Consider the following 72,089-nt stretch of genomic DNA (forward strand, 5'->3'; position numbering starts at 1 on the left):
CTGAGACAGTTGTTATCTGTAAATATTTCAAACCCTGCACTCATTAGAATGTCTGTGAACCTCTGGGAAATAGACCTCCTTAAAGCCAGCAATCCAAGTTTCACATTGAAGTAATTCTCTTCTGATTCAACTTGAGATTCTGATTGGCTGAAACAATAACCACATTTGGTCTTCCCTTGAACCACTCCTGGGCCAAGGAAATTGGCAGCAGTTTCCAGGATGAAAAGGAGTTGAAAATCTGGGTGTCCAAGGACGGATAATGAGACAAGCTTCCACTTGAAGGTACAAAAGGAGACTTCCCATGCTGGAATCCATCTCCTTGTGATGCCAGGCGAAGTATCATGCCTTTTACAGCCGTTCCCAATCAGTCCTGAATTAATCTCTAGTTGTCTAGCATAAATTTGGAGTGGAATGGCCAACTGTGCACAGTTTTGCACAGACTGCAATAGTAAACATATAGACTAAAGGATCCAGACAGTTCTCTCCCCATCTTAGGCTGGAGTTACTCCACTGTGACTTGGAATTTTTCATTGTCAGAAGTAATGTTTTCTTTGGCCTTGAACTGCCCCAAGTATCATAGTTTTGTCAGGAAAAGTTGACACCTCTCTGGTCTGACTTCCGAGTTGGACTCCAACAAGCGATCAAAGATGGTAGCCAGTTTTTCCTCCAGTTTGTTCACTGTCCGTGGCAGTAGCAAATATATAGCCATTCTGGGCTGGTGGCAAACATCTCTACTGCTGAAATTGACAATCTGTATGGGGATCATATTCTTTTCTCATATGGTAACAAAGGTGACTACTTGAGATACACTAAATAGGAGATTTGCTATCAGTGATATTGGACACTCTAGCAAGGCGCAACGCTGCTGACCAGTCGAAGACACTGGTGTGAGCCTTCAAGAACAATGACAGGTAAAAGAACAACCAGAGGTACTGCCACCCAAATAGTGTCAGGTCCTGTACAAGGTGATACACCTTCAGTGTGTGGAGCAAGATGCCTGTGTAATGTCTCCTCAAATATTGATGAGTATTGCACCCAGTTACACAGCTGGAATTTAGGGTCAGCAAAAGCTTTATCCATCCCAAGCATGACAGTAGCAGGGACATTACAGAAGCCAAATTGCATTCTCATGTATTCGTGATGTCCACCCAGTTTGTCTGTTTGACCATGGACATCTTCAACGTCCTTATTTCCAATGGAGTGTTGACTGGGTCACCAACCGTAAGAAACTGCAAGTGATGAAGCATGTGATGATTAGAGATAGGGAGAGCTTAATGCAATATGATAGGGAATGCCATTGGTTTAATACCTGAACGTGAGAAGGGAAGGCTACAGCCCTGGATGGAATCGCTTGTGCCTGACAGTAGTGGTGGCAGTAGTTGTTAAGTGCAGTCTTGTTTGAAATGCCCAACCCTATCAGAATTCTATCACCTCTTTGGATCAGCCCTTGAACAGGTTTTGCGACAAGGCTTAATGTGGAGATAGGACAGCAAGAACTAGATTAACATTTACTGTGTAGCAACTTGCTTGGCCGGCCCTTTAGCCCGATGTCTAAATCCCTGTCTGCACTGATCATCACCTCACTTATGGTCACCTCTCTCCTCGTCTTAGATGTTCAATCCTTGCATATGATCTGAATGATGTGGTCCCACACTTCAATGAGCAGCGATTATGGTTTGTCATTATTAAGTATCTTTGACTTTATCTGGACATTCTCATCCTTCACTGCTTCTACCAGGTGATCTTTCAGTATCTTGCCGCTGGTTAATCAATAGGAGCAATCCAGGAGGACGATGCGATTGAATGACCCTTCACCAACTCAAAGGACATGGAAACCAGATCCTCCCATCACCATTATCGCCACTTGCTGCTCTGGAGGTGCAATTACATATTGGTAACAAAGTACTTGGTGGGCCCATGTTGGAGGTAAGCACCCCTTGAGGCTCATACACTCAAAGTCCATCTTGTTCTCCTTGTTTTTTATGGAATGCCCTGTGGTTTTGGAAATAAAGTTACAAATGCACAGACAGTGCAGAAAGAAACCTCCAGGTTCATCCAATGCCCCAGAGAAAATCACAGAGGTCATATCAATAATTTGGGTGTGAATACAGGAAGTGTGGTTAGTAAATTTGCAGATTACCCCAAAATTGGAATGGTAGTGGACAGCAAAGATTACCTCAGAGTACAACGGGACCTTGATCAGATGGGTCGATGCATCACAAAATGTCAGATGGAGTTTAATCTAGATATAGGTAAAGTTCTACATTTTGGAAAGACAAATCAGAGCAGGACTTATACACTTAATGGTAAGTCCTGGGGAATGTTAGCAAACAAAGAGGGTTGGAGTGCAGGTTCATTGTTCCTTGAAAGTGGAGTCACAGATAGAAAGGATAGTGAAGAAGGCACTTGGTATGCTTGACTTTAGTGCTCAGAGCATTGAGTATAGGAGTTGGGAGGAAATGTTGCAACTCTACAGGATATTGGTCAGGCCACTTCTGGAATACTGCATGCAATTCTGGTCTCCCTGCAACATAGAGAGATGTCGTGAAACTTGAAAAGGTTCAGAAAAGATTTACAAGAATGTTGCCAAGGTTGGACAGTTTGAGCTATAAGGAGAGACTGAATAGGCTGGGGCTACTTTCCATGGAGTGTTGGAGGCTGAAGGATGAAGTTTATAAAATCTTAAGTGCATGGATAGGGTGAATAGCGCAAGGTCTTTTCCCCTGGGTAGGGCGAGTCTAGAAATAGAGGGCATAGGTTTAAAGCAAGAGATGAAAGATTTATTAGAGACCTGAGGGGCAACCTTTTCACACAGAGTGGGGTGCATGTATGGAATGAGCTGCCAGAGGAAGTGGTGGGGGCTGGTACACTTACAACATTTAAAAGCCATCCGGATGGGTATATGAATAGGAAGGGTTTAGTGGGATATACCGGCGAAATGCTGGCAAATTGGACCAAATTAATTTAGGATATTTGGTCAGCATGGACGGAGTGAACCGAAGGCTCTGCTTCCATGCTGTACATCTCTATGACTCTATGATTGTCACAGTGCAGAAGAAGCTATTCAGCTCATTATGTCTACACCAGCTCTCCATAGAATCCGTCCAGTGTGGCAGCACTGAGGCCCATTGAGTGTGTACCAACCCTCTAAAGAGCATTCCACCCAGACCCACTCCCGTATCCCTGCATTTCCCATGGCTAATCTACGTAGCTGCATATCTCTGGACAATTTAGTATAGCCAATTCACCATCTTTGGAGTGTGGGAGGAAACTAGAGCACCCAAGGAAACCCACACAAACATAGGGAGAATGTGCAAACTCCACACAGAGAGTCACCCAAGGCTGGAATTGAACCCGTGTATCTGGTGCTGCGAGGCAGCAGTGCTAGCCACCATACCGCACGTGATTATCCAAATGATCATTATGTCTTAGTGCCAATGTCCTGCTTTTTTTAACCAGTAATTTTGCTTATTGACTCTATTTAAATAATCCTTTAATGACACCTTGAATGCTTCAATCAAAGGAGCCATGTTAAACTAGAGATTCACAGGCTCAAAATGGGATATGGGGCAGTGCAAACTATAACAACTTACTTATGTAGAGCTTACATATTTTTGGATTGTACCCAATGGGCCTATACTTGAAAAGCCCACAGTGCAGACTCCAATATTATATGTTACTCTGCAATTGGACATTTACTGAATAATCTCAAGTGTGCAAAGGATTGTGCTGACAACCAATTTAAGATTATCAGTTGGGCTCATGGTGTGGTTCATTTGCATGTACGGACACTACATTTATTAATACATAGGAACCTATTCTTTGCAAACAGCAAGAACATGTACAGCACTGCACCAGTTTCAACTCAACGAATAGCTGATGGCAATAACTGTTTCACCTCTCAGGAAAATGCCCTATCCAATAAGCACCTGCCTGATTTCATTTTTTAAAAAAAGCCTAACAGTTAACTGTCAATCTTTAACAACAGTGCATTCTCCATGGTAATGAAGTTTCTATTCAGAGACTGCTTGCCAACCAATTCAAAAATCTCCTCTGACTCAATATAAATGTTATTTTATCCCATACATTGTGTTCTCAAGCATTGTCCTTACAAGTGCAAGGTGAGAAGCTCGACAAGATAAGACCTTTTGCAGCAATATATAGAGTTTTTTTAATACAATCATATGTCCTCAGGGCTTCCCAGTATCCCTAGGTCACCTGATTTGACATCAAACCTCATAAGAAATATGAAGTCACATGTCTGAAAGCTTGATGAAAAATGTTCGTTTTAAGAGGCATCTTAAAGGATAAAGGTAAAAAGATGGAGAGGTTTGGGCAAGGAATTCCAGAGACAATGGGCCATGGAGCTGAAAGAATCACTGCCAAACGTGGAGCAATTAAAATTTCCAAATATTAGAATGTGGCAGGGGTGGGGGTGGGGCTTCTTTGATACCATCAAGGGTTGCGTAGGCCTACGGGGTTATTGAAATGGGGAGGGGTTTGAAAACAGGTGTGCAAATTTTAAAATTGAGGTATTGCTTAACCAGGAGCTATTGTAGGTCAGTGTGCGCAATTGGACTTTTTATTTAGATTTTAGATTAGATTCCCTACAGTGTGGAAACAGGCCCTTTGGCCCAAACAATCCACACTTGATCCTCCGAAGAGAAACCTACCCAGGCCTATTCCTCTACCTTATATTTACCCCAACTAATACACCTAACACTATGGGCAGTTTAGCATGGCCAATTCACCTAACCTGCACATCTTTGGATTTATTAGAGTTATCGTATGAATGCCTGGGGAGATGGACCCAAGTTTGAAGAGCCAAGTCTGGAGATTACAAAGACCCATATGAGGCTTTCAGCAGATAAGTGAGGCAGGATGATGTTCGATGGTGCCAGATGAGAAAAAGACATTCTTGGTCCTATTCAGGGATATGGGAGAAGTGCAGGAAATTGGGATTAATTCATTTTTAGTGCTAGTTCTGTCAGTGCAGATTCGAAGGGCCAAAGGGTGATGTATAATTTCATTCCAGGGCTTTCATCGCATGGTGAGATATAGCACAAGATTACAATCAGCTTCAGGGTCAGACAGTTGCCGTGAAGAGGAATAGAGTTGGAAGTAAGGAACAATGTTTGTTGAAAGTACAACGGCTTTGGAGCTCCCAATAGATAGTTGGAGGAAATTTCTATTTGTTCACTAGGAGTCTGATAATTTAGTGACAGTAGAGGAGAGGTGTTAAAGGTGGATAGTGTGGACAACTAAAGAAACAAGCAGACCAAGATGGACAGCTAGGAGAGATGGTCAATGAGAAGTTTTTTACGGTATTCTTTCACAGGATATGGGTATTGTTGGCAAGTCCAGCACTTATTGCCCATTCTGATTGTCCCTGAATTCAGGGACTTCCTGAGCTGCTTCAGAAGCCACTACTGGATATGGAGTCAAAGAACAAACACAATACAGCACAGAGCCCTTCAGCCCTCTAAGCCTGTGCCAACACATTTTACCCTTCCATACTAAACTGTCGTCACTTACAGGATCTGTATCGCTTTATTCCCATCCTATTCATGTGTTCGTCCAGGTGCTTCTTGAATGCTGCTATTGAGTCACGTGTAGGTAAGAGCTACATGTAGGCCAGAGCAGGTGAGGATGGCAGATTTCCTTTTCTAAAAGACAGATATCAACCAAATGGGTTTTTATGAAACCAAAACAGAAATTGCTGGAGAAACTCTGCAGGTCTGGCATCATCTGTGGAGAGAAAGCAGAGTCAATCTCTCGGGGTCCAATGACCAGCTGAGTTTCTCCAGCAACTTACGTTTTTAACTTCAGATTTCCGGCATCCGCAGTTCTTTGTTTTTTGTAGGGGATTTTCTATGAGAATTGTTGATAGTTTCCTGGTCACCATTTCTGAGGCTAACATTCAATTGCAGATTTCATTGGTTGGATTTAAAATGCCACGAGCTACCATAGTGAGAATTAAACCTGCATCGTAACAGCCTCAGCCTGGACAGTTGGATTACTACACAATTCCCCCCTAGGACACCATCTCACCCTTAAACAGAAGGGAGTGAACAGCACAGAAAAGATAATAACACTCTTTCATGTTAAACCATGGCAACAGATTTGAGGTGCATGTTGCAACTGGTAAAAGGCAAATCTAAGCCCAAGGACAAAAACTTATTTTTCAGACAATTATTCTGTTGTTAGAGCACCCTTGACTTTGAGTTAACTGTTGTGGACTGAACCTACACTTTAAGTACATAATCCAAGTTTAGGCTTCACTGTAGGACTGAGAGAAATAAAAAGTTTTGATTGCATGTTCAACTGAAGCCTCCCCTCCCTGTGAATGTACAGAGAAAGATCCCACAGCACAGTCCAAAAAAGAGCAGGGTTATCCTGGCAAACATTTAAACTGGTCATTGAGAAGCAAAACAAAATGTTGGAAATATCCATCAGGTCAGATGACATCAAAGGAGAGCAACAATATCTGATGGTATTTCAGATCAATAAGCTATCATCAGAACTGGGAAAAGTTTATTGGCTTGAGAAATTGATGTTTTCTGTATCTCTGTTTGTGAGGTTAGTGTAGCCCATGAAACCTGTACTCTGTGGAGGGTGTTTGAGTGGACAGATGAGTCACTTCCAAACTGTTTGACAGGAAATGTTGGATTTGTAGATAGTCATAGATTACACATTCCCAGGGAGCATTCCCCAGGTTTCTAATCCACTACTAGCATGGAGATAATGGGCTGAAGGACCTCCTTCTGTGCCATGATCAATCTGTGATTCTATGATTTTTTTTAGTCAGCTTTGAAGACTCGATTCGAACCCACTGCACTGTAAACGCAATGGGTGGGTTTTGTCCCTATTTTCTTTTCATAGTTAGATATTGTTCCGCATCGTATCAGTTTGGGTGTGTGTTCAGATGCAGGGAGCTGGCTGCAGTTTTTATCATGGAGGTGCAAACTTGGTGCTGCCTCCTCATTGATCTAACTATAGTTTTATTATGAATGCAGTCCATGGAATTGGCTACTTCAGTACTCAGCAAGGGCTTGGGTAACCAGCAAATCTGTATTTCACACCCAATGGGTTAAACGTGAACTTGTACCGTCTTGTGAAGCATCAAAAGTGAATCGACGGCTCATTCATCTCCCTCCCTTTTTTTTAAGTTAAGCAAAGTGGCAATGAGTGGGGAGAGATGTAAAATGAGTTGCTAACACGCCATTCGGTTTTACACGAGGGATATAGAGTCAATATTACCCTCAAATTCCCCGCTCGTTCCACGTGAAATTCTAGCATAAGGAGCAGAGAATTTAGAACCAGGAAACGTCTGCTAAAAACCCACTTTTATAATATTGTTGCAATACTATTTATTTATATTCACATTGGTATAATTTTACATCTATAAGAATATATAAGTAACCTTTGTTTTAAACAAATAACAATTATGAGTCTCAATGTACTTCAGCTTATAAAAAGATCTGAAGTTAAACATATCATCCTAGCTGTAATAAGAAATAAGGATGCCTTCAGGTTTTGAGTTTAAACTTGGAGTACAGTTTACTGTATATGTTGACTATGCAGCTTTCTATTGTTCAAAATTATTTTATTCTAGCCGAGACAATTACTTGGAAAGCTGAAAGGGCTTGCCAAAAATTTTAAGAATATGCAAACTCCCATAAAAGAACCTTTCAATGCATTTCTCAGCCAGAGACTGGGCTTTAATCTCCAGAATCAAAAGACTAAAATAAATGCCTTCTCATGTAGACCTTTTCAATCTTTCCCCTCTCTTATCTCTCAGCTGCAAGCTGAACCACCTTAGCACAAGCAGAAAGCCTCCCTTCCTCCTTCTTCTCCCTTCCCCCTCCCGTGCCAGATAAATTTTGTATGTATTCTAAGGCTCTGAATGCAGTACTGTCTCGAACAAGGACACAGAAGGAGCTTGGTACTGGGTCTGCCCTCAGAGACTGCAGGAGCCAACAATAGCTAGAGCTTGTTAGGATGCAAGACTGGCATACGGGCTGCTCCCCCAGTGAGACTTAAGTAGAGACAGAGCAAGCAATCTGGCTTTACAAGATCTGATGTACCAAGAGATACCTGACAGTTTTATTCAGAGCATTCCTGCTCCAGTGCCGACCACCGACTGTAAGAAAAGCCATTTTAGAGCTTCATTTACATTGTTTGCAAGTGCCAGAAAGGTAAGCGTTACGCATTAATTACTGCCTTGCAGTCTTTCAGTGTGAATTCAAATGTGATATTACTGTAGGAGATAGTCCTTTACTAAGATAATCCTTTATTAATGTAAAATAATGTATAACAACAAATCTCTGACAGACTCCACTTCTTCTGTTACACCTTGCTTGGTACGAATAATATCTATTCATTTTTCAATCTAACATGGATGAATCTTGGAATGCTGACTTTGCTTATTTTTCTTCTTGCATTTGTTAATATAAATCATAAAAGCAAACTAATTAGATGCTTGACAGCATAGTGGATAATGGATCTTAATTAAATAGCTTTCTTTAAGAAATCAAAATAAATATTGTGTATCTGAATGTATATTTTTAAATAATCTTTTGGATTCATTTCACCTCATTCTGTGCAATGGCAAAAATGCACTAATATAGATCACCCGTACTTACTGGCCTTCTGAGAAAATAAGGCAATGCACATTTGAAGTCAGACTAATACAATCTAAATATGCAGACTGGCATCACTCATCTATTAATTAGAAATGAACAGCTGGAATGAATTGTGTAATGTTTCCCTACTGTTGTCTGAATGAGCATAAAAACAAACTTGGTGTTTAGTGTACTGTTTATCAAGACTTAATGAGACTCCCACTCTAAGCTGGGTTGTCCAGGTCTGTATCAAACATGCTTAAAATTTTGAAAAGAGTGGCTTATTTCAGGCAGTGGCCAGGACCGATTCTCAGATCCCAGTTACATTTACCCTGGCCATCATAGGCAAACACACATGGATTTCCAGAGAGTAAAGAACTTGCATATATACACTACTAACAAACACAAGGACATCACAACTCCTTTTCAACTCTATGCACTGTTCCAACATTGGAAAAATAACAGCCAATTTGCACATAATGGGGTTCCTGAGGTGACAATGCAGTAAATTTCTAGATAATACTTTTTATTATTGAAGTAATATTGACTGGATAAAATATATTTATGTTACTATGGGGAGAATATCCTTCTGTTCTTTTGATATTGGCTCTGGTACGTCAAGTGGATGGGGAGACAGGGCCTTGGATTAACTTCTCATCAAAGATATGGAGGTGTCTGTATTGGACTGGGGTGGACAAAGTTAAAAATCACACAACACCAGGTTATAGTCCAACAGGTTTATTTGGAAGTACAAGCTTTTGGACCACTGCGCCAGACCAGCTACCTGACAAAGGAGGGGCACCCCGAAAGCTTGTACTTCCAAATAAACCTGTTTGACTACAACCTGGTGTTGTGTGACTTTTAACCCTCTTCAAAGAGACAGCACAGCCTCTCTCAATATTGCACTGGGCTATCAGCTTGCATGATGTGTTTTAATTGTCTGCAATGGGGCCTGAGCCCATCATTTCCCTGACTCACGGGTAAGAATGCTGCCAACTGAGCCAAGACTGACATTCAGAAGGTGAGAGCATGTAGAACTGAATAAAATGCAGGTGCACACCAAAGGTGAAGCACACCTTCACCTAGCATGGCATTTAACCATACAGCTGCCAGACCACACCCGACAACAGTTCAACCAGGCACTCGTTAACCTCTACATAAGTTCCACTGAAGTGCGCAAATGACAGAGCTTTGGTTTGTGAAAAGTAAATGAACGGTCTTTGTGGAAGTAACCCTCGCTTGGTAACAACCAAAGCAACCAGTATTTATTAATAGTACTGCATGGGAAAAATGAGAAAATTCCAACACAGTTACAAACTGTTATTTTTAACCCCCTGCCCCCAACACCAAAATAACAGTTGATAAAGTGAAATTGCTTCACAGCTAAAGCATTGCCACAACGCAAGGCTAGATTATGAGGCAGTGCTTTGGCAGACGAGCTGCTCTGGAATAAATCCCACCGTTATAACTCTAGGGCTATTAACATTCTCAGCTCTGGCTTTCTCAAAAGGAAAACAAATGGCTGAGTTTCTGAGTGATGGAGCATATCATCATTGAGACATCTGCACAGCGTTCCATCCTGTTCGATTTACAGAACCTTTTCAACCCAACTCTGATTGCATTCACTGCACTTGGTCCACTGCCTGCACAACGTACTCATTCAAAGCAAAAGGGGATGATTTGATTACATTCAGAGGCTTTCACACAGATCATCTCTGCCACTCTTTCCAACTGTGTTGCTTCCAGTCATTTGCATCCTTCACATGCTTAACTCCAATTCTTGTCTTTTCTAAAAAGTTTGTCAAACATCTTAATTTATGAGAGCTTTATACTGAAACTTAACGTGGTCAAATTAATTTACTCCTGAACTTTCAGCTTGATCTCCTCTTTAACTGCCTCCTCTCCCATCAACGACCATGCTTTGTTCATGGTTTTTTTGCAAAGCCTCGATCACCATCCTTCACTGGCTGTGCACCGTGACTTGGTCTTTGAAACATTCACAGTGTGGCCAACAGCCTCTCTGACTTTGTTCTCTTGTATGTGGGCGGTACTCAGTCTCTGCTGAATGCCTCTGCTGAACGCTGTGACAGGAACTCAGTAAATTGAGAATCCCGAGTGTCCACTGTATTGTGCAAAAGTGTACATTCATGAGGTTCAAAACAGCATAGGTCATCTGGAGCATATAACACAGGATATAATAGCTTGATTAAAGCTGGACCTTTTTACATGATGCTTAAGTAAATACATTCTCCATTTCATAAGGTTACATTAAGCCATTATATTGTTAAAGTTAACTTTACCGGTTAATGACATTTGCGTTGGCGTCAGATGGATAACAACCATTTATACAAAGGTGTCCTTTAAGGTGAACTGGCTACTGGATCACAACCTGCTAAGCATCTATACCTTTGCTTCAAAGACTACTGCAAGTAAGGTATGAAGATACTTTACAATGATACAGCCAACTGGGAGACAGCTCGTGAAGGCTATTGCCTGTGAGGGCCGACTATTTGAAAGGGCAATGGAAAAGGAGGGCAGGAGCAAAAACCCAGCTGGTCCAAGAGAGGATCTGGAAAAGTCAGAGGCCAGCAGATCATGCACCTTCTCAGCCTACTATCTTGTCCGGCATTGCAGAGATACCTGAATTGGGCTCCTAAATTACACCATGCAATGTTCAACACAAAAGTGACCATCATGGCACAAACCATCATCTTACAAGATGGAAGTTGCCTCTTGCTTAGATATGAAGGTGTTGGTGCTGGACTGGAGTAGATAAGGTCAGAAGTCACATGACACCAGGTTATAGTTCGTCAGGTTTATTTGCTATCACGAGCTTTCGAAGCGTTGCTGCTCCATCAGGTGAAGTGTTTTTTGCTTAGTTGGTTATTTTGTTGATGCAAAACTCTCTTATCTGCAAAGTAATTCTGCTCTGGTCTCAAAGATAGCTCAGCATGATCCTATTGAGATCCAAAGGATTAAGGAAACAGTTTGTGATCTTACCAAGCTATAAACAGGAATAAAATCATCTTGGGACTAAGTACATCACTGGCTCTTTCACTTTTGATGGTTAACACCCCATCTGAGTGCAGTCACCATGCATTGTGTACTTAGTCTAAATGCAGGATTGTATTTATCTGCAATTGTTTTGTCTCATATCTTTGATAAGCCAGCTAAGTGTCTTAAATGTAGACAAAAGCAGAGGAATTTCAGACAAACAAATGAGCTAGTGCACTGTTTATATCTGCAAAATGAGAATTCAAATCAATTTTGTTCTCCAATCAGAAAAGGCTAAATGATCCCAGTAGTTGCCATCTGCACTGCCAATCAAAACTTGTGAAAGAAGAAATGATATAGTCAGTGTACATCATAAATCTCAAGCATTTGCCTCATTTGCAAGGTGATATATTCCATTCCTCCTGAGCTTCTCACATCTTGACTTGCTAATGTGCTTCTTCCTGAGAAGATATTGACGCACTATGAATTCATGAACAGATGAACTCATCTTTGTAATATAATGTAATAACAGGTTATGTAGGAGTCCTCACATAAATGTAACTCATTCTACACTTCACGGATGAGCTGCTGGACACCATCAAATGGTAACAACTTTCCTCACAAATCTCTTTGTACAGAATAAAAAGTGCCAGACCTGTCAGATAAGCCACGATTGAATCACATGGCAATAAATTGACAAAATTAAATGTCTAATTTGTGACTTGTCCAAAACAAGAAGCATTTCTCTACATCTAGCCCATGGCCTCTTTCATTATCTTAACCATAATCCATTAGGCCACTTTCAGCCTTCTCGGTTCCAGAGGAGAGAGACATCAGTTGTTCTGCCTAACCTGCCAAACAGTTTTGATGTAATTCATGGAGATTTATTGCGCAGTCTGTGGATTTTTTATAAGGTAAAATCTCCAGCTGTGCACAGTACTAGATATATCTACCTCACTCTTCTGGATGCACTGGCTTCTATTTCATTAGATTTTCACTGTTTCCACACCCTTTTAATGTGGGTGCTGCTGTTCTTAGAGTTTCAATGAGCACAAATTAGTTGCTGTGTTCATAACACCCAAAATACTTGCCTGAAGATGTGAAAGGTGCTGTATAAATGTGCATCTTCTTTGCTTTCTCTTTAACTGTCGAACAAGCACTTGATGGATAATGTAATCTCTCCATTTGACAGCAGGGAGTATCAAAGCCCAAGTCCACTCTATCCTCAAGCTATAGGGACACTGGTTAAGAGTCAGGTTCACAAGTGCTAACTGATCTCTCGTCTCCCTGCCCCGGGGTAATCGAAAGGCCATCTCAGTTATGGATGTGATCAGCTAGTTCAGCACAGGCTTTAGACCAAGCGTTAGCAACCATCTAGAATTGCATCAAAAGCCTTTTATCTTCATCTCTGACTGTGGACAGTGAATGTCAGTGGATTATTTAGCAGTGAAGGGTATCAGAGTTAAGCTCATTTCTGTTCTGGAACGTATGCACACTTGCCAGCGAGAATCACAAAATACCAACCTGAGGTGGAAATAATCCCTGATCTAGTGTTCAAATTTCAAAGTAACTGTTAGAATTTTATACAGTTTGAAGTAAATAAAAAGGGCCGACTTAATTACAAAACTATTGAACAATTTGTGAACTCAAATGACCAAATAAACATTAACTGCAGGAGCAGAATGCAGAAGCTTACATCATATCTAGGTCACATTTGCATTACAAAAACACCACATTTTTGACACAGTGCTCATGGGACTACGCATGACTTGTCATTTCTATTGCTTGCACATAGTAAAACACTATAGACTGTCATCTTTCAGTGCAGGGCTGAGATCTTTAGACACTGCAACGCCACATGACCAAGCAAAAGTATTCTCCAATTAATCTTGAAATCAGGAGGAGTATGATGAAGAGCAAGGAAACATGGAAGTGTGATATCTTCCAGCGTTTGAGGCATTAGCCAGAATGATATCCCTGTTCTTCTTCAAAGTAGCCATGTTCTGTCTCTTTCATCCTCACAAACAGATAGTTGGGAGATGGCACCACTCCCTCAAGGACTGCAACGGTACAAGGAGGCAGCTCCCGATTAACTGTTCTGAAGAAGGGGCATTGCCAAAATGCTAACTCTCCACATATACTGCCCAGACCTGCTGAGTTTCTCCAGTAACTTCTGCTTTCGTTTCACCACCATTTTCTTCAGGCCAAGGCGTATAAGCAATGAGCATTGGGACAGGCAGCAACACTCACAAATCAGGAATAATTTTTTTTTTAATTGCAGCACTCCCTTGGCAATATAATGGTGCATCAGACTTAACTTTTTGCACTTGAAACTGGAACCGTGTGACTGAACCAATTAAGCTGTGGCTGAGAGAACAAAAAAAAATTCTTGACAACTTTTCTTTTCCCATTCTAGCACCTAGACCTGGAAAGCAGGCAAATCTATGTCGAATGAAACAGCAAGATGGAGGCCATTCAGCCCATCTTGCCTGTGCCTGTTCTCAAGAAATACTATCCAATTTCTCCTACTATCACACATGGAGGAAGAAAGGAATGGCTAGTTGGTCCTCTACTTGAAGTTAAATGTTTAAGTAAATGTAATGGTGACAAAGCAAGCTCCTGGTCGACGTGAAAAAATTAGAAAGAAGATAAATCCTCGCCACTCAGTGAAAGAAATATTTAGATTCACATAAATATGCCATCAATTTGAATAAAAAATAGTTTATATTGTAGCTGTTGAAACCAGGCTGTCATCTCTCTTACAAGACAGAGTGCTTCAACTGCTTGGCTTTTTTTAAGTGGAAAGTATGGGGTGTTACATAATTGTTGAATGAGTAATGATACAGAAAAGGCTTGCACCATTGTAGATACAGTAATTCGTGACTGAGTGATCTAACCTGCAAATTGCTGCTTAACCCAGACTCGGAGAACATGGAATGAATTGTATTTAGGGAAATCCAATTGTTAACGCTCAGAAACAGAGGTGGTCTTTGTGGAAAATTACATCAAACCTGCGTGATTTGGACCATCAAGGCATTTGACTTACAGTCATCTGATTACCACTGGGTAAGTAGAAGGGCCAACATGGGCAGAAATAAAAGAGCTTTAGAAGAAGTCTATCTCAGCAATGCTAGGGGCATCATTAAAACATCAGGGCCTAAAAGTGACTAAGAGATTGTCTGTGTAGTTCATACTTCCAACGTTAAAAGGTCAGGCTTAATTGCTGAGATTATTCTAGTTAACCACCTATGTTCGCATAGAAACTGCAAGAACAACACAAACATTTGCACACTTCAAAATAAATGCTGCCGTAGTCTATAAAACTCTCTGTGTTTTACTGGGATGAGTTTGATTGCAGATGCAGGTAACCTTGCAGAACCATCTCTTTATGAATTACGTTGTGCTGTGCATTCATGTTTAGTTAAAGTGGTCTCGCTTTCTCATTAATATCACATATCATTAAGGCAACACTATGAAAGATTATGCAAATTTTAAAATCCCAAGGGGCTTGTTAGTGTGGCACATCTGCATTCTGGAGATCAATTCTCATGGGAAGATAAGTTTAATTAGCTCTGTACAGGAGTGTCCACAGATTGAGCTGAACATTTAGACATAAATTCAGCTTTACATGAGGCACTGCTTGTTGAATGCTCAATAAGTTCGCACTCTGGCCATGATACTATAGAGGTGATGACATTTTCGGTTTGCCAAATCCAAATACAAAGGTAGAAAATCATTCTTCATGTTATGTTTAACTGTTTGTCGATTGAAGCAGTTACAATGAGGTGATGAGTTATGTTTCTTCCAATCTTTATATTCCCTGCAAGTACTGCTTTATTAAGGTGGAAATATCAATGATACTACATAGGCATATGTTTGAATCAGACTCCTGGCCATGTGCAGCACAACATAAGAACATTGAATAAGGTGAACATTCAAACATATCCCAAAAATCTCACCACGGTCATTCTACAAATTCTACTTGGTTTCCTCAATTTCTGAAAGGAATATTAGATCAGGAGGAGACTTTCTATGTCTGGTTCCCTTTAAACATCCAACACCAGTCCTTCTCTAACCTCAAGCATGTAGGCAGAACAAGAGAGGTTTCAGATGACCAACTGATCTGACCTTGTTCACTCTCACTTACTGGCACAAAAAAGCTCACCACAAATTAATTGAATTCAAGGAAACTGAATATTCTGTTACCTTTAGTGCCTAAATGTGAGAAATGTATTTATGTACATTTTTAAATTAAATAACATAAATTGATAACTCATGTCAGAAACAAAGAAGACGTGTTCCGATTGTGAGCATTTATGCTGCTAGAGAAGACATGTATTTGAAACTTGGTAGTATGTGTTACAAGATCATCACAGTGGGATGACAATCATCTGGGAAACTAACTTACACTCATCATCAAACATAATCAACAGAAATGTAACTCTTATTTAGAAAACTACATTGTTGTTGCTCAAAGTTATGACAATTTATGCTGCTGATAGGAATTGAGTTTAGTTCTGTGATACCATCCTGGGTTGGTTGGTCTGACCTCCTGTGTGGCCTTGGCTGGAGTTGTACACTAGCGACCAACTCTTGGGCCATCTGGACCCTGAAGGATCTTGACAGATCACCAATCGTCCAGGTATTACACTTGGAGAACCACTGTCCTACAGGATTGTACAAACGGGTCCAGGCTCTGGCCAGAATAGTTAATCGCCTATTGAACCCAGAGCAAGGGTAGAGAGTGATCCTATTTCCTTCCATTTGTGCAGAAACAATAAGCAATAATGGTCTCGTTATTTGGCTGTTGGTGCACAGAAGAATAAGTCAACACAAAAGGAGTGACTAAAAAAAGTACAGTGGGCCTAAATGTCTTTGAACAACGTTGTGCATCAGGTTTCTTGCCTTGCTGCTGAGTTACACAACACATGATAAATTCATTTGTTTTGGTGGCATTAGCTGCTTTACGTTTTCAACAACAGTCACTGTGTCTAAGACCCTACTTGAAACATGTTTGCTTTTAACTCTTTGTCAGGGGAGCAATGTTGTATAAGGACACCATTTTGGTGACACACCTTCCAACAATGAATAACTGTGCTGAGCAGTTCATGTGTGCAGATTTTGTGATTAGAAACATTAAAAAGCACATGCACTTATTGAAATACTTGGTGTTTTTCATTTCCATAATGAGATCATTCCAAGGATTTAATCAACAGCGTCTCTAAAAATATAACCGCTTCAAGCAGCAACAGACCAACATTTGTGCAGATCAAAGCCTGGCTGGTCTTTCCAAATAATATTGCTGTTCACTCCAGATGTAGTGCCCTATTTTAGATAACATTAATTGTTTTCCCTGATGGAGTTGAGGAAACAAGCCATTCTGATTCATTGTATATTCCCAGCACAGTCCATCATGAAGGGACATGACTTTCAGCGAAAATCCATCCGCCAATTTCAGTAAGTGTATTCAGTGAGTGCTTGTAAACTCTGCACTTTGGAAATCAGGCCAGTGGTGCATACACACACAACATGGTCCTGAACTGATCCTTTATAGCGCATTCTTCCAAATCTGCCAAGCAAACCACTGTTTCACCTGGAAGGAGTATTTGGTGCCAATTTGGATAGCGAGAAGGGAATTGGTTCAAGGAGCAGTCTTTAACCTTCTGCATTTTGGAACCAGGGGATCACAGACAGAAAAGTGCTTTTGAAAAGTTGGATGCAAATATATTCTTGGTGTTGGCTTCAAGTTAGAGAGAGTGGAAATGGTGGGGACTCATCCATTGAATACAGGGGTTGGTGAGCAGACGGTGAGGGCAAGGGGAACACTATCATGGTTCAGGGACAGAGGGTGGGGGTAAAGATAGAGCTGCTGAAAATGAAACAGACAAATTAAAATGAATTAAGGAGCCTTATCAACCACAGTGCAGGTTGACGTTGAGAAGTGTTAATGCTAAGGAAAAGGGAAACTATCAAATGTGCTAGCATAGAAGGTAATGTCACCAGAACAAATGTAACGGAGATTGGGAAACTTGCAGAGTGGAATGGGATGTGAGGAAGTGCTATCAAGGTATTTGTGAGTGAATATTGGTTGAGAGCTTATTGCCTTTAATGGAGACAGAAAGGGAAGAGTCAGAGATGGATTATGCCAAAGTGAAGGAAGGGGGGAAATTGAAAGCAAAATTGATTATATTTTACAGTTCAGCATAACAACAGAAAACAATGTTAGCATGCAGAAAATATTAGTGAGCAAGGGGTCCCAAGTAAGACTGGAACAGGGTATCTCCAAATAACCTACCACAAGGCACATTTCTGGGACACATGGCTACCCACAGCAAGATCTTTTGTTGTGTATGTTTTATCAGATTCTCCTTAAATGTCAATAACACTAACTGCTGAATACAATTCCCGGAGCTAACTCAGCACAGCACCGTTGCAATGCTCAACTGTGTTGCCTTGTAATACTGGACTAAAACAGTCTCTTTCCTGAAGTCCATTGACTGCTCATTTTTCAATCGCCCTCCAATTTTACTCCAGTCCTTTCAGGTAAAATACCTAATTTCTATTTTTCATTAATTCATTTGATGTGGGTGTTTCTGGCTGGGTCAGTCTTTGTTGCCCTCTCTGACTGCCCAGAGGGCAGTTAAGGGTCAACCAGATTGCTGTGTGGCTGGAGTCACATGTCGGTCAGACTGAGTGAGGAGGGCAGATTCCTTTCTCTTACTGACCCAGTCTAGGTTTTACAACAATCAACACTGTTTACATGGCCAGCATTAGACTGGCGTTTAATTCCAGATGTTTATTGAATTCAAATTTCACCACCTGCCATCTGCTGATCATGGACGCCTGCAGTGTCCTCAGAGACGCAAGGCAAGAGGCCATTCTTCCAAATTGAGCTAAACAATTGAATGAGAAAGATCATCATATCCATTTCTCCACTAGCTACATCCATTGAAAGAAAGCTGCTGCATTAATATAGCACTTATATCCCAACATCATGCCATTCCAAAAAAACTTTGCCATCAATGAAGTAATTTTTGAAAGATAGTCACTGTTGTCAAATAATGTTTTCCAGAAATGAGTTACTGCATGGCAAGTAGAAGTGGCAACACCGTTAGATATTTACATATCCTAACACTTGAATAATTAGGTCAATTGCTGTGCCTACTGAAGCTGACAAAACCAACACTGACCACAAATTGTTTTTTTTTAATTTTTCACTGTAAAACGCAACAGGCAATGACTTTACCAGCTAAGTCAGAGGGGAAGGAAAGAAGGAAGATTTACAGTGATTGTTCTTGAATATTGTTTGTTAGACATGGTCTGTAGGCAGATATGATGTTTCGATTAATACCATGCATAGTGTCATCAGCATTCACAAAGCCACTGGAACAACGTGTCATCATGATCCATTAAAATGTCTTTGATCATGCTACTTTAAGCTATCATTTCAGTTGTGACAAAAGATGAGGCCCCAGCAAGTGTCAACATCTCTCCTTGAGTATGACTGCAGTTTTATGGAGCTATTCACTAAGTATACTTTCCATTTAAGTGCAGAAGAGAAGAGCTGGAAAGATGCATCACCTTGACATTGGGTGAGATACAAGTGAAAGGTTCACCCATGCCCTTTGCGTGTAGGCAGTTTGATGAGACTTTTACAATTAAATTATACATTTCTAATGCAATGTGGCCAGTTAGCTCAGATGGCTAGTTTAGAATGCAGTGATGCCAACAGCTTGAACCAGCTGTGGTTACCGCAAAAGACTCTCCTTCTCAACCCACCAGTCAAGACCCTCTGACTTAACTCGTGTGCTGCCTTGACCTGAAAGATTGAGGGAAGTGTGTCGGGAGTTGTGCTGAAATTGTTTGGGGTCACAAGTCTGTCACGGTTGAGTAGCTGGCAGTGTGAGCGAGTGGCAAGATGTGGGTATGAGGATTCAGCAGTGCCACTTGTGTGAGGGCAAGGTGAAGCATATTAAGTACTGAATTATTTATTGAGATCATTGATAGACGAGTGTTGTGGCTGAGGTCAATTGAGCAGTAGTATTTACTGACCTTGATCACTCATGTGAGGTCACTGAGCCACAACATGGCACCTAGATCCTTGCAGTTTGGACCTTAGCATCTCTGTCACAGCCATTGGGTCCTACAACCAGACCCCAGTTCCCTAAGTTATTACAGTAACAGAGAGGATACCCAAATTTGTTCAGCTACCAGTTGAGGAAGAGGGATGAATTTGCTCCCCTTCTTTATTCACCCACCCCTTCAGGCGGTTACAATAAAGTTAAGTTACCAAGGAATTTCTCCCTGTTGATGCCTTTCTCCCTACCCGACTAATTTCTGTTTTAAAAGTAGCCAATTTCAACTTGGCTTTCTCAGGTTATAAAGTCATACAGCACAGAAATAGACCCTTTGGTTCAACTCATCTGTGCCGACCAAGTTTCCCAAATTAAATTAACCCCATTTGCTCACATTTGACCCATAGATCTCGAAAACGTTCCTATTTATGTCCCTGTCCAAATGCATTTTAGTCATGTAACCGTACCGACATCACTTCCTCTGGCAGTTCATTCCACAAAAGCACATATGCACCAACCCCTGTGTGAAGATGTTGCCCCTCAGTTCCCCTCTCACCTTAAACCTTGCCATCTAGTTTTGAATTCCCCTAGTCAAAGGAAAAGACCTTGGCCAATCACTTATCTATACCCCATAAGATTTTATAAACCTCCTATGCTCCAGAAAAAAAAGGCTCAGCCTATCCAGCCTCTCCCTGTAACTCAACCCTTACAGCTCCAGTAACATCCTTGTAAATATTTTTGTGCTCTTTCCAATTCAATAATATCCTTCCTGAACAAAGAAAACGAGTTATGTAGTGGCTAAAAATTTGAAAAAACAATGATGCAACACATTAATACACCGACTAAAAGTGAGAAATGAATCTGAAAAATGATAGAAGTTAAATGATATAAGAAAAGTCTCTTTGGAATTTTTATGAAGTGTAGTTTAGTGGAATCTTAATAGCTGGGAAGTTGATTTCAGGATTCTTGGCTTGCTAGGTTTGTTGTAATTGTTTTGTCCTGATTTCCTTTGATGGTGATTTACTGACGGCACTCAGAATTAGAGAACCTTTCCATTATCCTGTTCTCATTTGACTGGCTTGTTGGCTGACTTATAGCTCTCAGTCTTCTACCTGCATGACAGGAATGACTAGGAGGCAGTTCTTCATTTGTGACCTTCAAAGCACAATAATTCACGAACCCAGGCTATTACACATGAGGTCCTTAGACCACTGGTACACGCAAGCATCTCAGCTCACTAGCACATCTAGTGATTTTTAAAGACAGTTCTTATGTACTCTTTAAACAGGAAGATACAAAACATATCTCTGCAGTCTTCTCTCTCATCATGTTGACAATATGAGACACCTCCCAGGAGATTACAGATCAACTTGTAATGCATTTATCCCCTTTTTAAGTTCACCCCTTTGAAGCTTTCTCATTGGGTGTGACATTCCAAGGTCTCTCTCTCTCTCCAGTTCTGCCACTGAAATTACATTCATAGCTACTTTGATTGTATTTGTCCTCTTTTAAAAACACATGGTGGAATTAAAGTTTGATATATCCAAGGTGATGCAGGGTCATGGTGTTCTGAATGTGCATCCTGCCCAATTGCTTCTTCCATTCTTCACCTCCTGGACCATAGTCTCCAGTGCAGCTTCGGAAACTATCGAATTGTACTCTTTTCCATTTTGTGCCAATTCTGTGTGTTTCTGAGACCAGAATTAGCTGTAGAGTCACTTCCAGTCATAATCTATCCTGCATTTAGGAAGCAGTCTATGTAATCAGCCATAATCTACAAAGGATCATAGGCATTACTCTCCAGTCGAGAGATACAGTGATTATTTAGTTTGAGAGGTGGCATTCTGCATGAAGAGTGGAGTAAAGTAAGAAAGCAGACCGCTTACCATAGCTAGTACAGGATTGAATCTGTGCTGTTCGTGAGCAGCCAGAAGTTGTGGTCCATGTTGGTACGAATAACATAGGCAGAAAGAGAGATGAGGTCCTGCAAAGAGAATATAAGGGGTTGAATAGAAAGTTGAAAACCAGGACCTCTAGGAATTACTCCTTGTGCCATGTGCCAGTGAGATCAGAAAGAGAAAGATAATACAATTGAATGTGTAGCTAAAGAGCTGCTGTAAGAGAAACGGCTTCAGATATCTGGATCATTTGGGATCTCTTCCAGGGCAGAGGAACCTGTAAAAGAAGGATGGGTTGCACCTAAACTGGAGGGGCAGGAATATCATTACAGGGAGGTTTGCCAGTGTCTCTTGGGAATGTTTAAACTAGTGTGGCTGGATGGGAAGGTGCAAACCAGAACAATAGATCAACATGTAAAGTGATTGAGGAGAAGGTAGAGGTTAAGGCTGGTAAGTCTCATTGGAAGAATAGACAGGATTAGGTTAATGAATACATTGGGACTGGAGGTACGGAATATATTTATTTTGATGCAAGGAATATAACAGATAAAGCAGATGCATTTAGAATCTGGATTAGTACAGGGACTACGATATGGTAGCCATTACAGAAACCTAGTTGAGAGAAGGGCTGGACTGGCAGCTCAATGTTCTAGGGTTTTGATGTTTGAGGTGTGATAGAGAGAGATGTAAGAGGGAGGGCGAGGTTGAATGACTAATTAAGGAGACTGTCACAGCTACTCTAAGAGAGGACACCTTGGAGGGCTCATCCAGCAATGCAACAAGGGTCAAACTCAGGAATAAGGAAGGTGCAGTCACTACTCTGAGGTTATGCTATACACCTTCCAATAACCTGTAGGAATTCGAGGAACAGATATGTAAGCAGATCAGCGAAAGATGTAAAAACAGTAGGGTTGATTTCAATTTCCCCAATTTTCACTGGCACTCTCTTAGACCCAGCAACTTAGAAGGAGCAGAATTTGTTAGATATATCCAGTAAGGATTCTGGAAACAATATGCAGATAGACCAACAAGGATCAGAGCTGTATTAAACTTTGTGTCGGGAATGAGCCTGGCCAGGTGATCAAAGTTTCAGTGGGGGAAGATTTGGGAACAGTCATCATAGTTCTATACATTTCAATATAGTTATGGAAAATGATCAAGACCTCAAGTGAAAATGGTAAGTTGGGGGGAAGGCTAATTGCAACAGTATTGGACAGGAATTGAAAAAATTGGATTGAGGGCAGCTGTTTGAAAGGATGTCCTTTAAAAGCCAGTTGACCAGAGTTCCGGACCAGCATATTCCCGTGAGGTTGAAAGATAAGGATGGCAAGGTTCAGGAACCTTGGATGACGAGAGTTGGTGTAAGATTAGTTAAAAAGGAAAAGGAAGCATATGTAAGGTTTAAGAAAGAGAAATCAAACAAGGCCCTTTAGGAGTATAAAGGAAGCAGAAAATAACTTGAAAAAGAAATTAGGAGGGCCAGAAAGGGCCAGGAAATTGTCTTGGCAAATAGGATTAAAGAGACTCCCAAGGCATTTTATAGTATATTAGGAGCAAGAAGGCAGCTTGGGAAAGGGAAGGCCCATTCAAGGCCAGAGGATAGAATTTACACGTGGAGCTAGAGGAAGTAGGTGAAGTCCTTAATGAGTACTTCGCATCAGTATTCATCAAGGAGAAGGACATGGATGATGGTAAGATTAGGGAGGGGTATGTTGATGTTCAAAGACATGTCAATATTAAGAAGGAGGAGGTGTTGAGTGACTTGAAAACATTAAGGTAGATAAGTTCCCAGGACCTGATGGGATCTATCCTAAGATATTGAAGGAAGCAAGAGAGGAGATTCCTGGGGCCTTGAGAGAGATATTTGTGTTCTCTTTAGCCACAGATGAGGTCCTAGAAGACTGGAGTAGCCAATGTTGCTCCTCTGTTTATTAAGGGCAACAGGGATAATCAAGGAAATTAGGTATAAATCTGTGAGCCATACTTCAGTGTAGAGAAATTATTGCAGAAGGTTTTGGGGGCAGGATTTACTCACATTTGAAAAAGAATGGACTTTTTAGGGCTGCCCTGCTATGAGGTTTTTGAAGAAGTGTCGAAGATGATTTGTGAAGGTGGGGCAGTAGACATTGTCTCCATGGACGTTACTAAAGCATTTGGCAAAGTCCTTCATGGTAGGCTAGTCCAGAAGATGAAGTCACCTGGGGTCCATGGTGAATTGGTAAGATGGATATAGCATTGGCTTGGTTATAGAAGATAGAGTGTAGTTGTGGAGGAATGATTTACTGACTGAGGTCTGTGACCAGTGATGCTCTACAAGGAACTGAGACCTCTGTTATTTGTTATACTTAAAAATGATTTGAATCAAAATGTAGGTGATCAAATTCGTAAGTTGTCAGATGCATGAAAATTGACGGAGTTGCAGATAATGAGGGAGGTTGTCAAGGAATACAGCATGATATAGATCAATCGGAAATTTGATGGAGAAATGGCAAAGGGAACTTAATGTTGACAAGTGTGAGGTGATGCATTTTGGGAGGTCAAATGCGAGAGAAACGTACACAGTAAATGGCAAGGCATGTAGGAGGTACAGAGGGATCTTGGGGTGCGAGTCCAGAGCTCCCTGAAAGTGGTAACACAGGTGGACATGGTGGTAAAGAAGGCATACCGCATGCTTGCCTCCAATTGGCATCTTGGAGACTTGTGGAAAAGGTGCAAAACAGGTTTACCAGAATGTTGCCTGGATTGGAGTGTATTAGCTATAAGGAGAGGTTATACAAACTTTGATTATTTTTTACTAGAGTATTGGAGGCTGAGTGGGGACCTGATACAAGTATCTAAATTATGAGAGGCATGGGTAGGGTAGATAGTCAGAGTCTTTTTCCCAGGGTGAAAATGTCAAATACTTAGGGGAGTAGGTTTAAGGCAAAAGAGGGAAAGTTAAAAGGAGACACGCAAGGCACATTTTTTACACACAGAGTGACAGGTTCCTGAGCTGGTGATAGAAGCAGATACAATAGCTTCTGTTACATTTAAGAGGCATTTAGGCAGACACATGAACAAGCAGGGAATAGAGGGATACTGATCATGTGCAGGCAGATGGGACTAGTTCAGAATAGCATCGTAGTTGCCACAGACATGGTGGGCTGAAATGCCTGTGTCTGTGCTGTACTGTTCGATGTTCTATGTTCTATAATCTATGTTCTAAAAGACATCAGAATATCACCTCCTCCCTGCCCCCCCGCCACCCCAACCTCCAATTAGAATGCAGCCACTTTATGGTCCACAACCATATAGTGTCATCCAGCAAAGGGTTCTCCATAGTTTATGTGAAATAAGTTGTCCCGAATAGAAAACACTCTTACATGACTATCTAGTCTGTGACATTAATGTGGAATAGCAGTTTTAACATTAATGCTTTCTTCGGCATAGCAAATCTCTTGTGTTGTTCAATTGTAATAAACCCTGCACGGCCCATTTCTTGCTATCTTCTAAGTCCCCAAGAGGCCAATAGCATTTGCAGCTAATCACAAAATGCTTGTGACTGATGCCCGAGTGTTAGCTTCAAGCCATTTTCCATCAAATCTTTTATGTGTTCGTTATGAATCTCTCTCTTTTTGCAGTTGAGCTTTGAGTCTGGGCTATATTTAGCCATGTTTTTATCTCAGTGTTTTAGCCTTGAGGGAACAGTGATGTGATGGTTGACTTTTGCTTAATTAAGAATCTTCTCTCAGTTAGTGATCAACTCTCAGCATTGCTGCAAATCTGTTCTGCACAGCACTGCTGTCTACCTTACATTTTGCTGATGACATTCCTTAGTAAAGCAGCATTATCTTTATCTGATATAAATCCCAGCAAAGGGCACAATGGCTTCGGAACAACAAAATATATTTTATTCTGCAGCAGGACACAGAATGTTCTTGCTTTGAATACCATAAGAAGCTAAACTATCTATTTTGGCTAGTGTATGAGATACTGCTAACCTCTTGCAGTCCGGGGAGGAAAAACACAAATTATTCGGCATTCAAATGCAATGCAATTCATCCTGAAAACACTGATGAAAACAAATTGTTCCTATCCTAACTTCTGTCTATATAGCTGACAAAATCCAATCATTTTCAATAACAATAAAGCCACAGGATAAATAAAAGATCATGCGCCGTGGTAGGATAAGCTGCACACCGATCCCAGCAACTGAAAACAAAAATACACACAGCAGTTGGAACGGGTAATGTGGGGATAACAAACATTGTTGCGTTCCAGACAACACAGTGCCTTCCTCTCGTCAGTTGACATTCCTGTCGAGCGGAAAGCGCTTCAGAAAAAAGACTGCACTTGAAACCGTAGGCCGACGGGTGAGTTGGTGAGAGAGAAATCACACATCCTGCTTCTCCTATCTCCACAGCTCAGCTTGTCGCAGCTTCATACAGACAGCTTGCCCGACTGCAGAGTTTGCAGAGAGAAGCCCATCGAGAAAAGGAGCAGCGCGAAACAGTGAGTCCGTTTTATTTGGCTTGCGGCTGACCTTTCCCGATATGACAGCGTGTGGGCGCAGGTGTTGCTTTGGCTACGTCTGCTGCCCTCCCATTTCAATCAATTCTCCCAGAGCCAGGACAGGGCACTTACTCGGAACTGGCATCAATCTGACTGGGTCAAGTGTAATTCTGTATTTGACTAGATTCCCTCGTTGTCACTATATGAGCATCAGGCATTCAGTGGCAGATTATTCAGCTTTTCTTTTTCAAAGCTCAGTAGAAAATTTGGTGTCAAAAAGGCCAGGGAGCCCTGATTACTTAATATTCACTCAGTCTTTAACCAGGGGAATATTTTCTTTTAAATGTGCAAACTTATATTTTACATGCATCTAGCAAAGTCATTGTAACTGAACAGCATGTTGAAGGATGGCTTGATTTGCAGTTTGAGCTAATCATAACAAGGGAGATAATCTGGGCACGAGACTTGCCCAATACTTTAGCATAACGAAATCCAGTTGTGAGCTAGGGACACTTGCTGGCCTACATGTAGGGAGAACAGAATTGGGCTCAGTCATGCTCACTCTAGGTCAAATACTTGCTGGCAAGCAATATGGAGATTGATGCATGACGAATGGTCAATTCAAAATTATGTTGGGCAACAGGTAATATCATGTGCCCTACTAAGGAACATATCTAGTGAGAAAATCAAACACAAACTCTACAAAGATTATTAAAGCTGATGAAGGGATACGGATTGCGAAGATAATAGCCTATTGAATGAAAAACAAGTTGTGCGTGAGCAGCGTGCCAAAGTTAGGGACAATTTCCCAGTGATTATCCCATGCTGTGCTCACACTGGGAAGCAAGGATTCAGATATAGACTGATGAGGTTCGCAAATCTGTAATTGGTACCAAAATTGGGGGGCTACTAACTAATTCTGAGATCCAAAGAAAATTATTTTCAGCTAGTGATAAAGTAACAACTGGGCAAAACATATACAGCAGACAGAATCTCACATCAGTCATTTTGAGACAGTAAAAATAGCAATGTTTGCACCTACAATGCAGGAACATTGTATGGAAGACAACAGTTTTGAAAGAATTTAGGTCATACGATATTAAAAATATCACCTCAGTGAATGAGGCCAAAAAGAAAATAGTGGAATATTGGGTTTAAGGCAAGAAGTGTAGAATATATAATCTCAAACATAATGGTGAATTTATATTATATCTTGGTACGCTCACAAGAGGAGTGTTGCGTTCAAATTTAGAATCTATGGTAGAGACAGGATGCTGAGAAAATAGAAGGTGAGTATAGGATTGATTCAATAGGCTGCTATCTGCTATGAGGAAGTACAATTATGAAGAATGACTGAAGTTATTGTGGTTGTTTGCATAAAAGCAGAGGAGATCAAGGGATGACTCAATAAGAAGACATTAACAAATGAGAAGGGAAATTAAGAAGGAATGCTTTCTCACCGAATGTAAGCACAGGTCATATCGGATCATTTAAAAATAACAAGATGTAGTGAGTGTAACAAGGTCAGCCAGGTGGACTCATAGAATATGAGTTCCCTGATTGGGGCTGTTAACCTGATCCAATCAAGGACTCCTGGTTGACCGATATAGACAGGAGTGTCTGGGGTTCCGTTCACTCTGAGGCCTGGCTCTGAGGAAGCTGGATCATTATCAACGACTCTCCACTTGTGAATGGAGGATCACTTGGTGAGGGGATACTGGCTCTGTGGAGTTATTTTATAAGTAATTGAAAAAGAAGGTGTATGGGAAAAGAGCAGGGAAATGAGAGTAAGGACCTGCAAGACTGCACTAATAGATACAATACTGTCCTGTCCTCAGGTATTAATGATTTTACACAAAAATGTTGTGGGGCCAGAATACTCTGATGGAGCAGGACCCAATATACAATAGAGTTATGGTTATGTTAATGAAGATCCGGGTTACATAAATGAGGCTTAGCTGTCTGGGAATCATCTGCAAGTGACCTTAAATTCTGACAACAAATCAATCACTTTTATCGAGCTAACAGTGATTATGTTACCAATGTATCTCCTTTGTCAGTCTTGGTCAATCTTAAAACAGCCCAGCATGCAATGGACAGGTGCATGTGCTTTAGATGAAGATTCTTAGATGAACTTGCTCATTCAGTATTGTCAGGCTCCTTTGTGACTGCTGAGATTTCTTAGCCTATGTCCCTTGGCTAGGAGTCTGCAACCGGTCAGGTAGTGAACTGGGGTTGTAGGTGCTCTGGAGAGGAAGTGGGCTTCTGGCAATGGGATGCCATACCCATGGGACTCACCCAGTGGAAGGAGCGGTCTGCAGGTTGAGAGAAGTGGGAAAATGTGCTTGGAGATGGGGCTGATGAGATCCAAGGACTTCTTAGGGTGTGAGGGGGCAAAGAGGTAGTGAAGGTCTGCACCAAGGAGCTCAGAAAGGCCATATTTTAAACACTGATCTCAGTTCTTTTCTTGCAAGACCACCCTTACTTTAACTTCATATTGCAAAGTTGGACTGTGAGATTTGAATGTTAAGTAGATTTCCAACTCGATGGAACAGGAGAATGTCAATGGCCTCATTACAAATTTGGTGAATTGGAGCCTGAAAACTGTTTTCAGATTTTAAAAGCACATACACAAGTACGTATATGCACTCACAAACAAACATATGTATACGCATGCACACACACGTAAAAAAGTACATAAACATATGTACATGCAGCACACAAGCTTTGCTTAAAAATATAATTCTCATTTTCTAACAGCAAACACAATAATGTTTATCATCAATGATAACAGTTAGTTCTTTGAAGATTAAAGCTGCTTTTCTCCTCTACATTGTCTTGCTTAGCTTTCTTAGAGAAGCTTTATTGAAGCTGACTTGGTTTGGTCCCTTGAGAGTGGACATGAAGGCGAGGGAGAGAAAGCCAGGAAAATAGGGCTGAGCCAAATTGAGATGACCACCAACACATTCCCCCCACCAGGGGCAGGGCTGGTAGAAGTGTATTAGCACCCGAGGTGACCACTGATTAAAGGAGAAGTTGATGAACAACAGTAGATCAAAGCTTTGCATTTTCACCACCGAAATCAGTTTGTTTACTCAGTTGGTTTCTTGAATAGTTCATTGAGTTCCCCAGTGGTTCCACTGGCCCAGCTGGAATCCTCAGAAGTAGACCACCACTACAAATGTGTAAGGCCTCTGACTAGGGTGCTCTGAATACAGCACCCACACACCACCCCAGGTAGCCCATCCCTGCAATAGCTTGCGGAGAGTCATCAGCCATCCTGCTCCACTTCCAAAAGAAGGGCCCACAATCTGCAAGGCGACTCCCAAATGATTCACTTGGAGGGGATTAAGCTATTAAATTTTATGCCCCTTATAATTTTGCAGTTTAAATGTCTGCCTTCAATTGCGTCTGATTTTAAGATGCCATCGCGGTTCCCAATCCGTCTCAGCGGTGTCCATCTCTACAGTTGGAGATGCCATGGCTGCAGAGCTACCTGCCCTCTGAAAGGCCCTGCCAATTTGATGGGCACCTCCAAGAGGATGGTGGAGATGTTCTCATGGTCAAAGCCCATGGTCAGGGCTCCGATGTTGTGGGAAAATCCAATGCTCAATCTGTTTCTAACAAGAAAATTGTGTTTCACTTAAAACTCCAAGTACTCCAGAGTTGTGGCTTTGGCCTGCACCTAGTCTCTGAGCTATAAATTCCAGCTCATCACTCCAGAACATGATGATCGATTTATGTATGTTCATAATGAGGCAAACAGGTTTACTTTTCTACATAAACCTCTCTGTTGTCTCTTTGTTTAAACAATCCTTAAAACATTGTTATTCCCAACATTCTAAGCACCTGTCCAAATATCTCCTTCCCAGATTCCTAACTCTAATGCTTCAAATGAAATACCTTTGGGTTTTTTTTTAATCTAAGATGCCACAGACATCTTGTAATTACAGTGTTTAGAAAATGGCCTCTTCGATGAGAATCTGTTATTGTGAGAGAGGTGATCACCCAGACAAGAAATGTTTAAGTAGTAAGAAAGAGAACCAAGAACCTTCTTCATTGTGACCTGATCTTTCTTTAGTTCATTACTGGATAGTCAAAGCAGTCTAGTCTATGCAGGATTTGAACATAACATGCAACCGCAAGGATATTTGAACTGGTGTGTTCATCTCTACTCAAACTTGTTTGGCCAGCAGAGTGTTAGACACATTCAGAAATTCATTGCCATACCAAGTATGCAAATCAAGTTATCCAGAAATTTGCACCATTGTCCATTGGTTAACTGCTTCCCCCACTTCAGTAAAGAGCCTAATTTTCTCCAAACCACAGATTTAAAAGCAGATTGGCAAAGGTCCATACCAATAAGTTTCCATTTGGATTTGCAACTGAAAAACAAGTTGGTGAAATGGTAAAGTTTACCAGTGTGACACAGATCATCTTCCCATTGCATCTCTGGCCACACTACACATTCCTGTGTTGACCTTGAAGCATTGACCAGAACCAAATGCTGCTATATTTATGATATTATAGAGGACGGTGCGATGGTTCAGTAGTTAGCACCGCTGCCTCACAGTGCCAGAGATCCGGGTTTGATTCCAGCCTCGGATGACTGTCTATGTGGAGTTTGCACATTCTCCCTGTGTCTGCGTGGGTTTCCTCTGGATGCTCCGGTTTCCTCCCGCAATCCAAAGATATGCAGATCAGGTAAATTAGCCGTGCTAAATTGCCCATAGTGTTAGGTACATTAGTCAGGAGTAAATGTAGGGGAATGGGTCTGGGTGGGTTACTCTTCAGAGGGTCGGTGTGGACTTGTTGTGCCGAAAGGCCTGTTTCCACACTGTAGGGAAGCTAATCTAATCTAAATGTATTACCAAGCAATCTGAAGGCAGATCAGAATCAACAGGTGCCTGATGCAGTAAGAGATCAAGCACTTTGATTCCCCTCGTATCATTGCATTAACCATCATTATTATCCAATGATATCAAATAATTGGCGACCATGATGGTCAAATTCCAGCACAGTTCAGGTCAAGGCTTTCTGTCTTTCCCTGCTCTCTCTCTCCTGGACTTATTCAGTATCCCACGGCTACTTAGTGTTACAATTTTAACCTAGCCTACAGGACTATAATGCTGAAATATAATTTTTATAGCCCAGTCACTACCGATATCATCAGGTTCCAGACTGTCACATTTGCTTAAAATTAACTCCTTGGTGTCTGCCAAGGGGTAATGTTCACCATCTCCCTTCTCCAAACATGCTCCTGAGATTTGCTCTTTGATTGTGGTGAAATTGCATTTGCAATTCATTCCATCTCACATTTGATCTTTTTGCTTTTATATTTTGTTATCCTTCTTCTCTCATGCTGTCACCTCTCATTCTCTCTCTTGTTGTAATTTGGTGATCTTACTTGCTGTGGCTTGCCAAGTCATTTCTTCCATGTGTCTCTTCTTCTCACAGCTGGGCAGACCAATTCTTTTGACTGTATGCCAGAAAATATGGAGAATATATTGCCCTATGGAGAATGCATTTGCCCCAATGCACTGCAGCAATGCATTGCTCAGGCCTTGGGGTTCCCACAACCAAAGTCCCAGTAACAATCCAGGTCTGAGGTGCTGAGACCAAGGCTTACATAGAACATAGAACATACAACAATACAGCACAGAACAAGCCCTTCGGCCCACGATGTTGTGCCGAATATTTGTCCTAGCTTAAGCACCTATCCATGTACCTATCCAATTGCCGCTTAAAGGTCACCATGTGTCCGTCAAAGACCACTATAAAAAAAAGCAGTGTCGTCAAATGTCTGGGAGCTTCCTGATTGGGAAATGTGCATGTTAAATGGGCAAAAAATGGTGGGAAACTGTAGGAAGGGAGGAAATAGTGCATCATTAAGAAAATAACAAAAATACTCACAGAACCCGACACAGAGCAGCTGGTATGAAATATCATGGCTACTGTTTTATTAATTGCTAAGGGGAAATGATATGTTACATAAGGCATAAGAGGATGTGCACAACATGAAACATATTAATGAAGGGAACTCAAGCCAACATGTGCCAAGTTCACTAAAAAAGGGAATGTGAAGTGGATTCAACCTGCAGTATAAACAGTGCTTCATTGTTCAGCTGTCTCCCGACCTCTTCCAAAGATATGTTTTCACATTATATAATCACACTTGTCGCAGGCTTCAGCAATTACCATTATTTTTGAGGTTAAAAGCACAACTGCTTTCATTCCAAGCTGGTGGGATGGGACTAAGAAAGTACACAGAGTTCACAGTGAGGCCAGTCATTACAATTTAAAACTAACAAAAACAAGATATAATGCTTTTTGTACTTGTCATTTTCACCCTTCCCAGTAACCAAGCAAGATGCAGGAAATATGAAAATGCAACTCTCACCCACATTACTACTCCATTGACATTCAATATATAATTAAGTGACTTGCTCCTTTGTATTACATCCCACGTGCAGTTCATTAATCTTCCAGTATTCATTTTTCACATTCACATCAAACATCTACTCAGCCACTTGAAGGAGCAGCAATGAAAATCAGATACTGTGTCATGGTAGGGTCCACAAGTGTTCTCAAGGAGTTGGCTGTCACTATGATACCAAAAAGGATAGACTTTATACTGTGCGCAAAGCCCTATGCCTAGTTAGTGCCAAGCTCCTTTGGCATCCTCGACATTTCATTTCATTTGCTGGCAAGCCAGCCAATGCATCCGGCATACCCAGCAGCTTCATTCAGTAGCCTGTCCCATCGTAGTGATTCAGTACATGCCCTGAATCAGAACTCCAACGCAACCTCATCCTCTTGAGAGTTGGCACCTTTCAAATCTTTGGTTTTAGCTGGCTTGATCCAGTTGTTCTATTGCCTGCAGATCACACCTATATGCCATCATCTAAAGTACATGCAGTCTTAGAGTCTGAGATTACCTACAGTGTGGAAACAGGCCATTTGGCCCAACAAGTCCACACTGACCCTCCAAAGGGTAACCCACCTAGACCTATTCCCCTTCATTTACCCCTGACTAATTCACCTAACACGACGGGCAATTATAGCACGGCCAATTCACCTAACTACAATCGTTGGACTGTGGGAGGAAACCCATGCAGTCAATGGGAGAATGTGCAAACTCCACACAGACAGTCACCCGAGGCAGGAATTGAACCTGGGTCCCTGGTACAGTGAGGCAACAGTGCTAACCACTGAGCCACCATGTTGCCTGTATAGGTGGAGTGTAAGATTGAATGACAATGTTACATCATCAGGCATTTTATTCTCATGGTACACTGTCTGGGTGGTAGCAGTGAAAGAAGAAAGGCAGAAGGTTGGAGGAAGAGGAGGCAAGAGGTATGTGCCTTAGATATTGTGCACTGAGGGAGAAGTGGGAAGTGAAAGTGTGTAGTTGGCAGGAACACTTCAATATGTTCCCTGGTATTGTTACTGGCAACAGCTTTTGGCTAGGCCACTCCAATGGTAGCGAATGCTATATCCTCCACTAGGCTTTCAGCATGCAATCGTATAACAAAGACTGTCAGCAAGAGTGGTGCTATGTGATTGGGGAAATTGGCCGTCATGGTTGATTTTTCTATTCATTCTGAGAATGTGGGCTTCGCTGGTTTGGCCAGCATTTATTGCCTAGCCCCAGTTGCCTTTCAGAATGTGGTGGTGAGCTGCAGTCCATTTGGTGTAGGGAGATCTACAATGCTGTTAGGGAGGGAGCTCCAGGATTTTAACTCCGTGGCATTGAAGAAACAGCAATATATTTCCCCATTAGACTGTAAATGTCTTGAAGAGGAACTTTCACATGGTAGTATTCCCATGTATTTCCTGCCCTTGTCCTTCTCAGTGGTAGCGTTTGTGGTTTGGCAGGTGCTGTCTAAATAGGCTTGGTGAATTTTTGCAGATAATAGATAGTATACACTGCTGCTACTGATCATCTGTCGTGGAGGGAGTGGATATTTGGGGATGACATGCCAGTTGAATGAATTGCTTTGTCCTGTTTGGTGTCAAGCTTCTGAATGTTGGAGCTACACCCATTCAGGCAAGTGGGGAGCATTCTACCACACCCCTGGCTCATGCCTTGTCGATAGTTGATAGGCTTTGGAGAGTCAGAAGGTGAGTTATTTGCTGCAGTATTCCTAGCCTCTGACCTGCTCTTGCAGCAACAGTATTCATACAGCTAACCCAGTTGAATTTCTGCTCAATGGTAGCCGCCATGATGTTGATTATGTGGTTCAGTGATGAAAATGCCCAATTGAATGTCCAAGGATCATAGTTAGATTCTCTCTTGTTGGAGATGGTCATTGCCTTGCACTTGTGTGGCACAAATGTTACTTATCACATGTTAGCCAAAGCTTGGATGTTGCCCAGTCTCCCCAATGTAGAGGATACCGCATCGGGAGCAACGTACACAATAAATGATATTGGTGGATGTGCAAGTAAAACTTTGATGGATGTGGAAGGCTCCTTTAGGGCCTTGGATAGAGGTGAGGGAGGAGGTGTGGGCGCAGGTTTTACAGTTCCTGCGGTGGCAAGAGAAAGTGCCAGGATGGGAGGGTGGGTTGGAGGGGGGCGTGGACCTGACCAGGTAGTCACGGAGGGAACGGTCTTTGCGGAAGGCGGAAAGGGGTGGGGAGGGAAATATATCCCTGGTGGTGGGGTCTGTTTGGAGGTGGCGGAAATGTCGGCGGATGATTTGGTTTATGCGAAGGTTGGTAGGGTGGAAGGTGAGCACCAGAGGCGTTCTGTCCTTGTTATGGTTGGAGGGGTGGGTCTGAGGGCGGAGGTGCGGGATGTAGACGAGATGCGTTGGAGGGCATCTTTAACCACGTGGGAAGGGAAATTATGGTCTCTAAAGAAGGAGGCCATCTGGTGTGATATTTTTCTATGTATATCACCGGCCATGTAATCCTTCATGGTGAATAAGTTCTCATATATCTCTCCAGTATGTGTATGTTTTTAAATTTAAATTAAACTTACTTATATTCAGCTCTCAAAGGCTAACTGCTGAAACAGATGCTGTCAAAAATTACCTGGCATCTTGTTAATTCCCCAAAACAATTTTAACAGAGGTTGTTTCTGCGATACTCACAAAATTCAGGTACCCTACTGTGTTGAAATGAGCTGATGCATATTTATCACTCAGTTAAGTGATGTGGAGCATGAGACAAAATGAGCAAATTCAGTACAAAGCACTTTAGAGGTGGTTTCACGTACTGCACAACCCAATGGACACAGATCATGCTATAGAACAATGATATTCAGACCTTCAACAAAGGAATTTCACTAAGAAAGGCCATGGTGAAGGGCATTATGTGCCACGGGGCTGCTAACTGATATAACTCATGGTAGCTTATATTAGAATGTAAATAGTTTTTTAATAGTGTTCCCATTTTTGCATTTCGGTGGAGGTACTTAAGAGTACAACGCTGAAATGAGAAATTTGATACTGTTATTGTTTTTGCTGTAATGTCCAACTTGAACTGTTTTGCCAGGTAATTATAGATAATTTCTGTATATCTTGAAAATAAGGGACAGAAAATCTTTTTGTAAGTATTGTATTGATTTGATTTATAAATCTGTTTGGCTTGTCTACTGCCTACTGTGCAGTAATAATCTAAAAGGTCTATACTTATCTCTCTTGTGATAGTACCACAGATTTAACCATGCCTTTTATCTTTGCATTCAAACCATGTTTACGAATGTTGTTACAAACAGCAATAGATTTTAGATAATGGTTCTTCTGTACATATTGTATCTTTGCTGATTTGAATGCTATTTCTGGCTAATTTGAGCAGGCATAGAGGGTGACTTCGCAGATTAACATATAAAAACCCAGCCTGTTTAACATCTCTTCTTGTATTGCTACTGAAGTACAAAAATATAGAATAAGCTGCCGTCTGGTCCTCTCCCTCATTTATACAATGGGACAAAATCAAAATTTACCCCAGGCGCATTCATGACTTCATAATATTTCAGGAGCTTTGAAGCAAACCTTATGAATCTTATTTGCTCGTGAAAGATATCATGTTGCAACTCATTGGCAATGCCTTTCAAAGGTGGATTGTTGCTGTGTCTTTCCACAGGGCCAGAGCAATGAAAACCCGACTGGGCTGCTTATCGCAGAAGTCTGACTCCTACAGTGATTTCAGCTCTTTTCTGCCCAATAAGCACGAGAAGCCGATGAGGTGCATGAAGTGAGTGATATTTTTTTTAAAATTCGGGATGGAGTCAGGGTGGGCAGAGAATAAATCAACAATTCTAACTGTACAAAGAGGCTTTTGGCATTCCTGGGAAATTTGCTTTGTCAAACAGCAGAGAGAAGTGGGCATCATTTTCAATGCAACATCATGTTCTAGTGCTGACAGGATATCGTCCAACCCGTTTGCATCAGTGCGCCAATTGTTTGTCAACAGAATGAGGAAAGGCTTGCCAGGCCATAACACAGTGCCTCTTTAGAAGTGACTCAGTTGCAGTAATTCATTGCCATTCATTAAACCACTCATAACTTATAGCTGTAAAGCCGGTCTCTTCACTTCAATCAAGCTCATCACTTTATTTTAACATTGAAACCGCTCAGTCGGGGGAACCTGGAATTCGCTGCCAATTTTGAGTCAATTGACATTTCTCAAGTCAAGAACTGAAAAATATTGTTAGCTAGCTATCTCAGCTGATGTGGATCCAAAGCGAATGAGTTAAAATGAGGTGGAGATCAGCCATGACCCGATTAAATGTTGGCAGGAGCTAGATGGGCTGAAAGGCCTACTCCTATTCCTCATTTTTTATTTTTCCTTATGAGTGCAGAACTCAAATTTTCTTAAAAGACACAGATTGACAAGTTAATAAACCAGCCAGGGAAACAAATTCTGGAAAATTCTGAGCGCTGTTGAATCTGAATCTTCAGAAATGGATGTTTTCTTTGCCCCATCAATCATTCCTGTCTGTGATGAAAGGCAGAGCTGAACGAAATTAGTAAAATAGGAGTCACTTCTCCTTCAGTGATCAGAAGCAGATGTACAGACTGTAATATGCAATAATTCTCAGTCATTAGTCCTTTCGTCAACAACAGAAAATGGAAAGTTCTGTCTGACAGGCCATCAAATTATAATATTATGTTTGAGAGATAATAGAATATCAGGTTCACTGTTAACACCACTGGGCATGAGTGTATGGGAGCAGTAATTGCAGAGCAGAATAATGCAGAGGCAAGTCTGTATGGACTGGTTGGATTGCAATTGGGTCAGCTGACCCGGAGAAAGTTTCGGGGAGCAGCTACTGTACAGACTGAGGTAAAATAAAAACACAAAGACCATCTCGCACTCACCCCTCCTCCAGTCCCAGCCAGGCCACTTAATGCTGCCCAAACAACCCCTATGGCTCCTTATGCCTCTCATACCCCTGTGATACCCTCCCACCCATTCATCATTGTCCGTCATGCTACTTATGTCAGGCTATGGCACTTACAAGCCCATTCACCTGTATTGTTGTGTTGCCATAGTCTTGTGCTCTCTCATTAGAAAGAGACAACTGGTAGTGATTTAACCTGAGGGCCAGCATATCTCAGGTGAGGGAAGAGGTTGAGAAGGAGAGTCCTTCATGGCATCCTCAGCTAGTTATTGAAGCTGTTGGTATCACACTGCTTTGCAAACCAATCATCCAGCCAAGGGTAGAGTGACAATAAACTGCAGAGTGACGGTTGGGGATGTAAAGTAAAGCTCATTATATTATAAAAGTATTTATATGCACAATAATGTTAATAAACCCCTTTTCAATGTAACCTAATGGAAGTGTCAATCATCCAGATGCTTTGAAGTTTCAATAGCTGAAATTGGAAGCACTTGATAACTCTTAACTTTGTGAAAGTAAACTTTGTGCAATTGATAATAGAAATCAGATAACCAAAGATGGCACTCGAGCAGGAGCTCACATATTTCAAGAGAATGATTCGTAGCTGGTCTCTCAGCCTTGAATACATAATGAGGCATTGCAGGATAAGGGTTCATGGGTGTGGAACAACATAGTCTCATATGAAAAGGCATAAGGGTAGATGGAGAGGCAAAGCCAGGCCTGGCGAATCATAAGGGACCATCAAATGGGGGAGGGGAACAGGCTGGCAATGAAGAGGATCTTGTGAAATTACCTTCCAAAACATTTGCTGATGCGGACAGTGGTCCACAACAACTCAGAGGTGCTATGAACCATGATTCTTAAAAGTTACCCTGACTCTGTGGAAATCAATGGTGCAAGGACGTGTTTAGCTCTGTATTGGAGCTGGCCAGATCAGCAGTGCTAGCTGTAGATTTGTGACCCAAACCGACCTACACCCTTAAAGGGTTCAAGAAAACTGGAAAGCCCAGGAATGGTATGGGGGATCCTTCTTCGGAACAAATTAAATGTTTATGATTCAAAACAATGAAAGATACAAATGAGAAGCTAACTTGATGATCAGGGCTAGCACTGGAACTGAAAAGTCATTGTTGCTGTCAAAGAATTTCACTAAATGTACAAAACAGAAATACAGTTTCAGAAAAGCAAGACGCCAAATAGCTGGCCAAAAAGAGGCGAAGGATGTAGAACAGTCTATAATAGAAGAAAAATCTAATACTTCCCTCGGTGAAGTGATTGATCCAGGCCTTATATTTTAACAAGGCAATGGTTATATCAAAGGTATGTGACAAATTCCAAGTTAGTCACGAGGGTATGTGTCATTTTTTTGACATGACCATGGATAAAAATTCCTGAGGACCTACGGACATATTGAACTTTCAATTCCAGCATTTTGTTTTAAAGGACATACAGCCCAAAGGTTCAGTGGTAAATTTACTAAATGGAATAAAACAACAAATGCACAATATCATTAATGAGATAAGAGCTTGATAATTCTGAGGACTGGCATTAAGTACCACCCACTATCAGCATCTTAGAACGTGTGAGACCTAAGATCTGGTTCTCCTGAAAGCCTCTGGAACACTCTATTATATCAATGTAACCTGTAACTGATTGCTAACAAGCAGCAAAATGTATTGTGTAAACTACAAAAGAGGAAGTGCTTTTATTTCTATCAACTTACATCAAACGGATCCTGTAGTTGAATGATGGCAGCTACCTTCATCGTGAGCAGTGTAGTGAGCTGGCATACCCACACAACAGAGCTGTGGCAGAATGTGAAATGTGACATGTAAAAAATGCACAGAAAGCACATGAAGAGGGAAGGCTTTTTTTTCACAAGAACAGAAACAAAGTCAAATGCATGAAAATAGTTAAGAATACATTTACAGACCTGCACAACACACACAGCAGTTTTTAGAATGCATTGTAATTATTAAAATTGGAAACCATTGTCACAACATACTATTACCCGTGCAACTAAGGTAACAAGTGCTTTAAGTGGATATGTTTATTTTCCTCACATTCAATGTAACTTAACATAAGGCTCAATAAGTGCTTGAGGGAGATAAGAATAGAAGGACTTATTGATAAAGTGAGGTGAAGTAAGATGAGCAGGAGACTAGCATGAAGAGTTAACAGTGGCTCAGAGCTGTTTCTGTGCTATAGAATTTTGCGCAACATCTTGAGTTAAGAAAAGGATACTCAGTGGATGCTGCAAGTATATTACATGACATATTAGCATAGGAATTACGCTTGCTGAAAACTGGTGCTAAATTAGGATGACTTTCTTGGATAATAATTATTATTCTCCTCTGGATTTTCCAAGGCTGTCCACAGAAGAAGCTGTGCAATGGACTGAATCATTCAGTCTCCTTCTGGCTAATAAGTGTAAGTACAATAATGCACCATCTGGAACAAATGTACAAAGGTAGTAATGAGGATTAAAGCTTCATTCCAGAACTGATCATAGCAATATAATGAAAAGAGAATGAGCTCAAATGAGATGAAATCACTCCTAAACACATTTATAATTTTATTGTACTTTTATGATTAAAAAAAAAAATTTATATGCTTTTACGTTTTAAAATCTTTTTGCCTTTTCTTTACACAATGGGAGCTCTTAACTGTTCGAAGTGAATGCTGGTGCCTGGGATGAATGGGACGGATATTTAGATCTGAATCCTGACAGCAATGCAACACAAATGCAGCCATTTCTTGTTCAATCAGTGTGTGTGATAGGTGTTGGCTGATTATTTAAGAGCCAGGTCTGAAGTTTAAAAATGAGATTGGGACTCACAGTTTAGGAAAATAGAAAATGGGAGCAGGAGTGGGATCAAATGGCCTTGCCATTCAATATAATCGTGGTTATTCATCCAACTCAGTACCCAGTTCCCAATTTCTCCTGTAACCTTTGATCCCATTAGCCCTAAGAACTATATCAAAAGTCTTCTTGAAAACATTCAATGTTTTGGCCTCAACTGCTTTCAGTGGCCAAGAATTCTGTAGGCTCACCACTCTCTGGGTGAAGAAATTTCTCATCTCAGTCCTAAATGGCTTACCTGTGAACTTAAACTATTACACCCGGTTGTGGATTCCGGAAACATCTTTCCTGAATCTACCCTGTCTAGTCCTGTCAGAAGTTTACAGGTTTCTACAAGACTTTCCTCCCCATTCTTGTAAACACCAGTGAATATAGCCCTAACTGATCCAGACCCTCTTCATACATCAGCCCACCGTCCCAGCAATTAGTCTGATAAACCTTCATTGCACTCTCTCCAGAACCAGAACTTCCTTCCTCAAGAAAGCAGACAAAAACTGCATACAATACTCCAGGTATCTTTACATTATTACATGATGATGGTGATGATTATTTTTATTAGACGGGTTAGAAATGGTTAACCCTCGAGTGGCCGTAATGCAGTGCTGACCTGTGCAATGACACTCTAGAGGGGTTTAGATCTGGCAGTTTAGCGGCCATGTGAATTTGATGGCTGTCAAATGGGTTTATAGGGCTGGGGAGCTGAAGACTCTTTTCCCTGATTCCTCCTCGAGGAATATCAGATCACACCTCCCAATCATGAAAGACCTCTGGGCTGGATCTTCCCAACCTCCCACCCCAGGCCAACTGTCCTTAGTCACCAGGTTGGTCATCCTGTCTCAACACTTTCCAGACTTACCCATCCCTCTTATCTCTCTGATGAACACCCCTCCACCAGCAATCTGGAGCCTCAGCCCAGCCCTCCCTATACATATTGTCACCCAGAATGATTTCGGAGATAGATCACACCAAAGAAATTTGCATTTTTAAGATTAGGCAACTGAGAGACAAAAGAAATTAAACAAATACAAGCCTTTGCAGTATACAAATAAATTATGGAAATAACTATTATGTAGCTCAACATGCATAAGTGCAGGCAGATCCAATTTTTGTCTGTAGGTAGATATCAGTTCCACAGAGAATATGTTTTCATGCTCTATTGCAAATTGCCCTGCATTTTCCCATTTAACTACACCTGAAAAATTACAGGCACCTCCAGGGACCAGGCTCACACAGTTCCAGGACTGAAACCAGCAGCAAGATAGCAAAATTAGTTGTAACTGAAATTTAAAAGTGATGGGGACAATTAAAGAAGAACTTTGTGATCTGAGCAGCAATTTCTGGAGAGTTCACAAAGGCATTTCATAATTCTTTGGCAGTCTTTGACAAACCCATAGAAGTGGATTTTAGAAAGGGTAGATCAAAGGAAAGAGGACACTGAGGCATAGCCCTAAGTTTATGGACAAATGGTAGAGCAACCCAACAACTGTTATCCTGTTTCCATGAACTGTTCTCCTCCAGAGTGTCATTGCATGGATCAGCACTGCATTAGAAGGTAGAGGCCAGTGTTAGGCCTGCACTTGATCATCTCTGACCCACATATGTGCAAGCTATCTGCTGCAGGATTCCCACATTTTTACTCCTGCACCTCTCGAGCCAAAAGAAGCCCTGGAAAAAGGCATTTACATTGGAGAATGAGTAGTCCCTTTAACTACTAACTAACTTAGAGTCATACAGCACAGAAACAAACCCTTCGGCCCAACTCAAACATGCTGACCAGGTTTCCTAAATTGAACTAGTCCCATTTGCCTGCCAGTGGCCCATATCCCTCTAAACCTTTCCTATTCATGTGCCTGTCTAGATGTCTTTTATTTATGGTAATGGTACTTACCTCTAACACTTCCCAAAATGTAAGAAAACCACACAGCAATAACAACATTTAAATCAGGCACCAATATTGGAGCCCCAGTATAACTTACTTTTCTGGCCCTGCTATTGTCCCTTGATGCTGTTCCTTATGGAGCCTACATGCAAAGATGATGGAGGCTGTTTTGGAGAGGTGAGAACCCTCTTTTGTACTCCATTGCCTTTTCTTTCTGGTATTTACACCACTTTCATTTTTCTTTCCCTCCTTTTCCTGCAGAATTCGAACTTTACTCCTGAACTCCTCTTTTGGTCTTGACAGAATCTTCTTCACTAAGGCTTTTCTCTTCTTCTCAGTGTGACAGGCGTTTTTGCTTCCACGCAACCTAGCCCACACTGTTATCATTGCACTTCTAACCAGCTTCTTAGTGAAGGTTTGACTGTGGAGTGCTGAACTTGCCCTATTGCTGTTCCATGGCTGCTGATGATCATTTGTCAGTTTTCATATTTCAGCTACTGTCTGACTGTCTTCTGAACATAGCACAGCTCTTAAAGTTGTGTATTTGCTGTTTCAAAGCAATTTTTTCTTTTTACTTCAGTGACAAATAGACTCTGTCTGCCAATCGCCAATCATCATCCCATTTGGTTCAACTAAATGGAATTCTAATCTGCTCCACTAATCTGCACCACTGTTCACCATTGTCATTCTTGCCAATATATGGTATTCTATTTTAGATAGTCCACTGCCAGCAATCTTCTTTTCTCTATATTGAGCTTAGGGCTTGTCTAATTATCAGTGGTAGAGAATGGACCATTGGTAAATTAAAACACAAGAGGCATTTGTCTTCTAGATAAGGCAGTTGTTGCATAATGGTAATATTTAGTTTACATTACTATTCAGGCATTAGTACTAAGCACTTGTGAGGGCTGTACAAAATACAGCTCTGTGTATTTGTTCAGAATTCAACTGTCTCCACCCAAAGACTATTTACCATTACCATCAATTAATTGGAGCTCAGTGTAACATGAATATTAAGTCCTTCAGAATCACTACCTTATACAATGTGTTTGAAGCTGTACAGAACAATAAGGCAATTGCAAAACTTACAAAGCAGTATTGAATTCCAAAGATATTATTTCCTGAGAGGAAAATCTGTGTTTCTCAAACAAAACTATCCAGGGATCCTAACAATGCAGAGATATTTATCCAGAAACAACTTCAGAAGTCAGAAGAATTATGAAAAATATATAGAATTTTCCCTTCTTTACTGGTTACTGCAGTGATTGAGGGAAAAGAAATTGTAGACAATGTTAAGAGTTCAAGTCTGTCTAAAAATTGGCTCACTGTACGAGGTCTTGATATGAAAACATATTATAGTAGAACGTGTGGCCAAGCCTTAAAAAAAATTAGTCAGTTCATGTCCAAATGTTCTGAAGCCAGCTGGATAATGTAAGCAGAAGCCCAGCTACAGCAAGATTGCAAAAGATGGAGAAGTTAAATTACTGGAGCCTGTCCCATTGCCCAAGAATCCCAGAGCATGGCTCAGATAAAGGGTCAATCCGAGGTTGTGTTACCAGGATTAGGCCATGGGAAAAGTGCTCCTATCATATGCATGGTTACGTTTCTCATGAAAGCAATTTCTCATGCATCTTTAAAACATTACCGTGCGATCCTTATTTGAAGGTGGTTTTTGAAATGTTACCCTGCGGGGTATCAAACTTTAAAGCTGGAACTTTCTGCATGTACAAAGTGATCCTTTGAATTTAGTGAGGGGTACAAGCAGAAGATAGCCATAAAAAGCTCTTGACCTAGATATTTAGTAATCAATTGGTGGTTAGTACTGCTGCCTCACAGTGCCAGGGATTTGGGTTCAATTCCAGCCTTGGGTGACTGTCTGTGTGGAGTTTGTACATTCTCCCCATTTCTGCATAAATTTCCTCTGGGTGTTCTGGTTTCCTCCCATAGTCCAAAGATGTGCAGGTTAGGTGAATTAGCCACACTAAATTGCCCATACTCTTCAGAGGGTCAGTGTGGACCCGATGGGCCGAATGGCTTTCTTCCACACTGTAGAAATTTGATGATTCTCTGACCCTCTGAAGAGCATCCCACCAGATCCATCTCCCTACCCTATCCCTGTAGATCTACATTTCCCATGGCGGATTCACCCTGCCTGCACATCCCTGCACACCATGGGCAATTTAGCATGGCCAATCCACCTAACCTGCACAAATCTGGACTGTGGGAGGAAACCAGAGCATCTGGAGGAAGCCCATATAGACACATGGAAAATGTGCAAAACTCCATACAGTTCAGTTACCCAAGGCTGGAATTGAATCCAATTGAACTTCCTGGTGCTGTGAGGCAGCAGTGCTAACCACTGAGCCACTAACAGCCAATAATCTACTCAGTGCCGCCAGGACTAGCCAGCTCCTGACTTCATTACAGCCTTGGTTCAAACATGGACAAAAGAGCTGGATTCCAGAGGTGAGAAGAAAGTGACAGCTTTTGACTTCAAGGCCACATCCGACCCCAAATGGCATCAAGAAGCATTAGCAAAACAGGAATCAATGGGAATCAGAGGCAAACTCTCCACTGGAGTTCTAATTGGCACAAAGGAAGATGGTTTTGGTTGTTGGAGATCCTCAGCACCAGGAAATCTCTGCAGGAGTTCCTCAGGATAGAGTCCTAGGCCTAACTTTCTTCAGCAGCTTAATCAATGATCTGTATTCCATCATAAGGTCAGAAGTGGGGATGTTCGCTGATGACTGCACATGTTCACCATCATTTGCAACTCCTCAGAATACTAAAGCAGTCCCAGTTCAAATGTAACAAGATCTGGACAATATCCAGTCTTAGGCCAACAAGCGACAAGTAACATTCGTGCCACACAAATGCCAACCAATGACCATCTTCAATAAAAGACAATGTAAGCATCAATTCTTGACATTCAATGGTTTTACCATCAGCAAATCCCCCACTATCAATATGCGGGGAGTTTGCATTAAATAGAAGTTCAACTGGACCTGCCATATAAACACAGTGGTTACAAATGGGTTAGAGGCTAGGAATGCGGTGAGTAACTCACCTCTTAACTCCCCAAAGCCTGTCCACCATCTATAAGGAACAAGTCAGGAGTGTGGTAGAATACTCCTCGTTTGCTTGGATGGGTGCAGCTCTAACAATATTCAAGAAGCTTGACACCATCAAAGACAAAGCAGCCTGTTTGATTGGCACCACACCCACAAGCACTCACTCCCTCCACCACCGATACTCAGTAGCAGCAATGTATGTCATTTTAAGATGCACTGTGGAAATTCATCCAGGTACCTCAGACAGCACCTTCCAAACCCATGACCACTTCCATCTAGAAGGACAATGACAGCAGATACATGGGAACACCACCACCTGCAATTCCTTTCCAAATGAATCACCATCCTAGTTTAGAAATATATTACTATTCCTTTACTGTCGCTGAGTTAAAATCTTGGAATTCCTTCCTTAAGGGCTTAGTGGACCAACCTACAGCACTTGGACTGCAGTAATTTAAGAAGTCAGCTCACCACCACATTCCGAAGGGCTACTAGGGATGGGCAAGAAATGCTGGCCAGCCAGTGGTGCACATAGAGTCAAAGAGTCATAGAGATGTACAGCACGGAAATAGGCCTTTCAGTCCAACTCGCCCATGCCAACCTGATATCCTAAATTAATCTAGTCCCATTTGCCAGCACTTGTCAAACTACAAATATAAAAGGAAAGCCCAAAACTTAAAAACAGGGAGAGTTTTCAATGGATTGAAGCAGTGATTGGACATTTCCAAAATATTGAGAGCTAATGAAAATGTGTTCTTTTCCAGGAAATCAAACAAAATGCTTGACCAACTTATAGTCGTGACATTTTGATTGTAGATGGCACAAAGACACAAGAGCAAGTTTTCAAAATTTACATTGAAATGCAAGCTATATCTCAAATCTGCATTCAACCAAAATGCTCACCCAGTTAATTTTGATACTTTTAAGATTTGGAAAATCGCTTTGGCGTCTCTAATCCTACCTGAGGGAAAAGGTCACGGAAAGGATCACATTAACAAAATAACAGTGTTCTTAAGCAGTCATTAAACTCTCCGCATTCCAATGTCAACATTTCATGCACGAAATTGAAGTTCCAGAAAGAATTGCGCTTTAAAACATTACTGCATTCAGAAATTTATATTTACAATTTGTTATAGGAGAATCTTTGGACATGACATGTTTAGATAATATTGATCCTAGCAACAGAATCACCAAGTAGAAAAAATGTTTAAACTATGGTAACCTCTTGGTATAATTTTCCCTCACCAGATGGTCTATCTGCCTTCAGAGCATTTCTCCGCTCCGAATACAGTGAGGAGAACATTGAATTCTGGCTGGCCTGTGAGGACTACAAAAAAACCAAGTCTCCTGCAAAACTCACTTCGAAAGCTAAGAAGATCTATTCCGAGTTTATAGATGTTCAAGCTCCGAAAGAAGCAAGTATTTGTTTCTTTCAGAAAAACACCTCAATGAGATAAAGACCATAAGATATAAAAGCAGAATTAGGCCATTCAGCCCATCGAGTCTGCTCCACCACTCAATCATGACTGATGTTTCTCAACCTCATTCCCCTGTCTTCACCCCATAACCTTTAATCCCCTTAATAATCAAGAACCTATCTCGATCTTAGATACACTCAATGATTTTGCCTCCACTGTGTTCTATGGGAATGAGTTCCATTGATTCACCACCCTCTGGCTGAAGAAGTTCCTCCTCAGTTCTTACGGGTTGTCCTTTCACCCTGAGGCTGTGGCCCCGGGTCTTCATCTCTCTTACTAGTGGAAACATCTTCTCCACGTCTACTCTATCCAGGCCGCTCAGTGTCCTGTAAGATTAATTGAGATCCTCCCCCGGCACCCAATCTACTTAAATTAATTCAAGTACAGACCCAGGATCCCCAGCCCCTCCTCATACGACAAGCCCTTCATCCCCAGGATCATTCTTGTAACCCTACCCTGGAACCCCCTCCAACACCAGCTTACCCTCCTTGGATCCACAATATTCCAAATGCAGCCTGACCAGAAACTTATAAAGTCTCAGCTGTACATCTCTGTTCTTGTATTCTAGCCCTCTCAAAATGAATGCTCACATTGCATTTAATTTCTAAATGCCAACTGAATCTGCATGTTAACCTTAAGCGAATCCTGAACTTGGACTTTCTTTGTGTTTCAGATTTCCATAGACTTTCCCCATTTAGAAAATAGTCTATGCCTCTGTTCTGCCCACCAAAGTGCATAACCTCGCACTTTCCCACATTGTATTCCATCCGTCACTTCTTTGCCCTCTCTCCTAGCCTGTCCAAGTCCTTCTGCAGCTTCCCCATCTCTTCAACACTATCTGTCCCTTCCCCATCTTTGTGTCATCTGCAAACTTAGCAATAATGCTCTCAGTAGCTTCATCCAGATCAGTAATGTATGATGTGTATAATGGGTAGAGTGTACACTATAGTGTAATCTAATGTATAATGTACCATTCATAGCTGTGGTCTCAATATGGACCCCTGTGGAACTCCACTCATCACCAGTTGCCATCCGAAGAAAAAAAATCTCTTTATCCCCACTGTCTGCCTTCTGCCAGTCAGCCAATTAAAATCCCAGAAAACAGGTGAAACGGTGCAGAAATGTAGCATCCTGAGGTAGTTGTGTTATAGCCATGTGCTCATTGCCTGGAATGAGATTAAAGCTGTGACTGCTTGCATACTAAAGTGGCTCAAAACAAAAATGAAAGCTCATTTCTACTTTACTCTGAATTTCATGATAATGCATCATTATAGTACAGACTGCGGTCGAGATCATTTGGCCCATCCTATCAATGCAAGCTGACAAGTAGCCATCCTGCCTAATCCAAATTCCCAGCTCTTGGTGTGTGCAATCTATCTAGGCTATGGCACTTCAATGGCAGATCCAGAAACCTCAAATCAAAAAAATCAAATGCAATTTTCTGCCATTCCCAAGCTTTGAGACAGTGAGTTCCATATGACCGAATCCATGCTACCCTCTGGGTGATTGCATTTCCATCCTCAGTTCCAAAGAAAACAATTCTAGTGTATCCAAAAATAAAATTCTTCAATCCAGGCAGTATTCCTACCAGCTTCTATCTCATACGATACATCCTTCCAATAATGAGATGACCAGAGCTGAATACCGTTGACCAACTTGAGGCAATCTCAAACAACAACAGAAATTGCTGGAAAAGCTCAGCAAGTCTGGCAGTATCTGTGGAGAGAAATCAAAGTTAACATTTCAGATTGAGTGACCCTTCCTCAGAACAATCCATGCTGACTTGGCCCACACAGGAAGTCCTGAATGTGTACTTGCCCTCTCAGAAAGTGTTTTTTTTAAACAGCCAATATGATGCATGGCTCTTCTCTCACACCAGCCCCATGTCCCTGCAAATGGTGAGTGAAGACAAATCGATCTCCAGCAGAAATGTGACTCCCTTGATGGTGTTTTTCCTGATGTCAGTACACAGCAGTTAACATTGGTTTCTCTTCCACAGGTAAACCTTGATTTTCAAACTCGGGAGCTGACCAAGAAGAACCTTCTGGAACCAGCCCAAAGCTGCTTTAATGACGCACAGAAAAGAATCTACAGCCTGATGGAAAGGGACTCTTACCCCAGGTTCCTGAGGTCAAAGGTTTACTTGGATGTGCTAAACCAGACACAGAGCAACAGCCAGACACAACGACGGTTCAGCTGAGGAAGACTAAACAGAACAAAGGGTACAGAGAGAGAGAGTTTTCTCTTATTCCATTCTCTGTGCCCTCCCGCTCATGAATTTTACTCTGCTGTTGTATATTATTGTTGCAGTGAAGATGGGATAGATGGAAAACCTTTCCTCGTGGTGTTCCCTTGTTCTTGATTTTCAACCATTACATGGAATGCAGCTTCTCTTGACAGCAGGTCTTTACCCAAATGGATTGATCCCAGTGCCAGTCACCTATACCCCAACTTACCTTTGCCATCACGTTATTTGATGACAGTTCAGATAATGCTTCTGTTTCTTTTAATTATCTGAGGCTTGTTGAAACAGCTTTACTGACCCTTACATCATTGAGGTGTAAAGGCGGTGTCAGATCAAATAAATGTTCTAGTACACATGCATTTAAGTGTTTGAAGTGAAAATAGTTGTTTTAAATCTAGTGTTTGTAATGCAATAGATATTTGTTGATTGAATACTGTGTTTGTGAAAAAGGTATTTTTCTTAAATGCGTTTTCACTTGTATATTTATCATCTCCACCCGTGCAGTCTGAGTGTATTTATTAAATGAGATATCAAATAAAAAGTGTTTGTGAGGAATCAGTGGGCTGAATCTCACCATGTTTTGGCAAATTCATTTTCATCAAATTTGATGGAGGCTTTCTCTCCTCGAGGCCCAGTGGGGGTTTCTCATGCTATTAACCATGCTATTAACCATTTCTCAAGCTATTAGCACTGCTGCCTCACAGCGCCTGAGACCTGGGTTCAATTCCTGCCTCAGGCGATTGTCTGTGTGGAGTTTGCACATTCTCCCCGTGTCTGTGTGGGTTTCCTCCGGGTGCTCCGGTTTCCTCCCACAGTCCAAAGATGTGCAGGGTCAGGTGAATTGGCCATGCTAAATTGCCCTTAGTGTTAGGTAAGGGGTAAATGTAGGGGTATGGGTGGGTTTCGCTTTGGCGGGTCGGTGTGGACTTGTTGGGCCGAAGGGCCTGTTTCCACACTGTAATATAATCTAATCTAATGTAATCTAATCTAAAAACCCAAACTTGCCTCTTTAACTACCTTTTCCGCCCCTCTCGCCCGATGCTGTTTTGACTCTCCTGCTCAGCATTGTAAATAGTACCTACCACTGCCAGGATATGCTGGCATCCCTGGTGCCGGTGCCATCTTAGAACATCAGCCATGCACACGGTCAAGTGTTTACTGTCCAGGGTTACCCTTCAATGTCATGGCACGGCAATCTTTCTCAAGGCACAGAGGTGGTATGACTAACACTTGCAGTACTTCAACTGCACAATTCTACACCTGTCGCTGTTTTAAGCCCCCAAGACACATAACTTACCTGATCGTAGCCATATTCTATTCTCAACCATCTCTCAGTCACTGTTACTCTTCCCCCAATGCTCAATACGGTGCCATCACGTACAGGGAACCCTTCAGTCATCTCAAAACAAAATCACTTTTATTAACAAACACCAAAAGGAAACAAATGTCACCCAAAGAGAAATTGCACTTGCCTCCAGGAGTAGAAACAAAACCTCTTATGCAGAGTGCCAATGTACAGTCAATTAGTGTTCACTGCACTCAGCTCTCGTCAACTGGAACTGGGTCTCACTGGAGTTCTGTGTGGCTTGTAGCGCCCAACATTTTTGGCTGTTCTCATGCCCAAAGTAATGTTCCTCCTGCTCTATGTCATCACACTCCTCCTAGTAAGACTGCTCCCACTCTCCCACTTTGACAGGATCCATTGCGTCCCCTCATTACCTTCTCCCTATGTGCAGAGCACAGCATGCTAGCATTGTGCATCACCTTCTGTCTAGAGTATACTGCAGTGCCCCACCAGATCAGTCCAAGCCTCATCTCCAGCCGACCTATCACTTGCACCACAATGGTCCTGGTCAGTGAGAATGGTTACATTGTACCTCCACTCTGCCTCAGGCGTGTGTGTGTGTGTGTGTGTGTGTATATAGGATTTGGATTGCATAATGGAATCAACAACAATTCACAGTGTCCTCACTCCAGCAATTGTCCTTGTAAGGCAAGTGGGCCCTCAAACGCAGCAGCAACATAAGCGTTCTCAACAATGTAGGTGCTGTGGCTGCTCCCAGATTAACTTCTAAAAGAGGTGGAAAGATCACAAATGTCTTGCATATTGGTGGAATGAGACTATTTTTTGCTGATGAACTCAGCAGTGCTATAATCTGGTCCTCTGAGAGCATTGTGTGTACAGTCTATTGTGTCCCGCGACTGGGCGAGCCGGTGATATTGCCAAACCTTACTGTCCAGTCTGCAGCACAGCCGAAGCGCAAAGGAGCCAGTTGTGTAACAGCTCCAAGTGGCTGTCACTTTGACAGCCATTAAGATAGGATGGCCACCCACTCCTTCAGGTTACAGGGCCCACTCCAGCTGTTGATGTTGTTCAGTGACAACTGTCCTGGGACAAGCTTAGACTGTATTGACATGGCACGAAGAATGAAAGATCCTAGTCCTGAGAGAATCTTTAGCTGTGATCTCTTCATCTGTTCGGCATCTGCTGGTCTTGGGCTTGTTGGTGCATCTGTCCCTCCTGCTCTTCCCTGCCGCTTCATTATATTGCAGCTAGATTGATGATAACTCCTGGTGTGGCTGGATCCATCATATACTCTTGCAGTGAACCTATGAAGGGAACATAGGGAACAGAACATTTCCTTCACAGTACAAGCAGTCAGCATTCATATCATATACCTCACAAAATGACAGCTTCACGTAATCCTTCATACAGTGGAATATCCCATGAGCCATTCAGACAAAGAGGGCCATGGAACGTCTCAGCTTGACATTGAACCTTATTCCAATGAATCCCTCATGTGTCTAGAAGATAGTAAGAGAGTGTGAATGCTGCATGAGCACTGAAACTTTGTCACCCAGCTCCATATCAGCCACAAACAGCGCTAGTACACATAGGAGAATCTTGCATTCAGGCTGTGAGGGGTTAAATTCCATACCCTTTTGAACCTTAAGAAGTCTTGCACGAGCCTGCAAGTGCTTCATTTATGGTTGACTGTGATTATTTTGAGGTGCCAATGGTTGAGCTTGTGCCCAGGATTCGTATTCCGTGCAGTATTATTTCACATGCACCGTGATGCGATTGCAAATGACCTCAAACTGGACTCTGCAGGATTGATGTAATTTCCTCTTGCACGGTCTCCCATCACTCAGAAGTGGAGCCTGCATTTTTGACAGCAAACAGACACTGATCAGCCCCTTTCAGACGTGGTCACAGTCAGTCATTCTCCATTTGGAGGATGCATTTAGCAACCATTAGATCCTGGAAAACAACACAGGTTGGCCTCAATATTGTAATGACCAGGATCAGCCCTGGTTGTTCTGTCCCCTGTTCCAAACCTACACATATCCCATTCTACCCAGCACTCTCTCGACAGTATATCTCTACTGAACCTTCTCATGCGCCCACCCATCACCTCAAACTATGATTCTAAATCGCATCTTTACCCTCTCAGCCCCATATCTACAGTTTAGTGATGCTCACCATTGTGTTACACAGTCTCCCTATTGAGGCCACAATGATGATGATCACCTACAACCCTCACTTCCAGCAGCATCCCATGTTCTCCTATGCTGTACTGGCTCCCACCCTTATATATTAAGATCCCCACTACCCTCATTGCTGTGCTTGTACTCTTTTTAACCCAGGTTGCTGCCTCCAATCCCCAATGTTGAGACCCTTCATCTTGCCACTGCAACAATGTCCTCAGATTCTTAGCCATTCAATTCAGTTCACTGACCTTCAGGACTGACCATGTCCCACCCACCCCCATAGAATACAATGGACCCAACTGTTGACCAACCAGATCTTTGTACAGCACCCTGACTGTTGATTGACTCATCCCTTCACTGGCTGTACTCGGCCAGCAGGAATGACCTTGGCTCATTTCCTGGACTGTAATGAGATGGACCTCATGACCTCAACCTTTCTAAGTGGATGACTGACTATGCTGAAGCCCTTGGACTGATTGAGGACACTGACTGCACCAGCAATCCCCATAATGGCAACAATCCTCCTGCGTGACCTGACTGAGGACTACTCCCTTTCGAGACACAGGCTCTGGCTGAAGCACATTCAGTCTGTTTATTGTGTAGGCTGCTGGTGGGAGAATGATGTAGCATTGCGCCATACAGCAACATGTCCACCCCTTGACTGATGATTGCTGGCAAATATGACAAGCAGCCTGGCTTTGCATCCATGCCACACTGCAAAGTGAGACCAAAGTACAGTGAGCCTTCAAAGTGTAATGGAAGGGGAAAGTGCGAAAAGGTGAGGAATGACAAAGCAAGGCTGGAATGTAGTGAGCATCCAGGTAGTGAGTGAGTGTGAAGAGAGCAAGCAAATCTTGAGATGCATTCTGCTTCAATCTGTAAGCTGGAAGCCTGCCCCTGTGCACAATGTGTCCCTGCAATAGCATTGCAGTGATAGTTACCAGTGTATCCAAAGTGCAACATTGAAGTACAGAAACCCCCGTACTGTAAGTGGATGGGGAATGCATCATGACAGGTCATGGAGGCTGGCATCTGTCAGATACCAATAGGTGATGGACATGGGGTGCATGTGGCTGCTGCCCATAATGCATGCCCTGAGATGTTGGTGCTGGGTGTGCAAGACAGGGGCCCAGAGAAATATATCTTGAACTAGAGACACCAGGTACCTGCTGAACTTTCATGTCAGAAATTTTCGACATTCAATTTCTATCCGGTGGGAGAATGGGAGGCAGCATATTAATAAAGTGAGATTTATTTTGGCTATCCTAACAAGGGCTTTTATTTAATTGAGATTACAAACCTGGCTGGTCCGGGGCCCCTCGGGGGAGGAATCCCGCATGAATACGGGTTTTATTACATCTGATGTTAACACATTCCGAGCATGTAAGAGACTTAAATATACACTCTGGTTAGTTGTAGGTTAGATTAGTAGATAGTTGAGTTTTGTTTTTTTCCTTCTTTTTCGTTTTTTTTTTGTCTTTTGTTAAATTTTGGCTATTGTATATTTGAGTTAATTGTATATCAATGTTTATATCTGAGAGTTTTGTTTATTTTTGTAAACTTGTAAAAATGTTAAATTTCTAATAAAAATATCTATATAAAAAAAGTGAGATTCATAATAATGAGGGTGATAATTAGTAATAGTTCCTGTTAACTGGCCTCTCACCACTCATTAGTGAAAATCTCATCGTCACATCCAGAATTTCCTTCCAAACTGTGACTTGCTGCTTCTAATATCAACAGCCTGCCTCACTCAACTTCTCACGTGACTTTCTCAAATTTCTTGCCATAGCCCTTGTCATTCAGGAAGATTCCACTCATTGTCTTTAATGGTACAACTGTTTCTTAAACATGTACAATCATTTCAGTGTAAAGCTTTGTTAATTCCAATGACAGCATTTTGAATAACAATCCAAATTGAACAGTGTTTTAAGTATTTCACTTGCAAAGTCATGGGACATACAACAATCATTATCTCAATGTCTGCCCTATACTCTAATTTCATAATCTGGGCACTGCTCTTAACAGTACAGGAATAGAACAAAGTAGAAGCCTTTGCTCAAATTGTTTTGTACTATATGTTACTGAAAATTATGTCTACATTTCCTAGCGTGGGCTTCTAATTTTCTCCTCTGCTTCAGAAAATGTTGACTGGTACAGTTTTATGTTGTCTCAGATATTTTTACCTGACTAAATGGCTATTCTTCACCGTTCTAAATCTAAACAGTATCTATTTACATATCAGGAATCTCATAGGAAAATCTAATCTTTATCAAAAGCCAGCCTGCCTCACAATCACAGAAATGATCAAGACTGAGAACCATTGCTGACTTTTTGTCTTCCCTAGACCATCTGCAGCACCCCACTCTGCTATCCTGTGTAAGATCAGCTGTCGAAACATAGGTCAGGGATTGAATCTGGTTCCCTGCCTGTCTCGATAACTTGGTGTCACTCTAACTATTATCTCTCAGTTGATCTACCCTAACACACCGTGCAAAGTAAAGTCACAGAAACATGATCATATTTGCAAAGAAAACATTCCCATAATCTGTTTACAACGGAGGATTCGTTTTTGTTTATCAAAACAGACTGGAGCCTCCTTTGGCTCTTGCCTTGTATTCACAGAACATCATGTTCTCTTTGTCTCAAAAGCATGTCTCTGCTGGAAAACATACATGCATTTCCTCTAGGGGTCTTGCTGTCCAGCTGCTTGATATCACCAGAAACCAGTCTCGTGTCTGTGGCAATACCTTCCCAACAAACTAGACTGCTAATCCCGCTGTGTAGTTATTCTGGTTGTCCAGCACACTCTTCGCTCAAGGCAAAAGGATGAAAGTACTGAGATTTTATTCCAATGCTGTCCCCTTCGTTAAGTTGCTTTGAGTTGGCTTTTTGTGCAATAAGATCACAGTTGTGTAATGCTACTTCGTTTATGAGGACTTGCCCCATGGTTTAACAGACTTTGTTTGTTTTACATCTGGAGAGGCCTGCAGTCAATTCAATCTGACCAGTGGGACACCATAAATGTAATTGGGAACCTCCATCCCCACCATTCAGAATGTGTACACTTGGTACAGGCAGCTGCCTATGTCTGAAAATATAGCTAACTGGTGTCATCATCTTGATCACTTACAAAGGTGCTACTTTTTATTATATCAAGCAAGCCAGCTATTTTGGGCACCTTGACTGCAAGGCAGGATTAGCTCTTTATTGACTGATTTTAAAAGCTCGACTGATTTCAGTTATAAATAGATTTTGTAGCAGAGTCGAGCAGATGTTCATGTGTGTCTCTTTAGCATTCAAATTGTTGTCAAAACTGGGAACTTAACTTTAGAATTTCACCATTAAATACTTACTGGGAAAATCACACCAACAGAACAGCTACACATGGTGGAGACTGAATTGAGACAATTTGCATAAGAACGAATAACATAGCAAATTAAGTTTGGTTAAAAAGTAGATTTCAGATCTTAAAATGACTGGGTATTAAATAAAAACACAAACTCTTGATTGGACATATTTGCCATTAAAATCCTAATGAACACCATTTTATTTATCCATGTAAATTTTTAAGTTAGATTAATTTGAATACAAGCAAACACTGTTATCATGCAAAGAATTAGGAGCAAATCTCAACAAACACTAGATTGATGTACTCTGAATTTACAACCACAAAACATGTCATTGTCACAACTGCTCCATGACGATGTTTATGCTTCACACAGGCCTTCACCCACCCTACAATATCTGAAAAACTCAGCAGGCGGGCGTCACAGTGGCACAGTGGTTAGTACTGTTGCCTCACAGCGCCAGAGACCCGGGTTTAATTCCCGCCTCAGGTGACTGACTGTGTGGAGTTTGCACATTCTCCCAGTGTCTACGTGGATTTCCTCCGGGTGTTCCGGTTTCCTCCCACAGTCCAAAGATGTGCAGGTTAGGTGAATTGGCCATGCTAAATTGCCCGTAGTGTTAGGGGCAGGGGTAAAGGCAGGGGAATGGGTCTGGGTGGGTTGCGCTTCGGTGTGGACTTGTCAGGCCGAAGGGCCTGTTTCCACACTGTAAGTAATCTAATCTAATCAGGTCTGGCAGCATCTGTGGAGAGAAATCAGTGTTAATTAATGTTTTGGGTTGAGTGACCCTTCCTCAGAATTGAGACCCACCTGAGGCAAAATCATTGAACCTGAAACATTAACTCTGATTTCTCTCCATGGGAGGGTGCTGCCAGACCTACTGTGTTTTCCCAGCAAGCAGAGGGAGATTTTATTTGCACACATAGGAGGGGGGGGGTGTCACCTGGAAATTCTCGCAGGAAGCTTCGCTTTGGAAGTTGTGTCTTTTCCCAACATGACGAAACTCAAACCAAAAGCTAGCACTTGAGCGCACAGACACCAATGATTGTAACTGATTCGCAAACCCCTGTCTTGTGCATTCCTGGGAGAGTAAAATACAAACATGACTCTCACTTAGAATTATCTTTCCTTTAGTTCATCATGTTTGCAGTCTGGCAGATCACAGCTTTCATTTTTGACTGGCATCTCTCCCTTTGAAGTGTCACAGTCCGAAGTTTCCTTGACAGTCTTCATTTTACCGTTCCTCTCAGGACTCAGCGCTTTCATACAGCCACTGGATCTCAGCCACACCTTGTACATCTTTCTTTTTAAAAAGAACACATGCACTTCAAAGGTCAAAATGTCCATAAGTCATTTGGAGTTTGATCCATTTTCACAACCTGTTTTTATTTATGCCTTCATTAAACCCTTCAATCATTTTAAAGACAATTTTTACTCCTCAATTTTTACTTTTCAAGACAGAAGAGCTGCTTTCTGTAATAATTGACAAGATCAATGTGAGTCCCTTTTGCACCTTCTCAAATGCCTCAACCTTCTTTTATTGAATTGTGCCCAATACTGCAAGCATTAGCTAACCAAGTTGGATGCAAGATTAACATAGATTTTCTGCTTTTCAGTTCAATTGCGCTTGAAAAGAATTTCACCATTTTTAAAAACTTTTCATTGCTGATTGCTGTATTAACTTATATTGTTATTTTTCATGATTTATCCATCTATTGCCCCTTAGGTCTTCATCCCAATGAATTTGATGGAATCTTTTTAACTGCGCGGTGTCTTTGGAAGTGGGAGCGAACGGTTTTTCGGAAAGACCTGCATTGGGGCATCTACTAAGTTGTCCACATTTCGAAATCAAGTTGTTGGACTCGTAAGCAGTGGGCAGCTAATCATCAACAACCAAGTGGTCATTTAGTGACAGTTTAGTCGCACATAGGCCTCTTCTCAGATCCCCTTGCTAAGGACAAAGTCGAACTGGTTCCTGGATGTCGCCTTGCAGTGGTACGCTGGGAATTAGTGAGCTTTCCTTTAATTCCCTCTTCCCCATCCATGGAATATCCTATCGAGGGCTACCACCCCCTCAACTTCAAAGTGAAGATCTGGCAGCCTGTTGCCAGCTTTTGAAATCTTCCAAAATCAATATCAAGCCCCTCTCACTGAACACCCCTTGATTTACCCCAAGGCAGGAAGAGTCCCTGACTTCAAAAATGCCAGAAATCGGAAACCCAAGACCCACTCATGAGGTCGTCATTTCTCATTTCCACAGGAATGGGATTGTGGCCATGCCATGGTTGGCATATGTGTGGTGCCCAGAGGCTACTGACCATTTAAAAGACCATCTTCCTTCACACCAACCAGCTTTTGGAATCACACGTGTCTGGAACCCAGAGTGTGGATATTAAAGCAGGTGAGAGCAGTTCTGTTCTCAATCCACCTCTTCTGAATACCCAGGATACTCCATTTAGAGAACCAAGCCACCCTGTGGATATGGTCCCTATACACTTAGGTGGTCAGGCTCAGGGATCCCAAAAGGGATGGGTGGGATTGAGGTACCTTTTGTGAATGGGGGTCGATTACCAATTGAGACAGTTAACTGTGAAGGATATTATGTGAGGAAGGTGCATAAACTCCCTGGAATTGTCCAACTTTTCAAGAATGACCAAGAAATGCGGATTGAGAAAAGATTTTTCAAAATGTTGATGGGTATAGAAGGTTTGAGTTATATAGAAAGGCTAGATACGCTAGGGCTTAAAAAGGGGCAAACGTTTTATAAAGAGGATGGATCATGAGTGGAGTGAACTTCCTGAGGAAATGACGGGTGTGGGCACAATTACAATGCTTAAAAGACATTTGGATAAGCACATGAATAGGAAAGGCTTGGAAGGATATGGGCCAGGAGCAGGCAAATGGAACTAGTGTAGTTTGGGATTATGTTCGGCATGGATTGGTTGGATTGAAAGGTCTGCTTCCGTGCTGTATGACTCTATAAACGTCTAAAAGCGTCGATAAGTGTTGAACTTCCAGAATTGTAAAGAAATGTCAATAAGTGCCTAAATTAGGCAAGAACTACCTAGAAACCTCAACAAGTATTGACCTGTCAAGACATATCAAAATATGTCCTTAGTAATTTGATCCCTTTTCTCAACAGTGTGTAAGCCACAATATGGAACTTTAAACAGGAGACCAATATTTTTGCACCAACCAGCAGGGGTACATGTGGATACTCAGTAAGTTGGCTTGGTAGGTGAAGGGGAAAGAGATGGATAGGCATGACACTAAATTAGCTCAGGGAAATTGAGGGGTCCTGGGGGAAGGGAAGATGGGCACTGGCATGAATGGGGCATTGAGAGTAACAGGAATGAGAGGCAAGAATGACATTGTTTCTGCTCCACACACCTCAGGAGCTGGCAGTCCCTTAAGATGTTCCTGGGTGGCAAATCCAAATCCCATCCATGCCCCCTTATCCCTGGAACCAAAAATTGGAAGTATGGGTGGCCGTTTTTAAACAGCCAGTTTTGCGGAGATGGGATTTCTGTTGATTTTGCACATCCGGCCTGGGATCTAACTTCAAGCCCGTAATGACCATGAAGTATGGGATCAACGCTGCAGTGCATTTCATACAATGAAACATTATGAGGTGATACAGAGATCTCAGGCAGACTGTATGCGGCATTACAAATGCATGTATAATTCAGCCTCCAGTGCAATAAGGTGTGACTTCAACCGGTAAGGCAAGATCAGTTAATTTATGTAACTTTACCAAGCTCCCAGTATGCTGTACACAATACTTTGGGAGCTTGCCAAGATGGCAGATGGTATTTCAGGCACCAGCAACTGAACATGCAACCATTAAAGTGAGTGGATATACTGTGCTGTTGTTCTGTGATGACTGAGCAGTTCAATCGGATTCAGTTCAGAAGAAAGGGTTAGTCTACAATAAAAACTATAACCATAGTTTAGAGGAAGACAGCAAAGTGCATTAATTCTGCTTCAACCCTGCCCTAAATGTTAAGGAGATGGGGAAGAAATGATGATTGAGGCAAGCAAGCAGACCTGAGACAACGTTACAAACCAGCTGTCTTGCCAAACTTGGCTATTGGTTGCTGCATGAAACTTGGAACAACATCAAGACATGACCAGGCCATGCTGACCTATCACTGTGCTATTGAGGTTGCTCATGACATGGGTCAAATATCATACAGCAAGTCCTGTGGCATCACAAGGTGCCTTACAGCTGCTCAGAAACTGTTGTTCAGGAACCTGATTACAATGTAAGGAGAGAAAGTGCACGTGGAGTTAAAGATGAAGCCTCCTGCTGACCAAATGACCAGGACATGACCTCCTTATATCCAGGGATTTGGATATATGTGGCTTATCTACACTGGGACAATGGAGATTCTATCTTTACAGCATGTAGGTGACCATGAGGGGCGTCCATCTATTCATAACACACCAGAGTTTAAGTTAGCTACCTCACTTTGTCCCTTAATGGCCTTGTTTTTTTCCCACTGTTGCTTTAGCCTCCCCCAAGAGATTGTCTGGATGGCAGGTGAGGGAGGATGTGTGTAGTCATCATGCTCCAACCATTATGAATGTGGGTCAGGCTTAATGGTCTCATCCTGTCCATCAAGATCATACATTTATATTTCATCATCAAAAACACTTCCATTGTTCCTTACCCCTACAATTTCCTTTTACCCTGTATCCCCCTCAAGCTCTTCATTCCCCTAACCCCAAAGTCTCTATATATACCCCTTCCTCACACATCTCCATTTGTGATATAGTCTTCGGGAATTAGCTTTACAAATACCTTCAGGAATTGAACTTAAAAACCCTTTACCTCTTTAATCTCTTTTTCCTCCTTGCTCCCTTCTTACCATACTATCCATTCCCTTTTGTCCATCTGTGGATGAGGCTTATGAGTCACTTCACTATGATAAAGGCACGAGGAAAATGCATCTACTTGTGGTAGTTTTATCATTTGTTCCCACTCTCTTGACTCAAGGTCTTCAGGAGTTATGTTAGGATAAGAATAAAAGTATGTTTTGTCAGAGCTGAAGTAATACACGTGATTCCATTTAACTGCATCTAAGCCAGTGAATAATAATGGTGAGATACATATAGGAATAGAGGAATGTTCTACAATAGAGCATTGTTAATCCTTCAACGCAATGTAAATAACACAGAGTGAACACAGCAATACTTACTGTTGGTTGATAAGCAGAGGGGGCTTATTAATGACATTCAGAAATGAGTACAGTGAGGGAATTACCATCACAAATGGAAATCTTTAAGAGGATGGGTATCTTCCAGAGAGAAACAATATTTTTGAACTTTTCTTCTTTGAGATTTCCAACATTTTGCCAAGTAAGAACAAGGTAGGAAAGAGGCTTTAGAAGGGATTGGCTCAAATTGACAGGTATGTTCTGCCCATCACTGAAATTAACTGAAGCCTCAATAATGATTTCTGCTACACCATGAGATGGAATGGAAATAGTAGCATTTATCTTAGGACATCACTTGTTGAAAATCAAGCTGCCCTGTTTTGAATCATCAGAGACTGGAAGATCCATCAGTAAGAAACATTCAGCTCACTTCGTAAACATTAAATTGGAGTATCAGTACTTCCCATGCTTTCATCAAGTTATACAGCAGGGAAACAAACCCTTCGGTCTAACTAGTCCATGTCGAACATAATCTTAAACTAAACTAGTCCCACCTGCCTGTTCCTAGCCCATATCCTTCCAAACCATTCTTATTCATGTACTTGTCTAAGTGTCCTTTAAATGTTGTAACTGTGTCTGCATCTACCACTTCCTCTGGAAGGTGATTCCACAAGCAAACCACCCTCTGTGTAAAAAAAAAATGTCCCTCATGTTTTTTTTAAATCTCTCTCCTCTCACCTTAAAACTAAATCGCCTGGTCTTGACATCCCCCTTCCTAGGGAAAAGACACTATTTACCATTAACCTTATCTATACTCCTTGTGATTTTATAAACCTCTATAAGGTCACCTCTCAACCTCCCACACTACAGGGAATAAGTTCCCAGCCTATCTAGCCTCTCCTTTTAACTCAAACCCTCCAGTACTGGTAACATACTTGCAAATCTTTTCAGCACCTTTTCCAATTTAATTATATCCTTCCGATAGCAGGGCAACCAGAACTGTAGACGGGTATTCCACGCTAAAGTACCATCCTGTACAGTTGTAACATGGCATCCCAACTCCTATACTCAATGCTCTGGCCAATTAGATTACAGATGGTCTTGCAGGAAGACCTTGAGTAGCTCAGGGTCTTGAGGACTCAGCTTCAGATTGACCATGTTGGCATGGCTGGCAACAATCTGGATTGGGTGACTAATAGGCAACAGCAAGGGTACTGGTGGAATGGCAGTTCTGGCAGCATGAATGCGACCATCCAGTGAGTGAGAGTGAGAGTGAGAGAGAGAGAGAGAGAAACCGCAGGAACAGGAGCAGGCCATTCAGTCCTTCCAGCCTGTTCCACCATTCAATGAAATCATGACTGATCTGTGGCATAACTCCATATACCTATCTTCAGCCTTTACCTTAAGATATTTGCTGAACAAAAATGCACATATCTCAGATTTAAAAGTTTCAAATGATCTAGCATTCACTGCTTTTTTGTGGAAGAGAGTCCAACCCTCTACCACCCTTTGCGTGTAGAAATGATTCCTAATATATCTCCCAAATAGTCTCACCCTCGTTCTCAGAAGTTGCCCTTCTTCGAGAATCCCTAGCTAGTGGAAATAGTTTACGTCAATCTAACCCATTTTTAAGTGTTAATATCTTGAAGACTCTGATCAGGTTATCCCTTAACTTTCTAAGTTCTGGGTCACCCTTCAGTTTGAGGCTGCAAGGTACTAAACATGGGTCATATTGCCATAGTGATTAGAAAGAGGTGGATCACATTGACTACAAGATCCTTGATTGGGTTTTTAGCTTGGGCCAATCAGGAAGCCTTGGCTGACCAAAATTAACAGAGGAGTAAAACTGCCCCACCCAGAAGGATGCCCAGCCCGTACCAATGGCTGACGGTGGTGCCGCCGCACCCACTCCCCCTCCCCCGAAGTCAACAACTCCAGCCCCGGCGCCGGGGGCTTGCAATGCTCCAGCCTCTGGCAGGGAGGGGGGTGAACGTCCGGCAGGCCAGAAGGCGCAGAAGAAGACGCGGCGCATTAAGCCTGCCCACGGGGAGACCACCCTATCCCCTTCCCCGACACCTAGCCCACGACCTGCCCTGCCCCGGCACGACAATGCCCCTGCGGCCGTGCCAGTGTCGCCCCGGCGCGGGAACCCTGACCCTCAAACCCCCGAACCTGTACCTGACCCTGACCCCACTGACACCACACCCACTCCCCACCCCGATGGAGAAACCCCTCTGGCTTTAACACCTGGCCCAGGGGCCCCCGAGCCCGAGCCCTGCCCAACCCAGCCACGCCCTGGCACTAACCTGGGGGGAACCACCGTTGGCCCACCTCCTGCAGCGACCGTGTCGCTGGGCCCCGGAGAGGGAGCCGGACCCCTGCCCTGCCCGCCCTCGCCTGATAAACCCAGGGCGGGGCAGGAAGTGACACGGCTGGCCCTCCCCACCTTGGCCACGCCCCCTGTCTTCCCCCAGCCGTTCGTATTCCTGGAAAGGCTGGGGGGAGGGACCCCGGGCCCCGTGACCACCGAGGCGGGCGGGGAGGGGAAGGCCCATAAATCCCCCCCCGGTCTCTCTGGGGAAGAGGCACCGGCCCTCGGAGGGGAGGGACTCTCCTGCAGCGCGCCGGCGGTGCTGCCCCTCTCCGGGGGACGAACCAACGGTGCCCCTCGACTGTCCCGCACCGCGGCCCGACTCGCCCAAACCCCCGGGGGCTACAGCAGGGCCTCCTGCTGCCTCGACTCCTCCGGCCCCTGGGGAGGACCTCGATAACCACGGGGGCCGTGGTGCGGGCGACGACGGAGGACCCTCTGCTGGGTCGTCGAGCGGTGGAGGGGAGGAGGGTGTTATCCTCGCTCCTCCCTCCCAGACTGTTTTTCCGGGGGCCTTGGCCCTGGGGGATGACCTTTTCCTGGGGGATGACCTTTTTCCCGAGGAGCCAGGCATCCCGGTGTCGGGAGAGGAGCGGGGCCCCGAGCCTCTGCCGCCCGACGACCCGAACTCGGGATGTTCCGGGAAGGGGTGCGCCGAGGAAGGTACCGCCGGTGACCCTGGGGGTGGGGTCGCCGGGGGTTTGAGGCCGGTTGGCGGCGCCGGACCAGCCCCCATCCTCTTGGTGGGGGAGGGGTCGGTGACCGAGGGCGACCTCCCGGAGGAGGGTTCGGGGTCGGTGGCGGACACCGGGGACGACGCGGACTCCGTCTGCAGTGACATTTTTGAGTCCCGGGTGCCCCCCACCGATCTCTCCTTCATCCCCCTCGAGGAACTCCGGGAATTTGTTGAGGAAACCCGGGGTCACCGGGATAGAGCCCAACTGGCGCTCGACCGCTGGAGCTCATTTGAGAAAGTGTACTGGTCGGCCCACGCTGCTCGCCAGGCGCCTGGGCTCGATGTTAACGAGCAGCGAAAGCGAGTCAGGAACTTCCTGGGGGCACTCCTGGTGAGGGTGAGGGACTTCTGTGCTCCTCTCTCATCCTCCCTGTAAATATGTAGATAGGTTTGTTAATTGTACTGGTGATGGTTGCACAACGCTTTCGACATGGAGACAACTATAGCCAGCCTCAACATCGATGGCAGCAGGGAGTCACAGCGCAGATTCCAGACCCTCTCGGTCCTCCGGGACGGGAGGTATGCGGTGTGCTTCCTGCAAGAAACCCACACTACCCCGGGAGACGAAGCCACCTGGCTCCTGGAGTGGCGGGGGGGGGGGGGGGGGTGGGTCTACAAGAGTCCCTTCACCCGCAGATCTGGCGGGGTGGCCATCCTGTTGGCCCCACATTTTCAGCCGGAGATCTTGGGGGTCAGGGAGCCGGTGCCAGGCTGTTTGCTTCACCTGACGGTTCGGCTGGGGGGGCGCGGTGCTTCACTTGGTGAACGTCTACGCTCCCCTGGCCGGGCCGAGGCAAGCGAGCCTTTTCGAAGAAGTGTCCGCTCATCTCGCGTCCATCGACGAGAACCAGTGCGTCGTCCTCGGGGGAGATTTTAACTGTGTCCTCGAGGGCAGGGACCATGGCGGTGCCCGCACTGGCTGGGCGTCGGAGAAGAGGTTGGGGGACTTGGTCAAATCCTTCGACCTGGTGGACATCTGGCGGAATCTCCATCCCGACTCCATCGCCTTCACCTTCGGAATCAACCGCCTGTACGTTTCGCGGGCGTACGCCTCCTGTTTTCCGAAGGCCTCCACGCGGCAGGTGTCATGCACGGACCATCACCTGGTGTGGGTGGAACTCCTTCCGTTCGGCGCCAGGCTCGGCTCCGCGTACTGGCACTTTAACAACCTGCTGCTGGAGGACGAGCGGTTCCGGGACTTGTTTCGTCGTTTCAGGGCCGGCTGGAGAAGGAAGCGGGAAAGCTTCCCTTCCCTGAGGCTATGGTGGGACGTGGGCAAGGCTCACGTCCGCGTCTTCTGTCAGGAGTACACGAGGGGGTCGACGAAGAGGCGGAAAACCAGGATCGGGGAGTTGCTCGACCTGGAGTCACGCCTCGGTCAGCCCGACGCAGACCCGGCCCTGCGCGGGGCGTACGAAGAGAAGAAGGCCGCGCTCTGGGACCTGCAGCTCGTCGGGGCTCGGGCCGTGTACGTGAGGTCACGGATCCAGCTCCTCCAGGACCTGGACCGCGGCTCCCCCTTCTACTCGCTGGAAAAAAGGCGTGGCACCCGTCGGCAGCTCCTTGTGCTGCTGGCCGACGACGGGTCCCTCGTCTCGGATCCGGAGGGCATCAGGGCCCACGTCCGGAACTATTACATGGCTCTGTTCTCTCCGGATCCGTCCAGCGAGGATGCTCGCAGAGTTCTGTGGGAGAACCTGCCGCAGCTCAGCCCGGAGGACGCCGGAAGGCTCGACGCTCCCGTCACTTTAGAGGAGCTGACCGGCGCCCTCGACCGGCTCTCGAGGGGCAAAACCCCGGGGCTGGACGGGCTGACTGTGGAGTTCTTCAGGGCGTTCTGGGACTTCCTGGTGAGCGACTACGCACAGGTCCTGGGGGAGTGTCTAAATGCCGGACAGCTGCCCCTTTCTTGGTGCAGGGCGGTCATCATCCTGCTGCCAAAGAAGGGGGACCTTCGTTCTTTAAAGAACTGGCGTCCGGTCTCCCTCCTCAGCACGGATTACAAAATCTTCGCCAGGGTGTTGTCTTCTCGCCTGGCCTCCGTGCTGGCCCACATGATTCACCCGGACCAGTCCTACACGGTCCCGGGCCGGAGGATACACGATAACGTCCACCTGGTCCGGGACCTGATCCATTTCTGTCGACGGGCTGGTCTGCCGAGCGCCTTCCTGTCTCTCGACCAGGAGAAGGCGTTCGACAGGGTCGATCACGAGTACCTGCTCGGGACTCTGCGGGCATTCGGGTTCGGGACGCAGTTCGTCGCCCGGATCCGACTTTTGTACGCCGCCGCAGAGTGTCTGGTTAAAGTTAACGGGTCCCTGACGGCGCCCCTTCGCTTCGGGAGAGGAGTGCGTCAAGGCTGCCCCCTGTCCGGCCAGCTGTATTCCCTGTGCGTGGAGCCTTTCCTGCGCCTCTTGCGGAGGAGGTTGTCGGGGCTGGTTCTGCGCGGCGCGGGCACGGGGGTGGTCCTCTCGGCCTACGCCGACGACGTGCTCCTCACTTTCACCGACCCGGCTGACCTGGGGAGGATGCGCGAGTGCCAGGCAGTGTACTCGGCGGCGTCTTCCGCCAGGATCAACTGGGCCAAATGTTCCGGACTACTGGTCGGCCCGTGGCGGGTGGACTCTCTGCCGGAGGAGTTACGGGGGTTCAGCTGGAGTACCACCCATCTCCTCTACCTGGGGGTCTACCTCGGCCCGGCCGAGGAATCCTGGCCGGCCAACTGGCAGGAGCTGGAGGCCAAAGTCTCGGCTCGCCTAGGCCGCTGGACAGGACTGCTCCGAGTGCTATCTTACAGGAGTCGAGTGCTGGTCATAAACCAGCTGGTAGCCGCCATGCTGTGGTACCGGCTGGTCACTTTGGTCCCTCCTCCTGGCTTTGTCGCTGACATCCAGAGAACGTTGGTCGATTTCTTCTGGGACAAAAAGATGCACTGGGTCGCCGCGCAGGTTCTGAGTCTCCCTATTGAGGAGGGCGGTCAGTCGCTGGTGTGCGTCCGCACCCAGGTCGCGACGTTCCGCCTTCAGACCTTGCGGCGATACCTTTACGTCGAGCCTCCTCCTAGGTGGTGCGCCCTGGCGACGTATTTTTTCCGCCAGGTGCGTAACCTCAACTACGACACGCAGCTCCTGTTCGTCGACCGTGACGGTTTGGAGGTCGCCCTCAAGACGCTGCCTGTCTTTTACCAGGACCTGATCACTGTCTGGAACATGGTCGAATCGCGTCGCGCCTACCCTCCGGCTGGAGTAGCGGCTGTCGTCAGGGAGCCGTTGCTCAGGAATCCGCACCTCCGTACTCGCGGGTTCGAGTGGCTGTCGGAGGGGAGGGCCGCGGCGGCGAGGGTGACCAGGGTCGGGGACGTGCTGGGTGCCGGGGGCCTGGGCTGGACGCTGCCGCAGGACATAGCAGGCAGGGCAGCGGTAGACGTCCAGTACGTGGCCACCGCCATCCGACGCCTCAAAACGGCGGTGCTCGGACCCGACGTAGTGCACCAGTTGGAGGACGCTCAGGTGTGCGGTGGGATCCCGTCCGCGCTCACCCCAGCCCGGACGGAATTTCACATTGGCCCCAAGGTCCCGTACTTCCCGCGGGAGCCTGTGCCCCACAACCTGAGCCGCCTCCGAAATTTTAACTTTGTTTCGTTTAGTGAGATAAAAAGAAGAGCCCTGTACCGACTGCTGCTGCACACCGTCCACCTCTTCTCCCTCATCCACCGTCCGGACACGCCTTGGCGTGCCCATTTGCCACCGGGCGGTGGGGATCCCCAGTGGAGGGCTCTCTACGCGGGAGTCCTCCCCCTTTCTCTCGGGGATCTGGGGTGGAGGGTGCTGCACGCAGCAGTCCCCTGCAACCGCAGATTGCGGTGGTTCACGGACTCCCAGCCCAACTGCTTGTTCTGTGGTGCTGTGGAGTCCGTGGACCACGTGTATATTGGGTGTGGGCGTTTGCACTCCCTTTTTGATTTCCTTAAAAACCTTCTCCTCTGTTTTTGGCTGCACTTGAGTCCCACACTCCTGATCTTTGGGCACCCGGTACGGAGGAAGGAGGGCAGGTCTGAAGACCTCCTCGTGGGTCTGCTCCTGGGCCTGGCCAAACTGGCCATCAACAGGTCCAGGCAGCGGGCCGTGGAGGGGGTCGTTAAGGCCGACTGCCTGCCCCTCTTCCGCGGTTACGTTAGGGCCCGGGTGTCCTTGGAGAAGGAGCACGCGGTGTCGACCAACACCCTGGAGTTGTTCAGGGAGAGGTGGGCGCCGCAGGGAGTGGAGTGCATCATTTCTCCCTCCAATTCTATTTTGATTTAGTCCCTACCCTCCCCTTCACTGTTTTGATCACACAGCACTGCCCTTTGATGTGAAGGGCAGTGTTTGTCACTGGCCACCCGGGTGTTTTCCTATCTTCCTGGTGGTGGAAATTGAATAAAGATTGGTGCACTTTCTGTCTTTCACTGTGTCTCACACCTGCACACACACACCATGGGTGCTGGGGATAAAATAAGCACTACCGCACTTAGGTGGTAGTGTGGGGGTTAAAAGAAAAAAAAAAAAAACCGCAAGCACCACACACACATCATGGGTGCTGGGGATAAAATAAGCACTACCGCACTTAGGTGGTAGTGTGGGGGTTAATTTAAAAAAAAAAAATTAACAGAGGAGTTAGGGATGTAAAAAGGAAAGCCCTGTATAGACTGCTGCTGCACACCGTCCACTCTTCTCCCTCATCCACCGTCCAGACACACCTTGGCGTGCCCATTTGCCACCGGGCGATGGGAATCCCCAGTGGAGGGCTCTCTCCGCGGGAGTCCTCCCCCTTTCTCTCGGGGATCTGGGGTGGAGGGTGCTGCACGCAGCAGTCCCCTGCAACCGCAGATTGCGGTGGTTCACGGACTCTCAGCCCAACTGCTTGTTCTGTGGCGCTGTGGAGTCCGTGGACAATGTATATATTGGGTGTGGGCATTTGCACTCCCTTTTTGATTTCCTTAAAAACCTTCTCCTCTGTTTTTGGCTGCACTTCAGTCCGGCGCTCCTGATCTTTGGGCACCCGGTACGGAGGAAGGAGGGCAGGTCTGAAGACCTCCTCGTGGGTCTGCTCCTGGGCCTGGCCAAACTGGCCATTAACAGGTCCAGGCAGCGGGCCGTGGAGGGCGTCGTTAAAGCCAACTGCCTGCCCCTCTTCCGCGGTTACGTTAGAGCCCGGGTGTCCTTGGAGAAGGAGCACGCGGTGTCGACCAACACCCTGGAGTTGTTCAGGGAGAGGTGGGCGCCGCAGGGAGTGGAGTGCATCATTTCTCCCTCCAATTCTATTTTGATTTAGTCCCTACCCTCCCCTTCACTGTTTTGATCACACAGCACTGCCCTTTGATGTGAAGGGCAGTGTTTGTCACTGGCCACCCGGGTGTTTTCCTATCTTCCTGGTGGTGGAAATTGAATAAAGATTGGTGAACTTTGTGTCTTTCACTGTGTCTCACACCTGCACACACACACCATGGGTGCTGGGGATAAAATAAGCACTACCACACTTAGGTGGTAGTGTGGGGGTTAAAATAAAAATAAAAAAAAATTAACAGAGGAGTTAGGGATGTAAAAAGGAAAGCCCTGTATAGACTGCTGCTGCACACCGTCCACTCTTCTCCCTCATCCACCGTCCGGACACACCTTGGCGTGCCCATTTGCCACCGGGCGTTGGGAATCCCCAGTGGAGGGCTCTCTCCGCGGGAGTCCTCCCCCTTTCTCTCGGGGATCTGGGGTGGAGGGTGCTGCACGCAGCAGTCCCCTGCAACCGCAGATTGCGGTGGTTCACGGACTCCCAGCCCAACTGCTTGTTCTGTGGCGCTGTGGAGTCCGTGGACAATGTATATATTGGGTGTGGGTATTTGCACTCCCTTTTTGATTTCCTTAAAAACCTCCTCCTCTGTTTTTGGCTGCACTTGAGTCCCACGCTCCTGATCTTTGGGCACCCGGTACGGAGGAAGGAGGGCAGGTCTGAAGACCTCCTCGTGGGTCTGCTCCTGGGCCTGGCCAAACTGGCCATCAACAGGTCCAGGCAGCGGGCCGTGGAGGGGGTCGTTAGGGCCGACTGCCTGCCCCTCTTCCGCGGTTACGTTAGGGCCCGGGTGTCCTTGGAGAAGGAGCACGCGGTGTCCACCAACACCTTGGAGTTGTTCAGGGAGAGGTGGGCGCCGCAGGGAGTGGAGTGCATCATTTCTCCCTCCAACTCTATTTTGATTTAGTCCCTACCCTCCCCTCACTGTTTTGATCACACAGCACTGCCCTTTGATGTGAAGGGCAGTGTTTGTCACTGGCCACTCGGGTGTTTTCCTATCTTCCTGGTGGTGGAAATTGAAAAAAAAAAAAAAAATAGACTGCTGCTGCACACCGTCCACTCTTCTCCCTCATCCACCGTCCGGACACGCCTTGGCGTGCCCATTTGCCACCGGGCGATGGGAATCCCCAGTGGAGGGCTCTCTCCGCGGGAGTCCTCCCCCTTTCTCTCGGGGATCTGGGGTGGAGGGTGCTGCACGCAGCAGTCCCCTGCAACCGCAGATTGCGGTGGTTCACGGACTCTCAGCCCAACTGCTTGTTCTGTGGCGCTGTGGAGTCCGTGGACAATGTATATATTGGGTGTGGGCATTTGCACTCCGTTTTTGATTTCCTGAAAAACCTTCTCCTCTGTTTTTGGCTGCACTTCAGTCCCACGCTCCTGATCTTTGGACACCCGGTACGGAGGAAGGAGGGCAGGTCTGAAGACCTCCTCGTGGGTCTGCTCCTGGGCCTGGCCAAACTGGCCATCAACAGGTCCAGGCAGCGGGCTGTGGAGGGGGTCGTTAGGGCCGACTGCCTGCCCCTCTTCCGCGGTTACGTTAGAGCCCGGGTGTCCTTGGAGTAGGAGCACGCGGTGTCGTCCAACACCCTGGAGTTGTTCAGGGAGAGGTGGGCGCCGCAGGGAGTGGAGTGCATCATTTCTTCCTCCAATTCTATTTTGATTTAGTCCCTACCCTCCCCTTCACTGTTTTGATCACACAGCACTGCCCTTTGATGTGAAGGGCAGTGTTTGTCACTGGCCACCCGGGTGTTTGCCTAATTTGAGTGTATGTGCAAGGACTCTCCTTGAAGGCGACTATCCCTAGACCAGTTGCCCTACAGAGAGAGGAAGAAAGGAGAAGGAGAAGGAGAAGGAGAGACCAGCACTCCCACTGCTGGTCTCTGGGTCCCCGCCCAGACTTGCCTCAGCTGTTGCTGCTTGGGGCCTACCTCACTGCTGCTGCCTGGGACTTGCCTTGGGGCCCTCCCAGGACCTCCACCACTGCTGCTGTTACTAGAGGCCCACCTCCACTGCTGCTGCCTGGGACTCAATTTTGGGAAAGAAAAAAAAAAATTAACAGGGGAGTTAGGGATGTAAAAAGGAAAGCTGCTGCACACCGTCCACTCTTCTCCCTCATCCACCGTCCGGACACGCCTTGGCGTGCCAGGTCCCTCCCAGGACCTCCACCACTGCTGCTGTTACTAGAGGCCCACCTCCACTGCTGCTGCCTGGGACTCAATTTTGGGGCTGCCTGGGACTTGCCTCGGGGACTCTCCCCAACAGGTCTGCCCCCACCACTGCGACCAAGGGCCTGCCCAGGACTTGCCAGAGGCCTGCCTCCACTGCTGCTGTTGTCTGAGGCCCGCCTCCACCACCGCTGCCTGGGACTCACCTTGGACCCCTCCCCAGGACCTCCACTGCTGCTGCCTGGGACTCAATTTTGGGGCTGCCTGGAACTTGCCTTGGGGACCCTCCCCAAACAGGTCTGCCTCACTACTGCTGTGACCAAGGGCCTACCTGGGACTTGCCAGAGTCTTGCCTCCACTGCTGCTGCTGCCTGAGACTCTCCTTGGGCTCCTCCACCACTACTGCCTGGGACTCAATTTTGGGGCTGCCTGGGACTTGCCTTGGGGACTCTCCCGAACAGGTCTGCCCCCACACTGCGACCGAAGGCCTACCGCAGACTCGCCTGAGGCCTGCCTCCACCGCT

At 44.2% G+C, this 72,089-nt stretch overlaps 1 protein-coding gene across 1 annotated transcript; it reads left to right on the plus strand.

The window, feature by feature from the left end:
* The first annotated feature begins 7,891 nt into the window (after positions 1-7,891).
* Positions 7,892-49,528, plus strand: rgs8 (regulator of G protein signaling 8). Its single transcript, XM_043699825.2, has 6 exons — positions 7,892-8,198; positions 25,994-26,082; positions 36,177-36,287; positions 39,806-39,867; positions 46,499-46,665; positions 48,728-49,528. Exons 1-6 carry the CDS (start codon positions 8,082-8,084, stop codon positions 48,926-48,928), a joined length of 747 nt encoding a protein of 248 aa, XP_043555760.1. The 5' UTR covers positions 7,892-8,081; the 3' UTR covers positions 48,929-49,528.
* The last annotated feature ends 22,561 nt before the right edge of the window (positions 49,529-72,089 follow it).

Source organism: Chiloscyllium plagiosum, unplaced genomic scaffold, assembly GCF_037043375.1.
Source record: "Chiloscyllium plagiosum isolate Xiang-an unplaced genomic scaffold, Cpla_swu_hap1 HiC_scaffold_9, whole genome shotgun sequence".
NCBI classification, from domain to species: Eukaryota; Metazoa; Chordata; class Chondrichthyes; order Orectolobiformes; family Hemiscylliidae; genus Chiloscyllium; species Chiloscyllium plagiosum.

Bases quoted from the DNA above. Each gene is read 5' to 3' on its own strand.
- rgs8 (XM_043699825.2), top strand. From the start codon at position 8,082: ATGTACCAAGAGATACCTGACAGTTTTATTCAGAGCATTCCTGCTCCA. The intron at 8,199-25,993 runs GTAAGCGTTACG...CTATCTCCACAG, and splicing joins TGTTTGCAAGTGCCAGAAAG to CTCAGCTTGTCGCAGCTTCA. The intron at 36,288-39,805 runs GTGAGTGATATT...GGATTTTCCAAG, and splicing joins AAGCCGATGAGGTGCATGAA to GCTGTCCACAGAAGAAGCTG.